Genomic DNA, 72,089 nt, shown 5'->3' on the forward strand with positions numbered 1-72,089 from the left:
TCAATTAGACGACTGGTAATTTTTTTATTTGATATTTTAGAAGTTGGACAAGATTTTTTTCCATTAGTGTAAGAAACTGAAGTAACTAAGAAAACTTGAAGGTGTACTGCTGTAGCATCTCACCCTCCAGTTCTGAAGGCTGCAGCATCTCACCCTCCAGATCATGGCCGTGTTTCCAGGAAACTCCATTTTACCTCTTGGCTCCCCTGAGTCCTCCTCGCTTTCTTCCCCTGAACGCCAAGATGGTCTGCACCAACACCATCATCAGTTAGTTAACTCATCGAAGAGAAAATTGCAACTACACAGCAAATCAACCACCTCCTTGTCGGATGGGATGTGGCGCGTGTTCTGGCTGTAGAACTATTGTTGCACTCAAATTGCAAGGATTGAGAGCTCACCTCATCCACTAGATTCACACAGGAGGAGATAGTGGCAGAGAAATCATTACGAGACAAGGGAAAATATTAGAGATCTCTACCTCGTCTTCCCACACAGAAAACATCAGGTGATCGATTTTCCTTCACCAGCGGCACTGCGCGCAGCAGGCCATCGTTGAGGCTACCTCCTTGAGCATCCATGGTGAGCCCCTTCTGCTCCGCCCCCTCTATTTGCATCCCTGCACACGACCCCTCATCAAGAGGGAGAGAGGGGGAGGCAAAACCTGCACCAAACCGGCAGAATTTGTGAGATGCGAGAGGAGGAGCCGAGAACCTGGGTGTGGAGGCCGGTGGAAACGGATCTTGACCTGTGGGGGGTCGTGGGGTGGGGAAGAGCAAGCGCCTGCACCCCTGAACGACCTGATCTGCTCCACACCGGCGCGGGAGGGCGGAGGCGTTGTGTGCCGTCCGCCGGCGCCGCGGTTGGGAGATTGGTGAGGAGGAAGAGGCGTGCGTGCGTGGGAGAGCGGCGGCAGCACGCGAGCGATTGTGGATAGGGCCGTGAGCTCGTCGATTTCTTTTTTCCTCCCTCATCGAGCCAACTGTGGCCTGCCTGACGTGTGGACCAACCAGTGGAGCCGAAGGAGGGCAACGGTGCATGCCAGCATTCTATCGTGGAGGGCTGTGGCATAGGGCAAGTATAGACGCACTTGCTTGTTCTCAATGTGCCCTTTTAGATGACATGGTAGTGTTCTTCTTACCTTTCAACCCTGCAGTATCGCAGATAGCTTGGTGGTACTTTCAGAGGATTGCCCATTAACTTGTCTACCTTTTGATCACAATGCTGCTCATCTTTCACGAAATTAAAATACTTCACTTGTATAGTTAACTTAGTTATTGATGTATCCATCCAGTGTTGGCTTCTGAATTCCTTTCAATGGACTTTTGATGTGAAAATTGTGATGTAACCAAAAGCCAAGGAACCGTCTTCGATCCGTTGTGGGTCTCATTATATGGTTTAGTAGTGTGAATCCGTGGCGCCGAGTTCGAAAGATGTACTCTCCACAGCAGAGCATATCCGACCACTGATTTGAACAACTTATACGGAGTATTTGTTGTCAAGATCCAAATCGGTACGCACGTGTGCTGATGTGTGCTGGACCTGAAAGAGATGCCTGTCAAACAATCCAAGCCGCCAGTGAAGAAAAAAACACTGATTTGAAAAAGAACTCTCTGTATCTTACATATTTGTGTATATAAACTATGCTACAACTATAGTTTTGCATCAATATAATTCAGACTTTCCATGGTCAAAATCACAAGTTTAATAGCATTCAGACTTTTCTGGTTGCCTCTTCTCGGCCAATTCCAACTTAATTCATTTGCAAAACTTCAGCCGCTATCCCTATACCCTTGCTTGCATTCATCAACTCGTTGAGCTTCTCTCTGATGCCAATGAGCTTCCTCCGCTCCGCTGACCCCTGCCTGCACTCATCCTATCGTCTCATTCTTCGAAAGAGGACGAGGTGCTTAACCTCGATCTCTTCGGTGGACCCTGATCACTCACAGTGCTGGAGTGGGGGCTTTTAGAAGAAACTTTTCTGCTAGAGTGAGTTTTGAGCCTTTAAATTGGCAGTTTTGTAGGGAATAGTCCCTTTTAGATGATATGGTAGAGTTGCTCTTACCTTTCTGCCCTTCAGTTACGGAGATAATTTCAGAGGATTCAGGATTGTCGATTAACTTGTCAACACTTTAATGACAATAGTGCTCATCTTCCATGAGGTTAAAATACTTTACTTGTACTAGTTATTTATGTATCCAGCCAGTGTTAGCTTCTGCATTCATGCCAGTGGACTGTTGATGTGAAATTGTGATGTAACCAAATGCTAAGGGGCCGTCTTCAAGCAGTTGCGTCTCACATGGTTTAGTAGTGTGAATCCCGTGGCGCGGAGTTCGAAAGATGTACTCTTCCTCCACATCAGAGCATATCTGACCCACTGATTTCGACAACTTATATTTGTTGTCAAGATCCAAATTCGTACGCCCGTGTGCTGATGTGTGCTGGATATGAAAGAGATGCATATGAAACAATCCAAGCCGCCTGTGAAGAAAAAAGAACACGTGTACAAGTCCAATTTTCCAAGCCAGCAGTAGTCAAACATCTTATCTCCCCACCAACCCGATCGCAGCCTCTCAACCGTGGCAGATTTGCCAATCAAATTGCCTAATCGGCCCCTATATATAGAGAGAGCTGCCAGCCCCTTTGTCCATCAACAAACTACTACAACATAAAGCATTCCCCAGGTAGACAGGACAACACAGAGAGCTTTGCTCACTCGAAAAGCTTCGAAGCAACGATGAAGAACACCAAGCTCGTGGCCATCCTCGTTCTCCAGGCCGTGCTGGTCATGGGGATCCTCTCACACGTCAACGGTAAAGAGGATTCATCCTCTCTGTTCCTTGAAAAAGTTTTCTCGGTCGTCTTTTCCTGATGCTAGTGAGAAGTTCTCTTAAGCTTGAGCGACGAACTGATGTGATGATGCCATTGTCATGCGTGCAGCCGACTACTTCCCGCCGTGCTGCGACAACTGCAGGTCCTTCTCCGGCGTCGACGTCTGCGACGACGCCCACCCCCAGTGCCCCACCGGCTGCTCCGCGTGCCGCGTGGTGACAACTAACCCCCAGTCGTGGCGGTGCGCCGACATGAAGAACACCGTCGACGGCACCTGCGGGGGACCCTGCAAGAAGTACTGATCGGTCCAAGCTCTGGACGACGACATGAAGATACATATACTCCGCCAAAAATAAAGCTCACATGAGATGAGCAGAATCATCGTATTGTGCGTGCCGACAATATGTCGTCGTCGGCGTTATTGCTTGCCTATTCTCTCTCTCGAGAAATGTTGTTATTGCTTGCCTATCAGCTGTGTGTTGTGTCCTCTCCTCCGTCAATAAAACACTACCTGTTGTGATTTGCGTACCGTCTCTGCTTAATAAGATGAATAAACACTACCTATATTGTTGTTATTTGTGTATCTCTGCTTAGTAAGACGAAAATCAGTCCACTTAACAATGGATGCGCGTTATCCAGCCGCATGCTTGATGAGCACCCACAAAAAAAACCAACAAGCAGTTGATGTGCAATTTTTTTTGCGAAATGTGCATTAATTGTTTACTCTGTGTCTCTGATATGGCATCCATTGTTTGCATATTGGCAGGTTTATTGAGATACCAGATCACTGGAACTAACAAGTGGTCTAGATAGGAAAGAGCGGAGTTTTTGGCCCAGAGTTCATCTGAACCTGCATGAGCAGAAAATTCAAACACAAATTGCAAAATGTTTCAAAAAAGATCAAAACTTTTTTGGCAACAAACATGTTCAAGTGTTTTGTGTACGTTGCAGATTTCATAAAGGAATGGTGTTTCTGTTTTAATTTTTTGGCAACACACATGTTTGAAAATTTCATACAAAACTAAAGTTTTTTTTGGCAACAAACATTCTCGTATTTTTGTTGTTGCTCTAAACTACCATTTTTAAAACCTTTGTTAGAGCACCTATTTTGTTTCTCAAAAATTTCAGCAGAGCACCATAGATATCGTTTCACCTTGAAAAATTGCATGTGAACATGTTTATTGCTCCAAAATATCAAAAAAAATAAAACTTTTGCCTATTTCTTGGAATTCACCTGGGTGCTGGGGAGCTCGAGAGCCGAGTTGAAATTTCAACATCATGGGGAACAAGCTAGTTGCCAATTCTCTTTTCCCTCTGATAGATGGGAATGCTAGTTGCCGACTTTGTGTTTTTTTTTTCAAAATGGGAAGCGAAGCCGAGATATGCATCAATCGATACACACAACCGTTTATTTCAAAATTTCAGATTCGTAAAGTTTACATCATATGGATTACATAGGGTGTACATAAATATTAGATATCTAAATAAAGAAAAATAAAGCATTTAAGCATCATGCAGATTAAATGTTAGAGACGGTCGAAAATTTATATTACGGTACATGGCATAAAAATACAAATTAGTCTGCAATACTTGCACTCTGAGCCATGAAAATTCTTTACCCAGTTTCATAATTCCCCATTCAATGGTCATGGTCAAAGAATTTACTCTTGTGGATCAGTGTTATCTAATTTTCAGAACATCCATCCAATGGTCATGGTCAAAGAACTTGACTCTTGTGGATCAATGTTACCTAATTTTCTAAACACCCATCCAATTGTTGTGAACAACCATTTAACTACCTCTCAATCCCTACCATTCATTTAAGTACACCATCAAGCGGCTAGAGTGACACTACTTTTAGTCAAGAGAGAGACAAGAATCAAACTCACTCTTCCTAGTGCACCATTTGTGATGCTAGCACTTTAGATTTCTAGATATGGCATACTTCATTATCTCCTACACGATAATCTTTAGGTTACCATAGTATGAGCATCATAAATTGTATTATAGATGCCAAAATGTTGAATCTAGATGGTTGTACACTAAGTCGAACCCACAGAGTAAAACTCCGCACGAACAATATTCTTGCACACATGTTGAGGACCAACACAATCACTTCTGCTAATGCCCGTGCCATGCCGTCCTGATTTGGCAAAGAATCATGATCATGCTCACATACAACTCTCTTAGATATCTGGTCAATGGTCATCGGCATTGCGCACTCGTTAGAAAGTTCAACATTCGGACCATCATATATAACTTGCACAAAACTTCTAGATCATCGGGCATGTTGATCAATCGACACGTGCTAGCATCTCCAAAGTTGCCATATATTTAACCCTCTGGGTTCACATTCAAAACACGTAGTTTTGTACTACCAGTTTTAAATAAGTGTCGTAGCTTTGTATAGATACATATGTATCTACATGTTTTTTAAGAAGATGCAACACTTATTCTAAAATGGAGGGAATAATACATTTACACGAGGATTTCCGTGAGTTTACTTACTTGCGGAGTTTTTTGTAGGTTCAAACTATACAACACAAGAGTTCAGCAAAATCGACACTCCACTAAGATAGTTTCCAAAGAATCATGATCTTGTTTTTTTGACGATTGAAAATCATAGCAAATTTACTATGTGAGTGGTTTGATTTTGTTCTATAGAATCGGAAATTCAATTCGGCTTCCGGGTGCGTATGCTCCCTCTACCAACAAAACATATTTCAAAGTGTGAAAATTTTTTGACAAAAAATTCTACATGTACATCTTCATAATATAGTGTGTGCGTCAAGTTTCACGAAAAAATAATATTTTTTGTGACCTATGTAAAAAAGAGAATTATCTTGTGAAAAGCATTGTTTTAAGCACTGAATTTTGTCTTTTTTACACATGTCACATGATAAGTTCATTTTTTATGAAACGACTTTGTGAGCGCGTAGCACATGATAATGTACGTGCGAATTTTTTATTTTAATTTTTTTGAAATTTAAAACATGTGTAAGATGCATTTTAAAATATAGGGAGCATGTAGAATCTGTTCTTGAGTACTACTTGTTTTCATTACATTACAACCAGAGCACCGCCGTTGAGCACCCACCCCTTTTCTCCATTCCCCTCTCTCCCTTCTCAAACAAGATTCCCCCTCAAAACGCCCGCGTAAAAATGGCGAGCCGAGGCGGCGCTGGCGCCGGCGCCGGCGGCTGGGACAGCCTCGACGACGACGACTGGGGCCTAACCGAGGAGCAGTTCGACAAGCTCGAGCAGGACGCCTACCGCGTGCTCGCCGAGCGCAAGGCCTCCTCCTCCGCCGCATCCACCGCCCCTGTTACCTCCCCGCTCCCCCACCGCGCCCCAGTCTCGCCGGCGGCCACGGCCTCTTCGCCCCTCAGGAACGACCACCCCGCCTCCCGGATCTCCCTCGAGTCTCGATTTGGCAAGGTTAGGGTTTTCTCCGCTCTTTTGCTGCCCCGGTTTTTTTTTGTGGGGGTTTATTGTTGGTCGTGAGCTGGGGTTTGGCTCTGCCGACACGGGAAATTGGAAATATCGGTTGCTCTGACGGCCAAATGCGTTCGGAATTCCGGGCCGTTTCGTGAGTGCGTGTATTGTCCACCGTGGTAAATCCCCATGTTTCTTTTACCTAGCTCTATGTAGCGATTTATTTTCAAGAACCGGCGTGGTTTTGCCCAAGATTTGTGGCATTGCTGATATGGTACGAAAGGTGGTGGGAGTTTCGCCTAATGCTTCTGTACAGTGGTAAATTTGTCGCATTGCTCATGTTTTTCGGGTTAAATTTTCATCATTCTTTGCACTCCCCTCCAAAGATAGGGGAAACTAGCATTCAGAATCACGGTAGTAAACCCCTTCCCTTCTTCTACCTAGCTACCTATAGTGATTTATTTTCAAGAAGCTGAGGTGGTCTTGCCCAAGATTTGTGGCATTGCTGACATGGTCTGAGATGTGATAGTGGCTGCTCTAAATTTGTCAACTCCGTCACACGCTCAAAGTTCTTATACGCCCGCCGTTTCATGATAGGGGCTGAGTTTTCTGTCTGAAGAATGATGACTCGTGAATTTGGACAATGACTTATACGCTGGCCATTTCGTGAATTGCATAATTTGTACAATGGTTTCTTTGAGCTCAAATCTTTTTGCCCTGCTCCATGTGAAAAATGGAATGACTTTTAGCTTAAAGCATTTGTCAACTTTCTCATGCTTTCCAGGTCATTTTTCCTCTCATTGTTTATAGTTTAAGTTGTGATAAACCAGACTTTCTGTATGAAGATTGATGAATTTGGACATAGATATGCTCACCATGTTGTGCATAGCATAATTTCAGCAATTCAGGAGCTGAGCCTGGCGTCATCAAATTTTTGAGCCTGAAATGTTTAAGATATTTTGTTCCGTCTGTTGATAAAGAACCGTCTAGCCCAACTATGGTTCCAACTTGGGAGTTCGGTTATTGCCTCCAAACTGTAAGGCTCCCAACTTTCTGCGTCTGAACTTCTCGTAGCTGCAATCGGTAGGCCCCGTTCAGTTGGACTGCCTGAATAATGCCCATATGGTTAAAGGGAGCTGGTTTTTGGTCATACCAATGGAATTACTTGTGTTTGAACCGTTGTTAAGAGCAACTTGGAGCTCTTCTCGCTCTTATTATTTCCAGCTCCTTTTCACTCCATTTTGTTCTCAAGAGATTTTAGATTTGAAAACAAGCTGATGTTTTCTGACCCGAGGAAACAAGGATGCAGACATAGCTTCAAAACATGAGATAAATCCCGATGCCAGTTTAACTATATTGTTTTGAACTCTACACAACACTCACAATGGCTTTTCGTGCAATGCTGGTGAATGTGGCTTGCTACATACAAGTTTTTTGGTGTAGTTTATCAATGGTTCCGTTTGCTGAATGGATTGTTTTGATTTTCCCATCCTGTGGACCAGCCTTACTATAGAGATTTGTCTATTTCGTTTTATATTACAAGCATCCAGCTTGGAGATAAATGAAATTCTTTAACTATTCCTCACCATTCCCTAATGTCAGGTAGAACCACTTTCACCTTCCCGCCTTAGTCAATCAACCGCAGGTATACGACATTCTTGGCACTTCCTGTTTTTTCTAACATGAACTATCCCTATCTCATTTTTTTTTTCCAATTGTCATTGAAGTGAATAATAGTCAGGGAAGTTCGTCTAAGATATCTGTGCATCTTTTCCTACATTCCAGTGGTATGATTGCAGCGAAGTTCCCTTATAACCAGGTGCATTTCCTCCCATACCAAATCTTTAATCAGTTGCCACTGAATTATATTGTGACCATATATTTACCTACGTCTGTTCTCTCTCAGAAACTTGTGGATGCATTTCGCAAGATCCCAAGAGCTAGCTGGAGTGGGAAAGAAAGGTTCGTTAATTCTGTTGGCAGCATTGCGAGATATTTTTATAGCACAGCCAAGCTTGATGCCTTCTGTGAAACTCACAACTTATTCCTGATTCTCTTGTACTTAAATTTTCAAATCATTAGGGTATGGATGTTCCCTCCCACATCTTTATCAACAGCAGAGGAAGTTCTTCGTGAAGTACCTGGATTAGCTGTTGAGGTACTTCTGTACATGTGAACTTTGAAGAAATGTTGTTTCTTGTAATATTTCCCCATGTCGTTTTGATGATATTTTTATTGCCTTCTTGCATAATGGGTTTAACTGCACTATTCCTACTTAGCTACTGCATCACTCTTACAACAGTTACCTTTCTGGTTTAAACTTGAATTATAAGAATTATTTCCGAAGATTGTTGAAGAAAAACTGTTATGGCTTATCAAGTCAAGATTTGTAGGTATTCATGTCCAGTATTTTTGTTGTTAGTAGGAAGTAAGTAAAGCTTGCATTTTCAGTTTTTGGAAACAAAGGAACTCAACTGACAGAAGTACCAAGGAAATAAGCCTTTGTGTGCCATTGACCATATGGTTGAAGGCTTGAAGCAAGACCTACCTACAGGGCCTGTCCTGTGAAGAACAGCCTTTTAAGATCCAACTGTGCGGACATCTTGAATTATCCATTCTAACCATACCATGTACTTTCCTAGCAGGTTCAAAGACTGGATCCACTAGTTCAACGGGCTTTTGCTGCTGCTTTAGCTGCCAAAGATCTTCGAGGTATCTATTTTTTCAAAAACAATGCTGAAACGCCACACACATTTTTTTTTCATTCACTTGTTTCTGAGATGCCGTTTGAAAGGGACAAAAATTTTCATCCATTTTATTCTAGGCTTTGTTGTACGATCAATATCTAGCCTTCTTTAGTATCTGCTCATTCACTTGGATTCATGATAAATATGGAAAAGTGAAATATTTCTTTAACGGTACTACCGCAAATGAAAGTAAGTGCAAACCTAGCCATTGGTGCATTGGTAGGCTTTCGGTTGCACTTCTTTAGTCTTTCTCCAGATGCTAACCTCTGTTTTCTTGGTGAAGGTTTGTATGATAGGATTCCAACTGATGTTGAGTCGAAGCTTATGCCATTTCAACGTGAAGGAGTCAGGTATTATTGTGATCCAACATTCAATGAATATATATTTTTACTTGTGAGCAGAACAGTAGGAAATATCTCGTGTTGTATTGTGCTATGTAATGCTGAAGCCTGTTAAACGGAGCATGCATAGGCCATAGCCCTTCATGAGGACTAAACCGTAAACTAAGCCTATCTACGTGCACATTCTTTATGTTTTTTGTGACGCATGGCCATCAAAATTCCTGGTCACAGCCATGACGATACCGTGCCAACCCCACCTACGAACTACAGTTATGCTCCGCATTCCAACTTTGGATGTAACGTCATTAGGGTGTAACTTGGAGTGCAACTTGTCTCCCTGGTCTGCAACTACTCAGCATATTAGTTGTAAATAGTAGTACTACCAAATACCCCTGGACTAGGAGCCTATGCATAATGCATATACTTCTGGGCACTGAAGCTGAACAAGTTTAATGTAGCCATAGTAACTTCATGGTCTGTATATATTTGCACTTCGAATGTGTTACTTATTTACCATATTTAAGATTTCTACTTGGTCTTTCTTGTTGTAGGTTTGCTTTACAGCATGGGGGCAGAGTGCTGATAGCAGATGAAATGGGTCTTGGGAAGACATTACAGGTACGTACATTATCTCTGGATCATGATCATTCATCACTTTGTCATGCATTTTAGTCTTTCTACATTAGACTGAACTTGAAGTTGATTCATCATGCGACATTTGGGGCTCTCTTCTATCAGGACATGGTACTAGTGGTTACGTTATGTGCATGAGACTGGTTACGTTGATCAGTACCAATTCTCACTCCAGGTGGACTAGCCAATAGTCCCTACTAAGAGCAGCTTGAGAGAATTTCAATTAATAAAAGCTTGACTACTTTACCTTTAGAACTCAAGACTGTTTAACACTCATCAATATTTAATCTGGAACAACAGTTACGTTGTGTCATTAGTTTGTGTTACTGTCTCGTGAGACATCAATAAAAATGAGAGATTTTCAGTTCAGTAAGAACTATTGTGTAGTGACTCTTTCAGGCATTCTTTTGGCACATAATTTTCTCGATGCAGGCAATCGCTGTTGCTTCTTGCCTTCATGAAGCTGGGCCAGTTCTTGTAATCTCCCCATCTTCCTTGCGATTGCATTGGGCTACCGTGAGCAGTTCCTACTTCTTAGAACTTCTAATTTCAACCATAGTTTCTTTTGTTCATAAGTGTGATCTGAACTTGGTACTTTGCGATTCTAACAGATGATTCAGCATTGGCTTAACATCCCTACAGAAGATATCTTGGTACGTCCTCTTTGTTTTCTTAATGTAAAAAGCAAGTATGAATGCTGTTTTACTTTGGATTAATTGTCTTGTTTAGTGTGAACTGCTCAGAGTATCATATATCTACATGAATTACTTGTACCCCCTTCCAAATATAAGGCAAAGAGTCAAACTTGTTATGTTTGTAGAAAAAAATTCAAACATCTTCAATACCAAATAAATACACTAAGAACATATTCCATGATGCATCTACTGATATTGATTTGGTATTGTAGATGTTGATTTTTTTATTTATTTATAAACTTGGTCAAACTTAAGTAAGTTTCTTCGAGAAGTCCCCAAAAATCATTTTGTTTACTGGACCTTTGCATTTCATTTCATTGAAAAGATAGGAGTTTGTTTACATCCTCCTAGGAGTTTAACTTAAGTCAAAGCTAATATGCCTTATATTTTGGGCAGGAGGAGTATTATATTGTTTTCACTAGTTTTCTTTAGTTGTTACAAATATCCCGTCCCAGATCTAATAATTGTGAGCTGTATTTCTGTCAAATTCTTTAGCAAATCTGTTCCTTAATTTCTACCGGATGTGATATTAAGCTGCACAGCTTGCATGTTAGCCTCCCATTATATTGATTTGATTTATGTGGTCAGATACATAAGCTTGCAATTTGTTGTTTTGTTTTGCTATGTTGGACAGTTTAGGCCCTCCTGTTTTCCCTTATCATCTTCAACCATAATCATAATCAGTAATCAGCCACCCTTCATTTGTATGAAATTCTTGGGATTCTTACACCCCAAACATGTTTTCTTGCATATTATTTCCTAACTGAACAGAACTTTTTTTTGTCTTATCCATTTCCTTGACCATAGAAACTCTTTATACTTCACTTTGCTAGAAATATAATGTACTTTTGTAGTAGTTCTATGACATTCAGAGAATATCTGTAGGCTGTAGAATCAGATATAGAATTTTGGAAAAGATCTCTTTCAAAGTATTGGTTACAAGGATCGAGGATATTTTTTTTATAGGAATGTCATAGGGGAGGCCCTACAGTGACTTATTTTGAAAGAATAATGTCCGCCGAGACTTGACCTGGGCAGCTGGGTTGTACATCCACTCCCCTAACCCTCACTTGTTATCCAGGATGATAGTACCTTCGATGTGTAGTCTAATATTTTACAATCTCTGCAAATTCTGGTATAACATATGGTGGTACAATAAGAAGCACTGATACTGGGATATGAACACGGGGACATGGGATACAAATATTTGCCAGAAACAGCCTTATGGGAATTTTATTGAAAAATACAGAATGTAATCAGCACAGAAGAATATTTTTAAGATGTGAGATCAAAGTATTGCCCATTTGTTGCCTCCCTACCGCCTTTTCATCGATGCTTGATCCTAAATTAAGTCTATCCAGTGGGCCCACTCAGAGGCATCACTCTCTGCTTCTATGTCTCTATTCAGTGGCAAGCCACACACCTTCTAAAGATGAGCAGCAAGCTACACATAAAAGATTAAATACATACTAAAGGAGGGCTACTAGATTAAAAAAGGCAGAGCTCCTAGCTACTATTGTGGATTATTAGCCAGCCAAGCAAACAAAGAAAAAGGAGAACAAAACACGAAGAAAAACAGAGAAGGGAAGAGAGAGCCGGAGTACATGCTTCCTGGGTTTAAGGATGAAGGTGTCTGCCAGCATGGAGGGAGAAGGTGGAGGGGATCTTGTCGGCGACGGCATGTGGAAGGAATCCTGGAGGCAGCAGCGTGTGGAGGAAGATGGCGATGGTGGCGACCAGTAAGTACAGGCGGCAGAAGCAGTGACCGGTGAGTATGGATGGCGGTGGCATGGTTCCTGGAGCCTGGACTATAGCATTGTGTCCCCGTGGAGAGATTGTGGTGCCTGGGTCTACTGCTCCCATGTCTAGGGTTAGTATCGAGCTTGGGCCTTGCTGGGCTGCCTGCTTGCCTCGCCTTGTGCCCCTTACGTATCCTTCCCATATCACACACTTAACAGCATTTGTTTTCTTTTTTTTCAAAGCAGAAAAAATGGGATACTTGGGGAAACATGTACTGTATGAGTGCTTCATAGGTGGTACACATTAAGTTTCACAGACCAACCAGTTCTTCTGAAACACTCAAACTAATGGTTTAAGGTGGGCAATGCACTTGAACTTCAATACTCCCCCCTCACGTGTTGCTCCCTTGGGCCTAAACATGGACCCAATCGTGGGTTACAATATTTTTTATTTAAACTGCACTAGCTGGATCTTGAACCTGTCAAGTTTCATGCACTAGCTAACACAACCAAAAGTCCGAACTGGTGGAAAGGGCTAGGCAATCTACATACGCTATGACACCCCTCTCACGTGGACATGGGGAAGTCAACACGTGAACAGAAGAAGAACAATCTCACGTATGACTTAAGAGGCCTATACGTGGACACAGAGGGGCAACAACAATTTTCAATAAATTTTGAAAGCCAGGAGTTGTACCCAAGACCTCACTGCTCGGATACCATGTCAAATATATCTATATGTATTTCATCTTATCCATGTGTAATACTGCGAGTGATGAATAGGCATAATGTATTTTCAGGTGGTATTACCACAAACTGGAGGATCAAACAAGGCAGGATTCAGATTGGTGTACTCAAACACCAAAGGTGATTTTTGCTTGGATGGGGCGTTCAACGTGATATCTTATGATGTAGTTCCCAAGATACAAAGCACACTCCTGGACTTGGATTTCAAGGTATATATTCATTTAATCCCTTACTTCATTTTCAATCATGGGCTGTGTGTGATTTAAAGTTTGACATAGTGTGTTCCTCCTGCCTACGCCAACTTGCTTGGAAAAAAGACTTTGATGTTGTTGTAATGTGTTTCTCCTATGCTTCAAACGTGTTTGCACTAGTAGAGGGACGTGGGATGTACATGTAGGTTGAAGATTACTTTCATGAAGCTTTGCTGACTATAGTTTTTGTCAACTTGATTTTACCACTGGATAGGACTATCGGGTTTTCGGCATCTGCAAATTTATCATCTTAATAACACTGTCATCATGGCAGGATCAGTAGATGTATGTAATTAATTGGATCAGAACTACTTTGGGGTTGATGTTTTACTTTGTGGAGTGAGGCAAATGAGTTCCACATAAACCTTAGAAGGAAGGGATCAGCTCTGTTTTGTTGTCCATGTGTTTAGTTTGGTTATTTCTTCCATGGGCAACTAAAGAAACTGGGTTTCATTTTAGTCAAATAAAAAGACTGACCTGTTTCATTTTACCTCCACGATTTGATAAATTCTGACATAATTGAATACCCTTTACATTGTATTGTAAGTTTTATCATTTATTTGTTGGTGTTGATCTTTATCTCATTTTGCATGTGCTGAAGAAACTAGTGATAACCGTGTGTCCTATCTACAGTGAAATGAATTGAGAATGTTGTTAGTCACACTCCATTTTATTCACTTCAAATGGTTTTCATTCAGATAGTTATAGCCGATGAATCACATTTCATGAAGAATTCACAAGCAAAGAGAACCATTGCTTCACTTCCTGTTCTGCAGGTTCGATGTTTCTTACTAGAAAAAGTGTTCTCTATTTTTGGATTATAAATTTGTTGTGCACATGTTTATTACGGTTCAGTAGATTTTGATGTTGTGCATCACTTTATCCCAATCAATTATAGTTTGGTATACTTATTTCTTTATCATAATTTTTGTTCTGGTGGAAAAAATCTCCAAACATTCCTAAAGTTCCACACGCTCTGACCTTGAAGAATGTTTTCCAATTAATCTAACTAGTTCCTTGTGATGCATTATGTTTTCTTAAGCTTGATTCCATCAATAAACTTAGTAAAGGAACAGTCCCTTGGCTAATTTCAGGGTCAAGTAATATTTTCAATCTAATTGACATGGCAGTATTAACAAAATTGACATTATAATTACAGAAAGCTGAATATGTTATTTTGCTAAGTGGGACTCCTGCTTTATCTCGCCCTATTGAGTTGTTTACTCAGGTACGTATCCTCAAGATTTAGTTTGGACATACTTAAAATCAGAAGTTAGTTGTAGAGAAACAACTAACTTTCGTACACATGCAGCTCCAGGCATTGTATCCTAATGTGTACAAGAATGTTAATGAATATGGCAGTAGATATTGCCAAGGTGTAAGTACTAGCCTAACTAACTTGCTGTCTGACTTTATGCCACCAATTATGATTGATTGATTTACTGTGATTCTTCCTCAGGGTTTCTTTGGGGTGTATCAAGGTGCTAGCAATCACGAGGAGCTACATAACTTGATGAAAGCCACTGTCATGATCCGCAGGTTGAAGAAAGACGTCCTTTCAGAGTTGCCTGTTAAACGTAGACAACAGGTAATCCTCTTTGGGTATCAACTTAGTTGAATTGTTTGTCCTGACATCTAAATAGTTTCATGTATAGAATCTGGACTCCTAACAGTTCCACAAATCTTTTGACCACTAGGCACTAGCATGACCTTTTGGCTGAGTCCTTGTCCTATTCTTTCTGGGCCTTGTGTCGACTATTGTTTTGTCGCTCAAAATCAAAGTTTTCTTTACTTATGTATCTTATACATAATTCGAGAAAACTCTATGAGTTAGATCTGATGGCCTTTTGTTTATTTTCTGTCTGACAAATCTTTTAACTTCTTATCATGCTGTTATGATTCTTAAGGTTCTGCACCTAATGTTTGTATCTTCTGAATCTGTCCAGGTCTTTATGGATTTGAGTGAGAAAGAGATAAAACCGATCCGTGCCCTTTTCCGCGAGGTACACTATTTTTTTTTGGTTGTGTTTCTGTCTTTTCTTCTGCAAACTATACCTCATAGTGGATGAGAACTTTGGAATCAGTTCTTGGTAGCTCAATGTTTGATTGTTCATAATTGGTTAATGAAGACCTTTTAACATGGCGTGCTGAGATGGCTTAACCTCCCTAATTCCTTGATCATCCAGTGAGCTATTTTATTCATATACACCACAAATTCTCAAAGCTAGCACTGTATTACTATATTAGTTCTTCTCAAGGTTAGTTAACAAAGTAATTATGGGTGTACTCTTCTTTCCGTTTTGTACCATATAGGCGAGTTTTTTTTTGCGGGGTACCATATAGGTGAGTTTGAAATGGTTAACTTTCTTTTTGTTAATACAGAAAAGGACAATATGTATTCATTTGTCCTTTGTTTGATTGCCAATTTGCGAGAGCAGTTCTACAATGAAGGTTATACTCTTGTGCACTAGAGGTTGTGATGTGGTTTGTCTTTTTGTAGTTGGAGGCTGTGAAGATCAGTATGAAGTCTTGTGATTCCCAGGAGACGATGGACTCTCTCAAATTTTCTCAAAAAAATATTATCAACAAGGTAATCTTAATATGTATGACAGTGCGCCTTCATGCTTGGAGCATATTTCCTTTCCTTTTCATCTTATGTCATTATATCCAATGCTCTTTATACATTCTTGACATAAGGAATTGCTGATAAACTATGGAGTTACATGTTTTAAACTTTCAATAGAACAAATAAATTGCCACGATTCCTGTTATATTATCTACCATCACAAGCTTGTGTTTGCACTCTCTGAAAATTATTTTATTGTTAATGGCAGTACTCATATGTCATGTCTAACTGCAGATCTACAATGACTCAGCTGCGGCCAAAATTCCAGCAGTGCTAGATTACCTGGGCACTATAATTGAGGTAATTGCATGAGCTGTTTGTAAATTTTCCTCTTATTCTACTACTATGGATCAGACATGAGAACTGTCAGGAACTGGCTAGTTACTGCCAGTTTCAGGATTGCCAGTTGAGGATTATAGCTGCCTAGCTGAAGTTGACACCTCCACTGATTTCAACCAATTTATACTGAACCATCAACCATGCGTGATCCAAATAACTCTGGTTGTGTTTCATGTTCATTGATGGGATCACATTGTTACGTGCTTGCATCTGTATGAAAGTATCCATATGTTGCCTTCTTGATTGATTTTTGAAACCTCTCTGTTTCATTTTCCTTCGAGAACCCGGTCAGGAATGGGCCTTCTGTTAACTGGATTTGAATGTCCTCTGTATTCTGCATTTTGAATAATGCTCCATTGGTCTATTATTTCGTGCAATTAACATCCTATCATTGTTAACTATTGGCTATATTTTTCAGGCAGATTGCAAATTCTTAATATTTGCACATCATCAACCCATGATTGATGCTATTCACCAACATCTCTTAGTAAGCGCCTAAGAGCGTGTTTTGATTTGACTTTTTTATGATGATACCATGTGCTTCTGTATACCTAAGCACTACCATGTTTCAGAAAAAGAAAGTCAATTGTATAAGAATCGATGGTCAAACACCTGTAGCTGCAAGGCAAATTTTAGTTACGGATTTCCAGAACAAGGATGACATCAAGGCAGCAGTGGTATGTGTTCATTCCTATAATTTTTGCTTTTTGTGTTTTTTATTATTCTAGTCGGCATGTTGTCCAAATCCCACTTAGCGGACATCATCATGCAGCCAAAATTTCATTGATGATTTTTTTGTATAGAAAACGGTACGTACATTGCATATAATCTGACTGAAATTAACATGTGCACATGATACATTTATGTTTTTGAACCCATTAGTAATTGGTATATTTGAAAACTGTGCATTTGCCCACAAACGTAATCAAAGATTGGTAGCTTGATTGAAACTGCTGCCCAGTTTCAATTTTTTGAGAAGAGTGACTTTGTACCATGATACAACTTGGAAAGGCCACTCTAGAAATGTGTCTCCTTAGATAGGGGTGCAAGCAATCAGCGCATTTCCAACAATTTGGATGTTAAGTTAATGTAACAGTATCTGCCTCTTTTTTCATGTACCAACAATACATCATCCGAGTACTCCATAGTGTATCTTAAGTTATGTAATAGGAGGTGGGAGAATAGATAAATCTGCTCTCTTTTCACCTTGGAGCTTGTGCATGGCTTCTTGGTTTATGTACAGACAAGCTTGCTGTCTCTCCTCATTCCCTGCCACATCATCATAAATCATACATGGCAAGTTTTACCAACGACTGTATCATACTATTGGAGATGCCCTCACAAAGGCTTAATGTTATCACATTGAGAATACTTGGTGTCACCACATTAGGCAATGTTCCAACCATACAGACACCATGTTACCAAATTTCGTGAAGAGTAAGTTATGTTGTCCAACCTCATGATAACCTAACACTTGTAGTTATCCATCAAAGCTGGAGGTGTCGGGTTAACTTTGACAGCAGCAAGCACAGTGATCTTTGCGGAGCTGTCATGGACTCCAGGTGACATTATTCAAGCAGAAGATCGTGCCCACCGGATTGGTCAGGTGAGCATTGCGTTCCTTGTTCTAGCTTACTGTGTGGCTTTGCTGCAGTTGGTACTTTTGCCTGCAGTTGGTACTTTTGCTTACTTCTCCAATTTCCAGGTTTCCTCGGTGAACATATATTACCTTCTCGCAAATGAAACGGTAGATGATATTATATGGTACATGCCCTGGACTTTGTTTTCCCTACGTAAATGTTGTATTTCAGCTCATGCACTGAATTGTGATTTTCACCTGTTGCTTCGTAGGGATGTTGTTCAAGGCAAACTTGAGAATTTGGGGCAGGTACGCTTCTTTTAGCAGCAAATAGTCTCTACACCTTATTTACACATATTCCCTAGTCAAGCCAATTCAAAACTTACGTGTGTTGTGCCATATAATCTCCATTGAAGTTTCTGCATGTTCAACGTTTGATTTTCCATGAACGGATCTGATTAGGCATTTTTTTGTTGTTACCAGATGCTGGACGGGGAGGAGAAAACTCTGGCAGTTTCCCAGAGTGAGACCAGACCAAGCCCCTCGAAGCAGAAGACGCTCGACTCCTACCTCAAGCGATGCAGCACTTCTATAGAAACCCAGCCCAGCCCAAAAAGTCGCAGATTTTGATGATGTGTTGCTGTCTGTGTGTTCGACGGCGTGATTCTATTTGTTTCTTTGCTGGAGTGGTCCTGCTGGGTACTGCTGCTGTAAACGAATGTGATAGGGTCAGCGTGTATGGTAGCACTGGCCAGGATTGGGCCGCAGTGTATTTTGTCTCAGCGTACTGTCATGTTATAACTTGTAATATTCGTGAATATGGGAACGTTAGACTTCTTATGTGGGTAGTAGTCAATGTTCAAGAAATCGTTAATCTTAACTTATCGGTCGGCCTTAAAATGAAGATTAATCGCTTATTGGCTGATTAATCGATTTTATCGGTCAGCCATTTATCGGCTTATTTTTTGTAAATCCTAATTTTCGACACTAAATTTTCTATAATATGCTATGCAAAAAATAATATTTAAGCATTGCACATAAGTATTACCTTGATTCCTTGCATTTGAATCAATAATAATGGAAAATTTGAGCTAATGCACAATTCTACAAAACCATATGATGAAAATATCGACTGCCATACCAAATGTATTGAAATTTCTCAGTCGAAATATCGGCCATGAGAGTAAAAATCGGGTGAAATATCGGCTCATACAGAAAATCGACCGAAATACCGGTGGAGCGATAAACTGGCCGATATGCTAAAATCTTATCGGTTACCACCCGATTCACGATAAATCGGCATCTCGGACGATTTTTAGAACAGTGGTAGTAGTAGATGGCAATGAGAATGTTTGTATCTATGTAACCGGAGATCAAGTATGTGTGGCGGCATATTTGTCTCACTGCCGAGTTTGCCTTGCTAAATTTGGTGCCAACATTTGGGATTAGTCACGATGCAGGCGGACAGGTTGATTGTGTGTCCGGTCCGTCTACCAATGCTGAAGAGCAGGAAACCCTAAACCCTAATCCGCAAATTTGTCTGCCTGCTGTGGCCGGTGGCCATACGTGGACCAAGCAGCTTCCTTTTCATAGTAGCTGCTATGCAGCTAGCTTTGTACCGGCCTAGTTAGCGCATGAATATGAACAGTAAACGTAACTCAAGTAGTAGTAAACATCTTGATATCCTACAATCAATCACCAGAACAATTTGAGCTGTGGCAGTTTTGTTCCTAGAGAAACCCTGAACCATGCATCTGGGTTTGTTAAAAGGGCAACCGTACAACATTTCAGCATTACAGTCTGTCACGCCAGTTGGTTTTGTGAAGTAGTATCTAGGTTCACTGCAGGAACAATTAATATCAATTGCTTGAGAAAGCCAATTTTTTTTGTAATGCTAGTCTTGCAACTCACGGTAGAGTTTAGGTACGTTGAGCTTGTCGACGAGTAAATATCATAAAATATTGCTTTGAAAGTGTAGTGTTGTAGTTTTGTGGGCATATTGCGTGGTAAAGGTGCAGTTTGGTGAAATGTTTCCTAAAGTTAGTTAATATTTATACTAGCGAAAAGCCGAAAAGGCAAAATCGCATATTGCCATACATGCACGATTGATCTTATCTGTATACCGGCCTAGTTAGCAGATGAATATCAACAGTAGACATAACTCAAGTAGTAGTGAAAATCTTGATATTCTACAGTCAATCATCACAACAATTTGAGTTGCCGCGATTTTGTTACAAGAGAAACCATGCAACATGCATCTGGGTTTCTTACAAGAGGAAACATACAGAACGCTTGATGAGAGCTCGAATCTGGTTTCTCTGAAGTAGCATCTGGGTTCTCTGCTAAGGTAATTAAAACGCTTCAGAAAGCCAAATTTTGTCAGAATGCAGTCTTGCAACTCACGGTAGAGTTTAGGTACAGTGAACTTGTCGAGGAGTAAATATCATAAAACTTATGCCTTGAAAGTGTAGTGTTGTAGTTTTGTGGGCACATTGGGTAGTAAAAGTTCTGTTTGGTGAAATGTTTAGTAAAGCTAGTTAATATTTATACCAGCGAAAAGGCAAAATCGCATATTGCCATACATGCGCGATTGATCTTGCAGCCTTGCAGGGGAAGTTTTTCCACATCCAAGGTATGGCAAATTTGGTTCATAGCAGTTGTCCACGCCCATGATGACGCTGACATGGTACCAACCACCAAGACATAACATTTTGCACATGTCCTAGATTAGTCAGCTGGGACGGCGAACGGATATCAACTGAAGAAATAGTCGTTACTTTTTCCACTCGATGTCTATGCCCGGCAGCTTACTTCGACTGGCGACGGTGTGCTTTCTCTGAACCAATCCCATTATTATTGTATGCTCCACGTCTCTATAAATAGCATGCAGATTCGAGCTCTCATCACAACAGCTGAACATCAACTAGCTCACCTGGGAGTGCTCTTCAGCTAAGCTTGAGATCCAGAGCTGCACTACTCGATAACAACATGCAAGGCCTCGCGCTCACCGCATCCTCCAGCAAGATCATGCTCGCGATGTTCCTGCTCGGCTTGGCGGCTGGTGCCGCCGCCGCCGACGGCCGGAGGCGGCACGTCTCCAGAAGCCCCGACGAGCCGTGTAAGAAGATGACGCTCTACTACCACGACATCCTCTACAACGGCGTCAACAACTCAGCAAACGCGACGGCGGCGCCGGCAACGAAACCGACGGTGCTGAGCACCGTGATCAACCCCAACGGCACCTACTTCGGCATGCTGGTGGTGTTCGACGACCCGGTAACGGAGGGCAAGGCGCTGCCCGTGGCCGGGGAGGAGCCGGCGGCACGCGCTCAAGGGTTCTACTTCTATAACATGAAGCAGACGACCAGCGCGTGGTTCGCCTTCACCCTCGTGTTCAACTCCACGGAGTCTAAGGGCACCCTCAACCTCATGGGCGCCGACCTCATGGACGAGAAGACGCGCGACTTCTCCGTCGTCGGCGGCACCGGCGACTTCTTCATGGCGCGCGGCGTCGCCACCATCCGCACCGACGTCATCGAGGGCTTCTACTACTTCCGCCTGCAGATGGACATCAAGCTCTACGAGTGCTACGTCTGAAACTCTCATCGGACGTTGAAGGTGGAATTAATATGTGCTAGAAGATGCGCGTGCCAATTAGGGAGTGAATAAAATAATGATGGCTTCCCATTCCATACATGTTCTTTCACGGTTAAATTGTCATGTGCGTGATATATAGCTTCTTTTTATAAATTACATATTTTTGCTGTGGCAACATGTCCACTGTGAAAAGCAACACAAAACAAAGATGTTGGGTATAGGATCGCACGCACTAACCGGCGTCATCCTTGCGTATATATTGACTTCATAGATTACAACCTATACAGCTTTCGTACAGCACAAGGCATAATATGCCGTGTATCTAGCTAGCTACCGGGTAGGATTCTAACTAGAGTTTGCATACAACACGTTACAATCTATACATGTATATTGTTTATCATCCTCCCTCAATCTCAATCGGGCTCCATCAGGTTGAGATTGCGTCTACATGCCTCAAACGCTGGTAAAGAAAGAGGCTTTGTAAATATGTCAGCTATTTGATCCTTCGAGGAAATAAACTTGATCTGAAGTTGTTTTTGAGCCACCCTTTCTCTAACAAAGTGAAAATCAACTTCAATATGTTTGGTGCGAGCATGAAAGACTGGATTTGCAGATAAGTATGTAGCTCCAATATTATCACACCATAATATAGGTATACGCTCATGAGAAACACCCAATTCCTTGAGAAGAGACTGCACCCAAATAATCTCAGCCGTTGCATTAGCCACTTGAGCGTGACACTGTAGCTTGCTTGCGCGCATTCCAGGCGATCAAATTACCACCATAGAAGATGGCATATCCCCCGGTGGATCGCCTATCATCAACACTTCCTGCCCAGTCAACATCAGAGAAGGCCGATAAAAGAGTATGAGGTGTACGATGAAGAGTCAAGCCATGTGAAACAGTATGCTTGACAAATCTGAGAATGCGCTTGACAGCTGTCCAATGAGTATCTCGAGGAGTAGAGAGGTATTGACAGACCTTATTGACAGCAAACGAGATATCAGGACGAGTGAGTGTGAGATACTGCAGGCCCCCAACAACACTGCGGTAACGGGTCGCCTCATCCGCAGAAAGAAGAACACCCTCATGAGCAGAGAGCCTATCAACGACTGTCATAGGAGTAGATGCCGGGGTACACTTTAACATACCAGCTCGCTGGAGAAGGTCCATGGCATACTTCTTCTGGGTAAGAACCAGGCCAGAAAACTGATGATGAACCTCAATACCAAGGAAATAATGAAGAGTGCCCAAATCCTTGACAGCAAAAGAAGAACCCATCTCGCGAATCAGTTTATCCGAAGCTGAAGAGGAGGAACTGACCACAATAATATCATCAACATAAACAAGAAGAAACATTGTGAGACTAGGCTTGCTGAGAATGAATAGTGAAGTATCAGCTGTAGAAGCTCTAAAACCAAGGGAGCCAAGCACATAACTGAGTCGAGCATGCCATGCACGTGGAGCCTGCTTAAGACCATAGATAGCCTTCTGAAGATGACACAGATAGCCCGGACGAGTAGGGTCCTCAAAACCTGGAGGCTGCCGCATATACACTTCTTCCTCAAGAACACCATTGAGAAAAACATTCTGAATATCTAGTTGGCGAAGATGCCAACCACGAGACACTGCAAGAGACAGGAGAATCCGAATAGTAGTTGGTTTAATAACTGGGCTGAAAGTATCCTCATAGTCTTGTCCATAACGCTGCCGAAAACCTTTCGCGACAAGGCACGCTTTATAACGCTCAATGGTCCCATCTGAATTTTTCTTGACTTTGAAAACCCACTTGGAATCAATCACATTAATCCCAGAACGTGGAGGAACAAGAGTCCAAGTTTTATTTTTGAGCAAGGCGCAGTACTCATTGTCCATTGCATCTTTCCAGTGTCTTGTATTTAGAGCGTCAAGGAAATCACGTGGCTCAGAAATAGCACTTTCTGCTGCATGTGCCATACACACGGACGACCATGCAACTGTCCCATCTGACCGCTCCTTAGGCTGGCGAATTCCTCGCTGAAGCCGTGTGACCATGCGGCTGGGCTGTGGAAGCTCCGCAACATGCGACGGGGAATGAGCCGAGTCCTGCCTAGTTGGCGGGGAAACAGAAGTCCCGGAGGACATATCCAACAGCCGAGGTGTAAGCGACACATGGTCGCGAGCAAGGGAAGCACGCGGATCGGGAGTCGGGGTAGTAGGCTCCGGAGCAAGATCCGACCCAGATTGAGCTGGCACACCGCTCGAGGAAACGGCATGCAGATCATCGTTCGGAACATTCAGTACGTGATCCACGCCAGGTTCCAGTAATTCTAGTCGAGCACCACGACTGTGTCCTGCACCATGCATGGTTAGGCAAAAGTAACAAGGTATTTGCAATATCATCAAATTGGCCAATGTTATGAAAGGTCAGCATGCCGGTTCGTCTCTACCGCCCCCTGGGAGGCGACCGCGATGGCGATTCCGAATTCACCGATCCCACTGATACCCGAGAGAAATCTGCGAGATCTAACACAAGTGAGACAGACAAATCGAGCACCAAATCTCCGCTTCCAATTTACCCCGATCATCACAGCCTCCTCCCGAGTGATTTCCGCTCAAGATTCCACACAATTATTAGAAATTCCCCAAATCCACGCGCATCCATCGCCCAGATCAGATCCTCCCTCCCGTCCCTGATTTCAGCCAGGAATTCTAATTCGTCTTCAATCCCCTCCCCACCGGCTCTCCGGGCGCCCAACCGCCCCGCCACCATTCCCGCCGCGAACCACACCCCGCTGACGCCCTTCGCCCCTGACCGTTTTACCGACCAGGTTCTTCCCAACCCAGCAAGATCCACTCGTCCGGCACCAACGCACACCCGAGTGATTGGCGCGGCGAGTTATGGAGGGATTAAGTCTGAGATCACCTCCGAGAGGCTTGGCGGAGTTGATCTCTCGACGTGCCTGCCCCATCCCCCTGACCCTGGAGGCGAGCCTATATTTCGCCGGCAACCAACGCCCCATAGCTCACAACAGCTGCGAAATCTCAGAGAGAACAGAGAGACTGAAGCCATGGAACCAGCCAAGCGCACCACCACCACGGCCTCAGGAGGAGGCTCTGCTGCAGCCAGCATCACCACCCTCTCGCTCAGCTCGGGCGGTTCGACGCTCGGAGCCGGCCCGTCCTGGCGCCGAGCTGGGAAGCAACCCGTGGAAGATGATCGCACCGCTGAGGAGCGGGCCCCTGTGATCATCAACATCGCCAAGGCCAGGGGCACCGCTGCTGTCCGCCTCCTCGCCGTTGGTGTCCTCCTATCAGCCCTGAACATCACCACGAACAGACTGGTAAGTTACATGAAGAATGTTTGGGGTGTGCGTGGCCACCTCGAATGCCCGCAGCTTGCGGACAGCCGCTTCGTCCTCGAGTTCTCCTCCACCGGGGATTACGAGCACGTCACCACGGGAGGACCCCGGAGGTACCAGGGCGATGCTGTCCTGGTTCGCAAACTCGGAGGATCACGAGGACCCGGACAAGGTGCCGTTCGAGACCGTACCCATCCGGGTGCGGTTCCGGGACCTCCCTTTCTACCTCCTGTCCAAGCAGCTGGCCAGGAACCTTGGGGAGAAGCTGGGCGAGCTCATCTGCATCGACAACCACGCGAGAGGCGACATCGCAAACAAGATCCTGCGTGCGCGCGTCCACCTGCCCGTCGCTCGAGCTCTCCAGCGATGGATCACACTCGAGGACGTGATCACATGCGAGGAGGTGGTCGTCAGGGTCTTCTACGAAAGGCTGCCCAACTACTGCACCTGCTGCGGGGTGATTGGCCACCTTGCGGCGGACTGCGAGCTGCCGGTGGAAATGAGGAGAACCAGGTATTGCAACAACCTCGGTGTGCCGCCAACGCACCGCGATGACCCACGCAGATGGTACCTGGCGGAGAGCGCGCTCGAGAACGGGAGAGCTCTACAGCTTGACACCCCTTGGCGCAATGTCGCCGCCTTCGGAGCCAGGCGGGACCAAGACCAGCGGGGAACGGTCACGCTTGTCACCAGGGAAGTCGAGAAGCTCTCCGTCAAGGATGGAGACGCAAGCAAGGAGAAGGACCGGAACGCCAACAAGAACGAGCAGGCCATCACCAACACCGGCGACACAATGCAGGTAACCGGCATCGTCGGCAACACTGAGCACGCCAGCGACAACACCGGCATCATCGACAACACCGCCATCACTGGCAACACCGACCACGCCAGCGACAACCCCGGCATCACGGAGGGCGTCTGCGTCATGGCCGGCGACACCAACATCCTGCACCAGCCTCCTTCGGTGAAGGCTACGGACAAGGGCATGGAGAACGTGGATAAGGAGGCTGGCATCACCGACCCTACTCCACCTTCGCTGCACCCTCCTCAAGCCACATACCACACCAACTCTGAGCAAGGCGCAGAAGCAAGGGACCCTGCCAAAAGGTCCTGGAAAAGGGTGGCAAGGATCGCTACTGATGGAGAAGGAGTGGAACAAGCTGAAGATGACAGGAGCACACTGGCCCCTGCAGAGGGGGGGTCGGTGTTAGGAAAGCGGCAGAATCAGGCGGTGATGGTTTATGTCTCCAGAAACAAAACCACCACTGAAAACAAGAAGAAGAAGGCGGAGGACGCCGTGCTGGGGCTGGAGGCCAAAGCCAGTGTTCTAGGTGTAGGGGAAGATAAGGAAGCAACCAGTCCCGGGGCTACTGGTCAACTGACAGGCGCGAGTGTTGGCGCCTGTCAGAAGTCATGATCGTCTTAGGTTGGAACTGCCGGGGACTTGGCTTGCCCCGGACAGTTCAAGAGTTGGTGCAGCTGGTTCACACCTATAAGCCTAGGATCGTTTTCATTAGTGAGACAAGACAGGGAGAGAAAAAACTGAAAGAACTTAGAGGTAGGCTAGGACTAAAATTCTGTATCACTCAAAAAGGTGCAGGATCGGGTGCTGGCATTGCCTTGTACTGGGATGAGCAGATTGAAATAAAGGTCCTGTCAGAGGGTTTGAGATACTTTGATGTTTTGGTTAACGACATCCCCAATGGCCGTAAGTGGCGTGGTACTTTTGTCTATGGGGAACCGAAAAACTCTGAAAGACACCACATGTGGAACACAATTCGCAGAATCAAGCCAAATGCCAGTGAACCCTGGCTGATGATGGGTGATTTCAACGAATGCAAATGGCAGCATGAGCACTGGTCTGAATCCAGAAGATCAGAGAAGAGAATGGCAGATTTTAGGAAGACCCTGAATTTCTGTGATCTCCAGGACATAAGATACAGTGGCCCTCCCTGGACCTATGACAACAAAAGAAAGGGAGACAAGAATGTGAAAGCTAGGATCGACAGAGCAGTTTGCTCTACGAGCTGGGCTGCGTTGTACCCTGCAGCAAACCTGGAGCATGTCTGCTCCACGAGATCAGACCACCTTCCTTTGATCCTTGATTGTGTTAATTCCAGTAATCAACCGAGGCCTGAGAAATCATTCAGGTATGAACATATGTGGGAGCGCGAGGCGTCCCTGACTGATGCCGTTGAGACAGCATGGGCCAGCTCGCCCACATGCAACAACCTGAATGACCTGCTCCATAAAATCGGTAACACGGGGAACCACCTGAAAGAGTGGAGTACTCAAAATTTCAGCATGGTCACAAAAGATATCAGAAAGAAAAGAAATAGACTAAAGAAGCTGTGGAAATGGCAACCCAGCGAGACTAGAGACGAGGAGATTCGGAAAACTTCCTTGGACCTGGATGAGCTCCTCCACAGAGAAGAGATGATGTGGAGGCAACGCTCTCGCATAAAATGGCTGCAAGAGGGAGACAGAAATACGATGTACTTCCACAGGAAAGCAAGATGGCGCCAATCTAAAAATAGCATCAAAAGAATTAGAGGCTTGAATGGGAATTGGACAGATGACCCAGAAGAAATAAAAAATCTAGCGTCTGAATTCTTCCAGAACCTGTACTCCAAAGATACAAATGTGGTTCCTGAAGAAATTCTCGGACACATTCCAGTTCTGATCGACGAGACCACAAATATTGAATTGTGCAGAGAATTTACGGACAAAGAGATAAGCGATGCTTTATTCCAGATTGGTCCTCTGAAGGCACCAGGACCTGATGGGATGCCCGCTAGGTTCTTCCAGCGCAACTGGGGAATTATGAAGGAAGAAGTGATTGCTGCTGTCAAGACCTTTTTTACCTCTGGAAGTCTGCCTACCGGTATAAACGACACTGTCCTCGTCCTCATTCCTAAAGGCAACAAACCTGAGACACTATCTGACTTCAGGCCCATTAGCCTATGCAATGTCATTTACAAGGTCATCTCAAAATGCCTTGTAAATAGACTTCGGCCGTTGCTCAGTGACCTGATCTCAGAAACGCAAAGTGCATTCATCCCTGGAAGGCTACTCACTGATAATGCAGCTATCGCTTTCGAGTGTTTCCACAAGATCCAGAGGAGCAAAAATCAGAGAGACACCCACTGTGCTTATAAACTTGATCTTTCAAAAGCATACGATCGAGTCGATTGGGATTTCCTTGAGAAAATGCTGCTTAAGATTGGGTTCTGCAGCGGATGGACCAAGTGGGTAATGAGTTGCGTTAGATCTGTCCGCTTCTCTGTTAAAATAAATGGACAAACTACACAGGCTTTCTCCCCTTCGAGGGGCATCAGACAAGGGGACCCCTTGAGCCCTTACCTGTTTCTGTTTATTGGAGAAGCTCTATCCTGTGTTCTGAAAGAGGAAATCAACAAAGGGTCCATTACTCCATTGAAAGTGGCACGGGGTGCACCAGGCATTTCAAACCTCCTCTTTGCCGATGACAGTCTCCTCTTCTTCAAAGCCAGTGTTGAGGAGGCGAGAGCAGTTGACAGCACACTGAAATTATTTCAAAGGTGCACGGGTCAACTACTGAGCCCAAGTAAGTGCTCAATTTTATTCAGCTCTATCTGTCCGGAGGCAATCCAGTTGCAAGTGAAATCCACCCTGGCGGTCACCAACACCACCTTTGAAGAGAAATATTTGGGCCTACCAACTCCACAAGGAAGAATTAAGAACGGAAACTTCCAACCCATCATGGCCAGGTTTGGAAAAAGACTAACAAACTGGGATGAGAGGTTCATGTCATGTGCAGCCAAGGATACCCTGATTAAATCTGTGGCACAAGCCCTCCCTGCCCATGTCATGGGCATTTTCAGGCTTTCGAATGGGTTCTGTGATCACTACGAACGGCTAGTGAGAGACTTCTGGTGGGGTGATAAAAAGGAAAAAAAGGAAAGTTCATTGGACGGCGTGGGATAATCTGACAAAACCGAGAGGCAGAGGTGGTCTTGGATTCAGAGACATGAACCTGTTCAACCAAGCCCTCTTGGCCAGATTGGCTTGGCGCCTCATTCAACATCCAAATTCCTTGTTTGCTAGAGTCTTAAAAGCAAAATACTTCCCAAGGGGCAACATCTTAGATACTGTTTTCCCCCTGATTCTTCTCCGGTTTGGAAAGGGGTTGAATTCGGCCTGGAGCTTCTTAAGGAAGGTACCATCAGTCGTATTGGCAATGGCAAAGACACCCAGTTTTTTAGAGATCAATGGTTACCCAGAAGTAGTGGCCACAGAATTATTGCTATGAAGAAAAACTCACGCAGGCGTTGGGTGAACCAACTCATTGATCAAGGTACTAGATCATGGAATACTAACTTACTTCATGAGCTATTCTTTGATCACGACGTGCAAGCTATCCTGGAGATCGATATTCCCCAGCAAGAACAGAATGACCGGTTGGCCTGGCTGCATGAAAAGAACGGGCAGTTCTCTGTCAGGAGTGCCTACCGGCTTGCCTACAACCTCAAACATAGAAACAGAGACGTCGGGAGCTCTAGCAACAATCCCAACGGAGTTAGATCAATCTGGAATAAGATTTGGAAAGCTAAGGTTCAACCAAAAATCAGAGTTTTTGGGTGGAGGCTGGCCACGGATACCCTGGCTACCAAGAACAACAAATGGAGAAGGACTTTGGAAGTAAACAACCTGTGCTCCATCTGTGGTAATGGCACCGAGGATTCGCACCATGCTACTGTTGCCTGCACAAAGGCCACTGCCCTCAGACATGCCATGCGAAGGACTTGGTACCTACCAAAGGAGGAAAGTTTCAGACAAACTGGGAAGGACTGGCTGCAAATCCTCCTTGCTCAGGTAGATGATATTACTGGTGCAAGGATTCTGAAACTTCTGTGGAGAGCATGGCACTTGAGGAATGACATCATCCATGGAAATGGAAAAGAAACAATCGAGAGATCGGTCTCCTTTCTAGAGTCCTACGACATATACTGTCATCACCCGGGTACTGCCATGCACAATATCAAGGGCAAAGGCAAAATCAGTGAAGAAGGACCTCCAGCCGAGACCAGGACGAAAAACAAGGCTATGCCGTTCTGGTCGGCTCCTTCGGTGGGGTGGATCAAACTCAACACTGATGCCTCTTTCATTGGCGCTGAGAATCCTGGGGGTGCCGGGGCTGTTGTCAGAAACAGCGAGGGACTGTTTGTCATGGCTGCCTGCTCGCCGATCGTCAAATGCCATGATGGGGAAGATGCTGAAGCTAAAGCAGCTCTTCTCGGGAACCAAAATGATACAAGGGTTGGGTTTTACCAAGGTTATTCTGGAGACTGATTGTGCTGCAGTGGTTTCGGCGCTGAACTGCACCGACATCGACAGGTCAAGGCAGTGGAGCACTTACGAGGAGACAAAGACACTTCTGAAGACCTTCAAGGAAGTGAAGATTGTACACACGAAGAGAGAGGGCAACAAAGTGGCGGACGCCCTTGCCAACCTGGCTAGATCGGCTGGAAGCTGCACCTGGCGTGACCATTTGCCAGATTGTATTTCTTACCTGTTAACTATTGATTCCCCTGTAAACAGTGATCCCTCTATGGTTATTTAAACTCTCTTTTACGCAAAAAAAAAAAATTTGGCCAATGTTAGGAGTAGAGTGGTTTGTAGATTCCAAAGAAGACATGGGTAGTTGAGAAAAAGGAAAAACACCCTCATCAAAAACGATATCGCGTGAGATATAGACTCTATTTGTGGGCACATGAAGACACTTATATCCTTTATGTAAAGAGCTATATCCAAGAAACACACATTTCTTAGACCGGAAATCAAGTTTTCTATTATTGTAAGGCCGGAGGTGAGGCCAACAAGCACATCCGAACACACGGAAAAATGTGTAATCCGGTTTCTCACCAAGGAGACGCTCCAAAGGAGTTTTCATGTTGATGACACGACTAGGGAGTCTATTGATGAGAAAACATGCCGTGGAAAAGGCATCACTCCAAAATCGAAAGGGAACAGAGGCATGCACAAGGAGAGTCAAACCAGTTTCAACAATGTGTCTATGTTTACGCTCAGCCGTGCCATTTTGTTGATGTGTATGTGGGCAAGAGACACGATGTGAGATGCCAATGTCACTGAAAAATTGATTGAGTTTAATATACTCGCCTCCCCAGTCGGTTTGTACATGAATAATTTTTCTATCAAGAAGACGCTCCACATGACGTTGGAATTGTATGAACACATTAAAGACATCATTTTTGCGTTTGAGAAGATACAACCATGTAGAGCGGCTATAACCATCAATAAAACTTACGTAATATGTGTGTCCAGTAACAGATGGTTGGGCAGGACCCCAAACATCGGAATAAATTATTTCAAGAGGAGCAGATATGACATGTTTAGAAAGGGAAAAAGGTAACTTCACAAATTACATTATTGTGCTCATGAAACGAAGGAAGCTGACGATGGTGTAAAATATACTGGACTATCTGTGTAGCTGGATGTCCTAGACGACAGTGCCACTTATCCCGTGACACCTTTATTCCACTGAAGACTTGTTTAAACGGAGACTCATCCAGCCGGTAGAGACCACCATGACACCGACCACTAAGAAGAATTGCCCTCGTGTCCCGGTCCTTAACAAGGAAAAAATTGGGGTGAAATTCAATGAAAACTCTGTTATCGATAGTGAACCTACGAACAGATAAAAGACTACGAGTAACAGAAGGTATATGCAAGACACCCCTAAGATGCAAAGATTTAGATGGAGTGGGAAGTTTAGAGTGGCCAATGTGATGAATGTGCATACCAGTACCGTTTGCCGCATGCACTTGGTCAGTGCCATTGTAGTTCTCCTTCACCGTGAGTTTGTCGAGGTGGTTTGTGAGGTGGTCGGTGGCGCCGGTGTCCATGTACCAGCCGGAGTCAACGTTGTAGGAGCTTGTCTGGCCATGTGTAGTAGCAGCAGCAACTTGTCGTTCCATGTAACGCCCGTCATTGTTGACACCGAGAAAATCCTGTTTGAACCTCTTAAAACAGCTAGAGGCTTTATAGCCCGGCTTGTCACAAATTTGTCAGATGGGACGGCCACCGCCGCCGCCTCCAGAACGTGCTCCTTCATCGCCACGGCCGCCGCCACTACGATAGTCGCTGCCTCCACGAGGATACTCGCCTTGACGCGAGCCACCAGAAGACGGACCTGAACTAGTCGGCCTTGGAGAGTAGTTAGGCCTTGGAGAGAAGTTGCGCTGGTCTGCTCCTGATCGATAGTCAGAACGGTAGTTAGATTTTCCCTGACCACCACCTGATCTGTATGTTGTATTGGCACTCTGAAAAGCAACCTGGCCAGCACGCTGTTCACTTTTACGTGCAAGTCGCTGCTCAGTACTTAGCAGCTGCGCGTACAAGTCACGGACTGGAATAAGTGTAGTTCGGTTTGAGATTACTTGCACCAGCGGCTCATACTCATCGTCAAGGCCATCCAACACATACGAGACGAACTCTTCTGGGCGGAGCGGGTACCCGATGGAAGTCAGGGTATCGGACATGGACTGAAGTTTGTTGAAGTAGATTGACATCGGAGAGTCCAGCTTCTTGAGATCCTGCATCTCACGGCGGATTTGCATGAACCTCGCGGTAGACTGCGAGGAGAAACTAGCGGCAAGCGAAGTCCAGGCTTCTTGCGAGGTTGAGGCAAAAAGGATCATCCCTTGCACCGCCTCAGTAGACGTAGACATGATGGCGGAGAGGATTGCAGCATCTTGTTGGTTCCATGCGGTGAAAGCCGGGTTGTAGATGCGACGAGGGGCGTTCGCGTCCTCGACAGCCTTCGGATTGTCGATCTCGTCCGGCGGACAGGGAAAGCCGCCATCGACAAATCCAAGAAGGAGATGGCTCCGAAGTACTTGAACCACCTGGGCGCGCCAGTAGAGGTAGTTTTCCGTCCCTAGGCGAACGGTGATGAGCGGCGCAAAATTGAACGGGCCGGCCGATGAGGACGACGATGAGCCGGCGGTAGTGGTGAAGTTGAGCGTGGGGTTGGAGAGCCTCGAACTGCTCTTCGAACCGGATGAAGCCACGCTCGCAGCCGGTGAAGTCATGGTGGCGGCTAGGGTTTGTAGTAGATGGGATCTTGGCAGAGTTTTGGCTCTGATACCATGAAAAGCAACACAAAACAAAGGTGTTGGGTATAGGATCGCACGCACTAACCGGCGTCATCCTTGCGTATATATTGACTTCATAGATTACAACCTGTACAGCTTTCGTACAGCACAAGGCATAATATGCCGTGTATCTAGCTAGCTACCGGGTAGGATTCTAACTAGAGTTTGCATACAACACGTTACAATCTATACATGTATATTGTTTATCACATTGATCTCTTTAATTATATATCATCATGGGAGGGCATAAGGGTACAATACAACGTACATGTACATATGGTGCAAACACTGTATACTGATTCTAACACTCTCGGACTCTCCTCAATTTAAAGTAGTACATACAAGATTTAGATTGGTCCTGAAGCAGGCTAACAACTGTCGTGTGACTAGTTTAGTAAATACATCAGTCAACTGATCAACTGAAGAGATAAACCTCACCTCTAAAGTACCATCACCTACTCACTCAGGCACAAATTGAAAATCGATCTCAATGTGCCTCGTGTGAGCATGGAACATTGGATTTGCAGTTAGGTAAGTATCCCCTTAGTTATTAAATAAACCATAAGATGGGGACACGCTGATGGAAAATTCTAAGTTTTTGAGCAAAGAATCTACTCAAATGGCTTCAACAGCGCCATTTGCCAATGCTTTATATATACTCTTCCTCTTTGTACTTGACCACGAGGCAGTAGGATGTTTCTTCAAACTTCGTGATACAAGATTAGACCCAACGAAGATCGCAAAACCTCTAGTGGAGCGACAATCATCAACACATCCAACCCAGTCTGCATCTGTCTAAATGCCAATACCCACAAAAGGTGACTTGTGGATTGTCAAGCCGGTGTTCAAAGTCCATTTAACATAGCGCATAATACGCTTAACTGCTTCCCAGTGTACCTCACTAGGCCGAGCGAGCAACTGACATACCTTGTTGACAGCAAAAGAAATATATGTGCATGTGAGTGTCAAATATTCTAAACCACCAACAATACTATTGTACCAGCAAGAATCTTCAGTACCCAATGGTAAACTAGTATCTCGAGCAAGCCGTTCCGTAGGAACCAGTGGAGTTGAAGGAGTATAACTGAATGAGGAAGGTCAAGTGCATACTTACATTAGAGTCAGTGTTAAGTGTAAGACGCTTCAAGTCCAAAAAATAGGACAACCCACCAAGGTCCTTAATAGGAAAAGAGTCAGCAAGAGAGCGTACCAGATGGTTACCAACACCATGATTAGAGCCAACAGTGACAATAACATGAACATAGACCGGCATGTAAATCTGAACATCATCGTGAGAGAAGATGGACAAAGACGTATCAGTCTTGGAGGAAGTGAAACCCAACTGATGCAAATGAGCAGCTAAACGGCATACCAAGCTCGAGGAGACTGCTTAAGCCTATAGATAGCACGCTGTAACTTACATCCATAAGACGGGTGCCGAGTATCCTCAAAACCGGTAGGCTCCTGCATGCAAAAAAGTATTGCTAACATCAATCTACGTAGGATCCAACCTATATACAACAAGAGAAAGAACCAAACTCACAGTTCCTGGGACTGAACGTGTCATCGTAATCAATACCATGCTGCTGAGTGAAACCACGAGCAACGAGACGTGACTTGTGCTTGTCAACAGATCCACACTTTAGAGATTTGAAAATAACTACTTAGATCTACACTTTTGTCATTTTTGTGTAGCTTAAAATATAAAATATTTGAAATTGATATTTTACACGTTCGTGGCATACATCCTTGATTATATGCTGATTTTTTCATAATTTTTTAAAACTCAAAAGTATGGTTTTTAATTTTTTAAAAAACAAAATCACGGGTGCCTATATGTGCACCAAATCTCTGTCGGAGTGTAGCTTCTCAAGGGAATCAAAGACTGACATGGCTAGCTAAAATAGCTATACATACTAGGTCTGAACACATACAGGCGCCACACCGTGAGGAGAAAAATGCTCAACCATCAACACTTAGCATTATAGCCTTCATCATGCGGGTTAGGGTTAGTTTTCTGAAGTAGCATCTGAGTTCACTGCAAAATCGATTAAAAGAAATTGCTTGAGAAAGCCATTTTTTGTCAGAATGCTAGTCTTGCAACTCACGGTAGAGTTTAGGTACATTGAACTTGTCGAGGAGTAAATATCATAAAACTTGTGCCTTGAAAGTGTAGTGTTGTAGTTTTGTGGGCACATTACGTAGTAAAACTTCTGTTTGGTGAAATGTTTCGTAAAGCTAGTTAATATTTATACCAGCGAAAAGGCAAAATCGCATATTGCCATACATGCTCGATTGATCTTGCAAGGGAAGTTTTTCCAAATCTAGGTATGTCAAATTCTCGGGTCATATATAGCAGTTGTTCACGCCCATGTTGACGCTGACATGGTACCAACCAGCAAGACGTAATATTTTGCACATGTCCTAGATTAGTCATCAGGGACGGCGAACGGATACCAACTGAAAAAATAGTCGTCACTTTTTCCACTCGATGTCTATGCCCGGCATCTTAATTCTACTGGCGACTGTGTGCTTCCTCTGAACCAATCCCATTATTATTATCTGCTCCACGTCTCTATAAATAGCATGCACGTTCGAGGTCTCACCACAACAGCAACATACACGACAGTGCTCTTCAGCTAAGCTTAGTGTCTAAGAGGTTGAGATCCAGAGCTGCACTACTTGATAACAAGATGCAAGGCCTCATTGCCACGGCATCTTCCAGGATCGTGCTCGCGATCTTCCTGCTCGGCTTGGCGGCTGGTGCCGCCGCCGCCGACGGCCGGAGGTGGCACGTCTCCAGCAGCCCCGAAGAGCCGTGCAAGAAGATGACGCTCTACTACCACGACATCCTCTACAACGGTGTCAACAACTCCGCGAACGCGACGTCGGCGCCGGCAACGAAACCGACGGTGCTGAGCACCGTGATCAACCCCAACGGCACCTACTTCGGCATGCTGGTGGTGTTCGACGACCCGGTAACAGAGGGCAAGGCGCTGCCAGTGGCCGGGGAGGAGCCGGCGGCACGCGCTCAGGGGTTCTACTTCTACAACATGAAGCAGACGACCAGCGCGTGGTTCGCCTTCACCCTCGTGTTCAACTCCACGGAGTCTAAGGGCACCCTCAACCTCATGGGCGCCGACCTCATGGACGAGAAGACGCGCGACTTCTCCGTCGTCGGCGGCACCGGCGACTTCTTCATGGCGCGCGGCATCGCCACCATCCGCACCGACGTCATCGAGGGCTTCTACTACTTCCGCCTGCAGATGGACATCAAGCTCTACGAGTGCTACGTCTGAAACTCCCGTCTGACGACGTCGTTGAAGGTGGAGTAACACATGCGCGTGTCAATTAGGGAGTGAAGAAAATAATGATGTCGTCCCATTCCATACATGTTTCTTCCACGGTTAAATTGTCATGTGCGTGATTACAACGTAATGACACTTATATATATATCACTCTGTTTTATAATATAAGGCGTTTTAGCATGGAACAGAGGCAGTGTCTTCCTTTTTACTTACATGTATATCGCTTAAATAAAGGTTTTTCTCCAGTTTCATGCAGGATGTGCCACCGACTAATGTACGGCATTCTTTTGGCAATCAATACCTTTTATATTAAAACTAGCAAATAGTACATGGCAGATATACTATAACGATTATAAATTAAATTCTATTTTTTTATATCTTCAAACTCTTTGTTTTTCCAAGACAGAATCTATTACTATTCTGAAGGCAGCCGTAAAAAAATGAAATAGATATCAAACCACAGACCTGTAAATACCCGACGAGTGTTCTATCAGCTACGTCGCGGCAGAGGAAGAGGGTGGGTTAACCTCTCCGGCTACATTCATGTCCTTCCCACGCTGACGACTCGCGGGCCGACTGGGGGAAGGCGCCGGCGGCCACGAAAGGTAAGGGTTACTGTAATCTGTACTACTGCAGCAAAACTTCCCATATTGCTTGGCTAGTTGGATTCGCCCAACGTAAAAATGGTCGGTCTTAAAAGGATTGTATCATAATATGAAGCATCCATGGCCGGTCCCAAGATTTCGGGTGTCCAACCAGAATATCAGTAAACATGAAAATCATTACAAAAATATCTTAAAATCTAACTTATACACACTCTAGGGCATCGAAAAACAATATTCAAATCAAACTACATACTCCCTCGATTCTTGTTTAATCGACGTGACATACAATACATACATACATACTAGCTGGCAGCTAGCTGCCTCGCTACCATTCACGTCGATTTAATCGGAACAGAGGGAGTATTTTTAATTCCATTTGGGTTATTATTCCGATTTGGCATTTGCAGTGCAATGTGCCAATACCGCAACATTCCGGTCTCATCATGGACTTTTGTCATTTTAATATTTTTATTTTTGTACATGCAAGACTCGTAGAACAAAAGTTCAAATATTGTGCGCCTGTTGCAAACTACTTGTAATAACACTATTTCAAACTATAGGTGTTAAAGCTATGAAAGATACATGACCATCATATGTATTCTTATTGTTTAATGAGATGTAAGCAGATGCTTTAAACACTAGTTGAATCCAACGACGATGTTGCAACAAATTGATTTAAACCTGAATTTTGGTAACACATGCTTCAAATCAGCAAGGAACACACCTGGAATTTGGATCGCTAGACAAAAAACCCGAAGAAAAGATAGATGAGCAAAGAAGTTCAGTCACAATTTTTCGGGAAGTCCCTGGTCACAGAAATTGGAAGACTAATCGTGTTAAATTAGTGCAAAGATGATAAGAATACGATGAAATATCAGCGAGAGAAACATTTACCTTGAAGAATCCACACCAACTAAACATCTCCCTCTGTACCTTGATACTGAGAGGGGAGTGAAAGCCAAAAGATACAAAACAAAAAATGCGACCTTACCTTCTTGTTCATAATAGACCAAAAAATGGATGTTTTAGAGCTTGCACTTGCGCTGACAATAACGTCGCTTCGAGGTGAATGAAAAGAATAACAATTGCGACCTTACCTTCTTGTTCATGGATGGCGGCTAACTGTCCGGCCAGCGAGGTATGTTTTTTTCTTGCATGCTGCTACTTCACTTGGGCCTTGACTAGTGGACTGCAGTGAGTGATTTCAGCAGTCAAAGTGGGGCCAGGCCCAATGGATTGGGCTGCTCTGACTTCTTCTAGATTATTTTTGCGTTGTTTATTGCCAATGCCAACATGGTTGGGCTTATATTCTAAAACAAAACATGGGGTACCACTAGCTGGAAACCGACTTTCACGAAGGAAAATTTCATCCCGCACATGTTGTGACCTCACCTGTAAAAGTGAGAGTCCCTGTGCAAAAGTGCTAGTCCCGGATCGAACCGCTAGCACACAGAGTTTAAGATTAAATACCAAGTAGCAATGGTTTTCATTACAACGTAAGATCCATTGGAAATAAAATGGTCGATACAAGTTGCATAGCTCTCATGCTAGCACAAATTCAGAGTTTCAAGCAGCAAGGAAATCATAAAGCATGGAGCCATCTTCCTTCATAAAGCCACAGGCAGACATGTTGGCAAAGACTCGTGAACCTAAACAATTATCTTCAGCTAGAGAAGTAACCTGCAACATAAAACGTTACAGCCCGAAGGTCAATACATTTGGAATTGCATTGGCAAGATGACACTATGGTGGACTTAAATGGCGACCTAACACATACGTGATCATTTGGCTGGTAGAGCTCATGCATATTTGCATAAAGACAATTTTATCCTATCATTTGACAAATCAATTTTTTTTCATACTAATTAAGCGGTACCATTGATAGACATTAATGAACCTGGACACCACCGATAGACATCAGTGAGCCCTGACACCACCGATAGACATCTGTGAGCCATCCTATTTCATACGATCAACTTGGTTTGGGCGACTTACCCCTGCAGACTCAGACCATAGACATGGCACGGGACCTGCTAGCCGATAGTCACTTACACCAATTGTCATATTTCCTGTTCACCCATCAAATTTTATTTAAGAAATTGGAATGAGGAGATCTTCGAACAAGATCCTTGTCAGTTCACTCAAATTGTCCGTAACCGGGGACACGGCCAAGTACTTAGTTTTAACACTCTGCAGAGGTTGTACAAATTTACCCACATGACCTAGTCTACTCTTCTTGCATGATGCACATTTTGCTCAAATGGACAGATGTTGACTAGGACAAGACTTTTCCGAAATAATCCCCCAAACCATTCTCTACGGATCCGTACCAACCTACAATCCCCTACATCATCTGTCACGTAGGATCCGCGTTCTCACAACATACTCCATCAAGCCAGAGCCCATATTAGATATGGCTGTACGGTAGCTAATGAGCAAGATTGTCTACAATCTCTTTGTTCCTGGGTGGCCGTCCACAAGTGCGATGCACACGGCGGTTCATAGACATGACACCGATGCAATCACTCAACATAACCCAAGCAATACCAATTCCACCCAGGCAGTTCATTAAACTTAGTTGTTTTTCCATAACTCACTAAAGAAATCATTTCATAGCATAGCTGAGCAACAACTAAATTTAATTGCGACAAAGCAAGTCAGGTAGGGGTAGCTAGACTACTGGGATTGCATAGCAAGCATAAGACCCTACATATGTATACTACAAAAATCTCTACTATGCATAGATAAAAACTGGGACATTTGTGAGGGTGTGTCACTTGCCTGGATAAGGTGGAGAGTTGGCACAATCTTCACAAACACAACTGTTGCAGTCGGTACAATAACAATCTACAAACAGATAACATTGCACCATAAGCGTGGTGCCATACATTGGCATGCACAACCGAAAACATGAATACAATATGTATCTTAATCATGATCACGCCACTTAATTGTTCTCTGGTTGTCTACTATATGCATGATGCCATGGTCAAGTTTTACGGTTGGTTGAATTATTACGAACCGTCTATGTCACACTAGCGAAGGGCAACTACCATTAATTGTAAAAGGTGTTTTGGTATAGTAGACAAATGATGGTTTTGGTACTACTGGACAGAGGGTAACATTTGCAAGCATATGCAAAAAGAATCACCCGAAAAGGGTATGTAGATCTCAATTTACGGATAAAGTACTCTAGTAGGCATTTAAATATGATTTGTTTTTGAACTTCTGCAAGTTCACATTTTATGTTCCCATAACTTTCCTTATATTTTTAAGATTCCAACGGTATATAATTTGTAAATTTTGGACGAGCGGATCTCTGGATATGATTTTTACAAAGCGCGGTCTATCGAAACCGAGATTAAACGCAAAATAGGGTGTGTCCCTGACACGTGGCGCGTTGCTATAGGCTGATACCTCTTCGTCGTGCATCAGCCTCTATAACCATTGGATCTACTTTAAAAGTGCGGCCGACATCTGTTGGCGGAAAGGGAAAGAGAAATAAAAGAAAAGGGGTGGACCTATGTGGCGTACGCGTGGCGTCGACGTGGCGAGGACGTGGCGGTGACGTGGCCGGCGGAGAGGTCGACGGCGGCGCGGCCAGGCCGTGCTCGACGGCGGAGACTCGGCGGTTCCCGGCGTCGGCGATATGGTGGACAGTGTGCAGCACGCGGAGGCGGAGGCGGAGCTCGTAGTGGCGGCGGCGTGGCCTGGCTCGGCCCTCACCGGCGGCGAGTGGTGGCTGGAGGCGGCGCGGTGGTGGTCGGCTCCGGCGAGCAATAGGGCGGCGACCTGGCGGCGTGGGTGCAGGAAAAAGAGGGGAATGGAGAGAGGATGCCGGGCTTTAAAGGGGGAGTGGGCTCGGTCGGCCACCTTTTTTTCTATTCCTTTCTCTTATTTGAACATGCATTTGGGGCACCACAAATAATCAGAAAATTATAAATAAAATATCAATGGAAACCTTGTGAAATTGTCTTCATTTTGGAACCATTTTTGAGACAAAATAAAATCTTTTAAAAATCAAAATTAGCATAGTTGCCTAAGTGGCTAATAGTGCCATTTTGGTTTTGGGGTTTGAAAAGAATTTAAATTTGGATTTTCCCTATAAATGCAATGATGTCATGATGCTTATGAATGCAATGCATGATGTTTAGAAATTTTGAAATTTGGGATGTTACAAACCTACCCCCCCTTAAGATGAATCTCGTCCTCGAGATTCGGAAAGGCTAGCAAATAGGTGCGGATGGTCTTCTCGAATATCATCTTCTCGCTCCCAAGTAGCTTCTTCCTCGGTGTGGTGATTCCACTGGACTTTACAAAATCTGATCGTCTTAGTACGAGTAGCTCTTTATGTTGTCTCCAGTATCTTAATTGGTCTTTCTTCGTATGTGAGATCACTCTCCAGCTGTACTTCCTCAAGAGGTACTGTATCTCTCAATGGGTTCTCTGCCATATCTGGGTGACACTTCTTCAACTGGCTTACATGAAACACGTTATGAAGTGCAGGTAGTGATTCTGGCAGTTCCAGCTCATAAGCTACTTCACCTTTGCGAGCCAGGATCTTGAATGGTCCTACAAAGCGGGGTGCTAACTTTCTTTTGACTCCAAATCTCTTCATACCACGAAGTGGTGAGACTCTAAGGTATGCTCTATCACCTATCTCATAGGTTACTTCCCTACGCTTTGAGTCAGCGTAGCTCTTCTATCTGGATTGAGCTATCTCCAGTCTATCTTTGATCAATCCGAACTTCTCTTCTGCATCCTTGATCAAGTCTGGGCCAAATAGACTCCTTTCTCCTACTCCACTCCATAGCAGTGGGGTGGTGCACTTCCTTCCATATAGTGCCTCGAATGGAGCCATTCCAATACTTGCTTGGTGGCTGTTGTTGTATGAAAATTCTGCGTATGGCAAATTTTTATCCCAGCTAGATCCATAATCCAACGCACATGCTCTCAACATATCTTCCAAGATTTGGTTTACTCTCTCAGTCTGTCCATCAGTCTGTGGGTGAAACGCTGTGCTGAACTCAAGTCTAGTTCCCAAAGACTCATGTATTTGACGCCAAAAGTGAGAAGTGAATTGAGTACCTCTATCTGAAACAATTCTCTTGGGCACTCCATGCAAACATATGATTCTGCTCATGTATATCTTGGCTAGTTTGGCACTCGTATAGGTGGTCTTCACTGGTATAAAGTGATCCACTTTAGTCAAACGGTCCACTACGACCCAAATAGAATCATATCCTGATCTAGTCTTTGGCAATCCGGTGATAAAGTCCATGCCAATATTTTCCCACTTCCAGTCTGGTACTGGTAGGGGTTGCAACAGTCCTGCTGGTTTTTGATGTTATGCCTTGAATCTGCTACAAACATCACATAGTGCAATATACTCGGCAATGTCTCTCTTCAAGTTAGGCCACCAGAATCTTTCCTTTACGTCCATGTACATCTTAGTGTTACCAGGATGAATGGAGTATGGTGAGTCGTGTGCTTCTTGAAGAATCAACTTCCTAAGTTCTGGGTCTTGAGGCACACAAATTCGCTTCTCGAACCATATGGTTCCTTGCTCATCCTCATGAAATCCCTTTGCTTTGCCTTCACTCATATTGGCCTTGATTACTTCTATTTCTTTGTCTAATTTCTGAGCTTTTCTAATCTTATCCATTACTGTTGGCTGAACTTCAAGCGATGCCAAATAACCTTCTGGCACAATCTCCAGCCGGAGATCCTTGAAATGTTCACACAACTCTTGAGGTAGTTCTCCTGCGGTGAGACCGTTTACGTAGGTTTTACGGCTCCGCGCATCGGCTACAACATTAGCCTTTCCCGGGTGGTATTGCAAACTCATATCATAACCCTTTATTAGTTCTAACCATCTTCCGTGTCTCATGTTTAGTTCCTTCTGAGTGAATATATACTTCAGGCTCTTATGGTCTGTGAACACATCGCAATGCTTTCCCATCACATAGTGTCTCCATACCTTGAGAGTATGCACGACAGATGCTAGATCTAAATCATGAGTTGGATAGTTTCTCTCATGACGTTTGAGCTATCGCGAAGCATAACACACAACTTTTCCATCTTGCATTAGAACACCTCCAAGTCCTTGGCGAGAAGCATCGCAATACACTTGAAAATCCTTATTAATATCCGGCAAACATAGAACCGGTGCACTTACTAGGCGTTTCTTCAACTCTTGAAAACTAGTTTCACACTCGTCAGTCCATATGAATTTCTTATTCTTCTTCTACAATTCTGTCATGGGCTTTGCAATCTTGGAGAAATTCTCAATAAATCTCCGGTAGTATCCAACAAGTTCTAAGAAACTCCGAATCTCTCCTGCATTCTTGGGTGATTCCCATTCGGTCACAGCTGCAACTTTGCTTGGGTCTATTGCGACTCCTTCTGCTGAAACTATGTGTCCAAGGAATCCAACTCTGTCTAACCAGAACTCACACTTGCTGAACTTCGCATACAGCTTATGCTCCCTGAGCTTTTCCATGATTAGGTGCAAATGTTTCTCGTGCTCGGCATCATCTTTTGAATATATCAATATATCATCGATGAATACCACCACGAACTTATCCAAATATTCCATGAACACCTTGTTCATCATGGTCATGAAATATGCCGGAGCATTGGTTAGTCCAAAGGGCATAACGGTATACTCATACAGACCGTATCTAGTTGTGAATGCGGTCTTAGGTATATCCTCCTCCCGGATCTTCAGTTGGAAGTAACCCGATCGAAGATCTATCTTGGAGAATACCTTTGCTCCCTTCAATTGGTCGAACAAGTCATTGATGTTGGGCAATGGGTACTTATTTTTAATTGTCATCTTATTCAGCGAACGGTAGTCCATCACCAATCTTTTGCTAGAGTCTTTCTTCTCAACAAACAGTACAGGTGCTCCCCAAGATGATGAACTGGGTCGGATAAATCCTTTCTCGATTTGTTCCCTAAGTTGTTTCTTTAACTCCTTCAATTCCTCGACATCCATTTTATAGGGTCTCTTGGCTATGGGTCCAGTTCCAGGCATAAGTTCAATGAGAAACTCAACCTCTCTATCAGGTGGCAGTCCTGGCAACTCTTCCGGAAACACATCCGGGTATTCTCTCACAACTGGTACATCCTCTAGGCTAACCCCCTTAAGAGAGTTGACCTTACTACCTTTAAGCTCAAAGGTTGAGTTGAAACGGATTCGTTTCTTTTCTGGGGTTGTGAGTGTAACAGTTTTCTTTGTACAATCTATTATGCCTCCATAGGCGGTCATCCAATCCATTCCTAGGATTACATCTAAACCTTGGGATTCCAATATTATCAAGTCGACTGGGAACTTATACTTTCCAATTTCTAGGGTCAGTTGTCTGCATCCAGCACTTACTAACATCTCTCCTCCTGGGGAGCTTACTCTAAGAGGGCACCCTATTGTTTCAGTGGGTATTTTATTCTTATCCACAAATGCTCTTGAAATGAATGAATGCGATGCACCAGTATCAAATAGGACAAGTGCTGAGGAGTTGTTAATCAGGAACGTACCGATTACCGCGTCGGGTTCATCATATAGTTCCTCCACATTGACGTGGTTAACATGTCCCTTCCGGAATGGGTTCGGCTTCCTTGCCTCTTCGGCCTTCTTAGCTTCCTCAGACTCCTTCTCAGGACATTCATTGGCGTAATGTCCCGTCTTCCTACACTTGAAGCATTCAACTTTACTGATATCTCTTTTTCCAGAACGGTGGCCATTGTTGTGGTTATGGCCATTGTGGTTGCCATTTACCTTTCCAGGGGGTGATGATAGCTCTTATGGCCATTGTGATGGTGGCCATTTCCATTGTGGTGCTGATGCTTACTTCCTCCATCACTGTTCCCATACTTGTGATATCCAGAACCTCCACTGCCATCACCATAAGAGAGCATCTTTTGTGGGGGTCCTGATCCATGTTTTTCGTAGCCATGCTTTCTCTTCCTTTTCTCCACTTGCTTCATGGTGTTCTCCAGGGTTATAGCTTTGTCACACAGTGACTGGTAAGTAGGCACATAAACCACTGACAGTTGAATCATCAACTCGTCATTCAGTCCCTTAAGAAACCTTTCCTTCCTCTTGGCATCTGTGTTGCTATCATCCGGTGCATAGCGTGCCAAGTTGCTGAACTCTTCTATGTATTCAGACACACTGCGATGACCTTGTCTAAGATTGAGGAATTCAGTCCTCTTCAGGTCCATCACTCCAGAGGAAATGTGGGCGGTACGAAAACCTTCTTCAAAGATTGCCCAAGTCACCTCCGCTATTGGATGAGTGATTTGGAAATTCTCCCACCAACTAGCTGCGGGTCCTTCCAGCAGATGAGCAGCAAATCTGACCTTCTCAGCGTCAGTGCATCCTATGGTCACCAAGTCCTTGTTCACAGAACGTAGCCAATCATTGGCCACCATGGGTTCTGCTGCCCTTGAAAACTTCTCAGGGCGAAGCCTCAGGAACCTAGTCAGCATATCCACATGAGGTGGTGGTGGTGGCGGGGGTGGATTGTTGTTGTTGTTGTTGTTGTTCTGCATGTTGTTGTTCAGTTGGGTTATGGTTTGTGTCACTGCTTGCATCAGCTGAGCCTGCGCTTCCATCATTTGCTGAACATACGCTGGCACTTCAGGCTCTCGGCGGGGCGGCATGCTGTGGGGTTTGAGAGGTAAGAATAGAATTCAGAAATAGAATCTAAGGGAAATAAAATCCTACCCTCACACAACACATGCACAAAACAACCTTAAAGACACAAGCATTCACATATCAAATATTTAGTTTTGAAATACGTGAATCACAAAACGTCTCGAAAATGGAAAATAAAACACACTAGCTTGCCTACCTCAGGTGGTCGGCAAACTCAACTCGAAAGCTAAGCAAAACGGAAATGGTGGTCACTCTATTTGTTTTGAGTGCTTCAAGTTTATCTTCCACTTCCTTGAGGTCTTCAAAGTTTGGACGTCTAAAAGATGAAGATTTGTTTTGAAGATGAAATAGGTGAGAATACAAGAAAACCAATTTGCAAACATTTCTTTTCAATAGAAAATGGATTAGATAGATAAGATGGAATTTTATCCTAAGGTCTTCCTATTTCTAATCCAAACCTAGGGTCACGAACCTATGGGCAACACAGTGCTCTGATACCATCTGTAGTGACCTCACCTGAAAAAGTGAGAGTCTCTGTGCAACCATGCTAGTCCCTGGATCGAACTGCTAGCACACACAGTTTAAGATGAAATACCAAGTAGCAAAGGTCTTCATTACAACCTAAGATCCAGCGGAAATAAAATAGTTCGATACAAGTTGCATAGCTCTCAGGCTAGCGCAAATTCAGAGTTTAAAGCAGCAAGGAAAACATAAAGCATGGAGCCATCTTCCTTCATGAAGCCACGGGCAGACATGTTGGGCAAAGACTCGTGAACCTAAACAAACATCTTCAGCTAGAGAAGTAACCTGCAACATAAAACGTTACAGCCCGAAGGTCAATACATTTGGAATTGTATTGGCAAGATGACACTATGGTGGACACAAGTGGCAACCTAACACTTAAGTGCACATTTGGCTGGTAGAGCTCAGGCATATTTGCATAAAGCCAATTTTATCCTATCATTTGACAAATCATTTTCTTTCATACTAATTAAGCGGTACCATTGATAGACATCAATGAACCTAGACACCACCGATAGACATTAGTGAGCCTTCCTACTTCATATGATCAACTTGGTTTGGGCGACCTACCCCTGCAGACACAGACCATAGACATGGCACGGGACCTGCTAGCCGATAGTCACTTGCACCAATTAACATATTCCCTGTTCACCCTTCAAATTTTATTTAAGAAATTGGGATGAGGAGACTTTCGAACAGGATCCTTGTCAGTTCGCTCAAATTGTCCGTAACCGGGGACACGGCTAAGTACTTAGTTTTACACTCTGCAGAGGTTGTACAAATTTACCCACATGACCTAGTCTGCTCTTCTTCCATGATGCACATTTTGCTCAAATGGACAGATGTTGACTAGGACAAGACTTTTCCGAAGTAATCCCCCAGACCATTCTCTACGGACCCGTACCAACCTAAAATCCCCTACATCATCTGTCACGTAGGATCCGGGTTCTCACAACATACTCCATCAAGCCGAGCCCATATTAGCATGTGGCTGTACGGTAAGCTAATGAGCAAGGTTGTCTATTATCTCTTTGTTCCTGGGTGGCCGTCCACAAGTGCGATACACACTGGCGGTTCGAGGTTCGACGACATGACCCTAGGGAACCACTCAACATAACCCGAGCAATACCAATTCCACCCAGGTAATTCATTAAACTTAGTTGTTTTTCCATAACTCACTATCAAAATTATTTTATAGCATAGCTGAGCAACAACTAAATTTAATGGTGACAAAGAATTCAAGTAGGGGTAGCTAGACTACTGGGATTGCATAGCAAAGCATAAGACCCTACACATGTATACTACAAAAATCTCTACTGTGCATAGATAAAAAAACTGGGACTTTTGGTGTGTGTCACTTGCCTGGAAAGGTGGAGAGTTGGCACAATCTTCACAAGCACAACCGTTGCAGTCGGCACAATCACAATCTACAATCCGATAACATTGCACCATAAGCATAATGCAAGACACAAGTGCACAAACATAGACATGAGATGCATATGAGATTTACACAAGTGCACTCCACTTATTATTCTCTGGTTGTCACTATATGCATGATGCCATGGTCAAGTTTTACGGTTGGTTGAATTATTGTGAACCATCTATGTCGCACTAACGAAGGGCAACTACCATTAATTGTAAAAGGTGTTTTCGTACAGTAGACAAATGATGGTTTTGGTGCTACTGGTCAGAGGGTTCTATTTGCTAGCGTGCGCAAAAGGAGTCACTAGAAAAGAGTGTGTAGATCTCATTTTACGGGTATAGTACTCCGATTAGGCATATAAATATGATTGATTTTCAAAGTTCTGCAAGTTCACATTTTATGGTTCCGTAATGTTCCTTATATTTTTAGGATTCCAACGGTATAAAGTTTCTGATTTTTGGACAAGCAGAGCTCTGGTTATAATTTTTGCAAAGCGCGGACTATCGAAACCGATATTAAACGCAAACTAGGGTGTGTACTGGACATGTGGCGAATTCCTATTGGCTAATACCTCTTCGTCGCGGATCACGCTCTAGGACCGTTGGATCTAACTAGAATCTGCGGCTCAGATCTGTTGACAGAATTGGAAAGAAAAAGAAAAGACACAAGAGGTGCTCACGTGGCGGCGGCGTGGCGCACGCGTGGCGCTGACGCGGACGCTGACGTGGCTGCGGCGGTGGAGACGGTGGCCGGCGGCTCAGATGGCGGCGACGGCAGCGTGTTCCCGGCGTCCTCAGCTCGGGGCGAGCACGGGACAGGGTGGGGCGTGGCGTGGCGGTCGCGGTGGTGCCGGCGGCGTGGCCTGTCCCGGCCCGTGGCGACGGCGGCCGGCAGCTGCAGGCGGCGGCGCGGCGCGAACTCCGGCGAGCAATTGCTCAGCCTGGCGGCGGGGATTTGAGGAGAAGAGTGGGGGAATTGGAAGAGGGGCTGCGGGGCTATAAGGGGGCGCGTGCGGGGGCCTGGCCTGGCTGGGCCGGTCGGGTCGGCCTCTCTTTTTTTTGTTTTTTTTTCTTCTTCTATCTCTTTGTCTTATTTGAAAATGCATTTGAGGCACCAAAATTAATCGGAAAAATACAAATATGATACCGATGGATTCCTTGTGAAAAACACATCGCTTTGAAATCAATTTTGAAACAAAATAAAAATATTTTATAAAAGAAAATTGGCATACATGCCTATATGGCTATAGTGCCGTTTCAGGGTTCGGGGTTTTGAAACGAATTTGAAATTTTCCTAAAATGCAACGATATCATGATGCTTATGAATGCAATGCATGGTGTTTGGAAATTTTAAAATTGGGATGTTACATAACTATAAAAAGAATCTATGCCCATATCACAACCTAACTTGTGAATTAATTGATGATCACAAGTAAAACCCTAAACTACATCTCAATCTTAGTTTGTGCAACACTTAGGTGATCACAATTTAAACCTAGGCCATATTTGAGATTCAAACCATATGCCATTAGGTGAATATAATTAGAACCCTAGAATTGCTCGCTAATTTAAACTTAGGAATAATTATGGAACATAAGAAACACCTAGTGCTAAATCCTATAATTAAAACCATGTGTGGTTATCAACCATTTATTCTCATAAACCAAAATCAAACCTTGATGGGAATAATACCAACCTTAGGTACTTTCAAAGATCAAGATAGTAATAACCTTAAAAAGGGGTTATAATAGAAATTGTAAAACCCTAACAAATAGGTGCTCACATAACATCATATGCAAGGAACTAAATTCTCAATTAAGAGATCAAACCCTAATGATAAATTCTAAAACACTTAGAGTAGTCATGCTCAACTCTAATAATTCAAAATTGATTTGATTACACAAGAAAAATGAAATAAAAAATGAGCGCATAAAATCATGCTTAATGAAAGTTGGCAATTGATGAGGACATCCCTACCTCACTACTACCTCCGTCATTACCAACTGAAGATGAACCTGCTGTAAAGCTCAAGTCCGATGAAGTTCGGATTGGACCAATTACAAGAGCTCGTGCGAAGCTACTTAAACAACAGGTGAACTTGTTTCTAAACGATACTTTGATTGATGAGAACTTTATATTGCCTAAGTCCTATTACTTATGTATCATCAGGTATCAAGAGGAGACGAGCATCGCACGAGGAGAGAAGCAGCTGGACATGACGACGGACGTCAAGATGCACGTGAAGCTGGACATGGAGCTGGACATGAAGATATCTCATGGACGCGCGAGGGAGGAGCGGGAGGAATGCACGAGAGGAGAAGACGACGTCCAGGCCGGTCCAGCACCCGGTCCGACCGGACCCCTGACCGGCCAGCCCGGTCACAGGCCCGGTTGACCGGTCGCCAACCGGCCACCAACCGGATATGAAGCATCGTACCGGGCAACAACCGGAAAGTTGCGAAGTTTCCGGTTGCCGCCCGGTTGACCGGACCACGAGACCGGCCCGCCCGGTCCACGGCCCGGTTGACCGGATTCCGGACCGGACCGGTCCGAGTCTGTCTCGACCAGATCTATTCCGGGTCGGTTATTCTTGTATCTTTTCGACCAGAACTCATCCCGGACACCTATATAAGTGCCCAGGACGCCCCCTTAGCTGCTTTAGACCACGTTTAAGATAAACCCTAGTTCTTAGTTGTTTGCTCTAGCAAAACTATTGAATCCCTACACCATATTGTTTGATATTGTGTAGATCCTGAAAAAGTCTTGTGTGATCTGCTGTTCCATTGGGAATTAGACGGTTGCAACTTACCGCTTCGTGGTCGGCGGCTACGTGCGCAAGTGTGTGGAGTTGCGAATATCTTGCAGGGTTGAGAGCTGTTGCATTGGTGACAGGAACCAATCGAGAGATCTCGTTGCGTCATACAAGTTATCATCCACTTCATCGTCGTGTTTCTCCGCTGCCATCACCTCGTGATCATCATCACCACCGTTGCTTACTGAGAAGATCGGGCCACCCCTTATCAGCAATAAAGCTCACATACATTAAATGTGTACTCAAGAATAATTCAGAAATACAATGATACTTTATTTAGTCCAAAGGAAATTCGAGTTATCAAAACCCTGCAATTAAAAGAACTGAATTCAATTGTGAATTCAAATTAATAAAATAGAAAACAGAAAAAGGAAAAGGAAAGGAGAAAAATGGAGAAAAACTCACCTCGACCTCACCAGGCCGTGGCAGCCCACCAGCACAGCCCAAACCGCAGCCCACGAGCCAGCCCAGCAACCCAACTTACCCTTTCGTCTAAAACAATAGAGGAGAGGGGGTCGTCCTCATCCTCTCCAGCATGCATGCCAGCCAGCACGACACCGTGGCCATCTTTCCCTCTCGCTGGCGACCTCTCCTTGCTCCACTTCGTGACGAGGCGCGTTCTGGCAACATATAAAAGCTCCACGACGAACCCTAGCTCGCTTTCTTCCCCCTCTGCTCGATTTTCACCCAATTTCCGAAACCCTAGCCGCTCAGACGTTGACCATCGCCGTCGATTGAGGCGTTCCCAGGCCATGCCGTGACCACCAACAGCACCGCCATGGTCAACATGCTCTCTGTGCGGGAAGAATCGACCCCGAGTGTCTCCTAGCACCGTCAGCAACCTCAGCTTCCCGACGACCGGCGCCATGAAATCCGGCGAACCTGACCACCGCAAGCCTCGCTGACACGCGCGTCGTGATACTGGTGAGCTTCTGAGTTCCCTAGCATGCTCGACTAGCTCGATTGCCTCCTGTAGCATGCCCAACACCGAGGCCCGTGCCCGCCGCCGCAGAACCTCATCGCCGGTCAAGCTCCGACGACCATTAGGGAGCGGCGCTACACTCAATCGATTCGTCTCGGTGAGCTCTTTCCAACGCGTTCATGCACGCGCCCGCGGGAACCCGGGAACGCCGACGACCATCGGCGACTGACCGTCGGTCACCGTGATCCCTGCCACGTCGGCGTCACCGTGGCATGTTGATACGTCCAAAACGTATCTACTTTCCCGAACACTTTTGCTATTGTTTTGCCTCTAATTTGTGTATTTTGGATACAACTAACACGGACTAACGCTGTTTTCAGCAGAATTGCTCTGGTGTCTCGTTTTTGTGCAGAAATCCAACTTTCAGGAAAATCCCCGGAATTAATGTCAAAGGGCTTATTTTTCCAGAAGATTCACGGAGCCAGAAGGGCAGGCCAGGGGAGGGCCCACGGCCCCCACACCATGGGCCGGCGCGGCCTAGGAGGGGGGCGCGCCGCCCTATGGTAAGGCCGCCTCGGCCAGCATCTGACGCCCCCCTCTGGACTACTTAACGTCTTCGACCTAAAAACGCACGGGGGGTTAGACGAAATCGCTAGAAGACATCCAGAACACCGCCGCCATCGCGAAACTCCGTCTCGAGACCAGAAACTCCGTTCTGGCACTCCGCCGGGACGGGGAATTGGAGGAGATCATCACCATCATCACCACCGACGCCTCTCCATCGACAAGCCATGTTTCCCCCATCCATGTGTGAGTAATTCCCCCGCTGTAGGCTGAAGGGGATGGTAGGGATTGGATGAGATTGGTCATGTAATCGGTACTTTTATGATATTGTTGCAACTTGTTATGCTTAATGCTTGTCACTAGGGCCCGAGTGCCATGATCTCAGATCTGAACATGTTATCAATTCATGATGATATTCATTGCTTTATGATCTTACCTGCAAGTTGTATACACGTATTGTTGTCCGGAACCCGAGGCCCCAAAGTGACAGAAATTGGGACAACCGAAGGGGAAGGCGGTGATATGAGGACCACATGTGTTCACGGAGTATTAATGCTTTGCTCCGGTGCTCTATTAAAAGGAGTACCTTAATTTCCAGTAGATTCCCTAGAGGCCCGGCTGCCACCGGCTGGTAGGACAAAAGATGTTGTGCAAGTTTCTCATTGCGAGCACGTACGACGAAATATGGAACACATGCCTATTGATTGATTACTACTTGGATACCGTACTATTATTATCTGCAAATGCCCTACCTTGATTATTACATGAGTTTCTCTCATCCATGCAATGCCCGTTCATCCATCCCTGTGCCTACAGTATTTTAATCCTGTTGTTTACTATAATCACTACTGATGTCTTTGTTACACTGCTGCTGATATTTCACTATCGCTATCGCTATAAAGCCGTTACTATCGATAAACTCTTGCGAGCAAGTCTGTTTCCAGGTGCAGCTGAATTGACAACTCCGCTGTTAAGGCTTACAAATATTCTTTGGCTCCCCTTGTGTCGAATCAATAAATTGGGTTTTACTTCCCTTGAAGACTGTTGTGATCCCGTATACTTGTGGGTCATCAAGACTATTTTCTGGCGCCGTTGCCGGGGAGCATAGCTTTATTTGCAAGTTCACTTGGATTGATATTGTTCGCTGCAAATTCTCCATCATGGGTAAACCTCGTGATACTAAAGTCGCCATATTACCATCCACTACAAGAAAAGGTACAACTACGAGTACCTCTCGCTGCTCTTGATTCACCATCCGTGATAAGTAAACTTGTTTCACCACCACAAGCTTCAAATGCTTGGTACTTCGCTGAATCCGATAATTCCTCTTATAATTTTGATGATGCTTCTGCTGTGCTTGATAATGATGGTTCATTAGGATCTTTTCTAGATGCTACAATTGCTAGGTCCGGACAAACCGAAAGTACTCGAAACTCCTAATGAAAATGCTGCTACACTGTTAATTCACCCGAGTCCGTTGAATACTCTAGTGATGATCTTGATGAAGATTATGTAGAACTTGATGATGATTTCATTGATAAATGCAATGCTAGTACTTGGTACAAGTAATATTAAAAAGCTTCTTGCACAACATACTTGTTAGATATAAACTGTCTCCTGATCCTAAATTTGCCACATCTCCTATAAACATTAAGGATAAGGATTATGATTTTTCTCTTGATTTTTCTCATATATCTATTGTTGAGAAAACACCTTTTTGTGGTACTGAAAAAGAAAGTGTTGTAGAACACATGATTGAGCTGTCTACTTTGAGTAGCTTGTTTTCTGATGATGTTAAGAAGCGTACTTATTTCGTTGCTAAAAATTTTCCTTTCTCATTAAAGGATGATGCTAAAACTTGGTATAATAGTTTGCCACCTGATTCTATTGATAGTCCAAGTGATTTGCTTGATGTTTTCTTTCGGAAATACTTTCCTGCTAGTTCTCAACATATTGCTTTGCAGAAAATTTATAATTTTGACCAAGAAGATGGAGAGAAATTGCCTGAGGCTTGGGCGAGATTTTGGTCTCTTATTAGAGCTCGGCCTGGACATGATTTGGAAAAGCATGATTTACTTGATATATTTTATAGTGGACTAACCATTGAGTCTAGGGCATACCTGGATAGTTGTGCTGGTTGTGTTTTCAGGAAAAGAACTCCAGACGACGCTGAAGAATTATTGGCTAGAATAGGCCAGAATCATGATGATTGGTCTACACCTGAACCAACCCCGACACCAATATTGAAGAAGAGGGGTATGATTAAATTAAATGATGAAGATATGAGGGAAGCCAAGAAATCTCTTAAAGAGAAGGGTATTAAATCCGAAGATGTGAAGAATTTACCTCCCATATAAGATTTATGCAAGATAACTCCCCCTTCATCCATGATTGAGGTACACTCTCTTGAACGCTTTACTAGGGAAGATATTCCGTATTCAAAACCTCCTGCTCAATGCATAGATGAGTTTGATAATTATATTGTTGAGCAAAATAATTTTAATATGAGAGTAGAGAACATTTAATGGAAAATTCTCGAGCTATTAGTGAATTGCATGGTATTGTGGAGAGAACCTCCAATGATGTTAAGATGCTTGTTAAACATTTTCATATGGTTCAAACTCAAGTTGATCAATTCACTAAAGTGCAAAATGACCTGTTAAAAAATAATTCTAAAGAAAAACATGCTTATGAAGTAACAACTAGAGGCGGTGTTTCTACCCAGGATCCTCTATATCCTGAAGGGCATCCCAAAAGAGTTGAAAAATATTCTCAACAAACTGAAACTAGTGCTCCATCTAAGAAAAAGAAAAAGAAACATAAAACTGTTGTAGAATCCTCTGAGCCTGTTAATGATCCTAATAGTATTTCTATTTCTGATGTTGAAACTGAAAGTGGTAATGATAAGAATGATGCTTCTGATAAAGAAGAGGTTGAAGAAGAACCTGAAAAGCATGCTAAAAATAAAAAGTATACTAAAGAACATTTTATTGCTAAGAAACATGGTAATGAAAGAGAACCTTGGGTTCAAAAGCAAATGCCTTTTCCTACTAAGAAACTAAAATCAAAGGAAGAAGAACACTATAATAAATTTTGTGATTGGATGAAACCTTTATTTCTGCAAATCCCTTTGACTGATGCTATTAAATTTCCTCCTTATTCAAAGTACATGAAAGATATTGTCTCTAACAAAAGGAAAATTCCTAATGAGGAGATTTACACTATGCTTGCTAATTACTCTTTCAATGGCAAAGTTCCAAAGAAGCTGGGCGACCCAGGTATACCGACTATTCCTTGTTCCATCAAGAAAAATTATGTTAGAACTGCTCTATGTGATTTGGGAGCAGGCGTTGGTGTTATGCCTTTTTCTCTTTATAAGAGACTCTATTTAGATAAGTTGATACCAACTGATATATCTTTGCAAATGGCTGATAAATCTACTGCTATTCCTATTGGTATATGTGAGGATGTTCCTGTTCAAGTTACTAATAATTGCTTAATATTAACTGATTTTGTTGTGTTGGAAATGCCCGAAGATGATAATATGTCTATTATTCTTGGGAGACCTTTTCTTAACACCGCGAGGGCTGTTATTGATTGCAATAAAGGAAAAGTTACTTTCAATATCGATGACAAGGAGCATACCGTTTATTTTCCCAAGAGGATTGATAAAGTATGTGGAGTTAATACAATTTCTAATGTGAGAACTATCAAAGTGGGAACTATTGATTGTCCTATATATGAGCCTAAGCAAGGATATCAAAGTATTATGATTGGATCCATATCAATTCAATACAAGGTAACATGATTGATTTGAGGTTTATTTCTTCTTATGTCATGTAAACTTTATTTGGTGGCAAGACTTGATCAACCTTGTTAACAAGTACATTTTATATGCATAGAAGAGCTAAACAACATTTCTTTCTCCCTCCACTTGCTTTACTTGCTGTAGAACCACTTGATTTGCAAAATGCTTTAGTTGTTTAGAGGTTTGAAAATCTTTTTCTGCCCTGTAATAATAATGTTGACACCCAGAAATATGCGTTTTTCAAAGTTTTCAAAAATTCACAAAAATTATACTGTAGGTCTTATTTTTCGAAGAGGCATCTGGGAGCACCTGGGGATGACCAGTGGGGCAACCCAGGGCTGCACCCCACCAGCTAGCGCGGCCAAGGAGGGGGCGCGCCACCCTGTGGTGTGGGCCCCTCCTTGCCCCACTTATTCATCTCTTCCTCCCATCTCACTCTCTCTCCCGAAAAAACTCGTACTCACTTTCTCTCACTCGCGTTTCTGCTCAAGAGCTCAAGATTTCTTGATCTCTTTGCTCAGCCCAGATTTCTGTTTGAAATTTGGCACATTCGCTCTCCGGTATGTGACTCCTTCGATTATCCAAATAGAATTTTGTTTGGTTGAGTATATCTTGGATATTTTGCTGCTGTAGGTAACATGTTTAGTGAGCTTGCATGCTTGTTCTAAGTGGTAAAAACTAGTTTTGATGCATGTTTAGTACTCTACCAAGTTCCTATAGTAGTTTCCCTCAATTATATGTCACCAAATCAAATTTTATAATGATTGTTGAAAAATTTCAGAAAATGGAGTGGAATAGGCACCAACTCAACCAACAAGAATTGAAGGTGCAACAGGTTATGAGAGTTCATCGCGAAGAAGGAGTATACCCCTCTTACTACCCATGCGTTGACTTTATGAGGAGTGCAGGAATCCTGCGGGATGTTCAAAATCTGATTGCTAATGCAGGTTTGGAAGGTTTTGTTGTTGGTGAACCTTGCCAATCTACAAAACTAACCATGTCCGTAGTGCAGGATTTTGAATTCATTTGGTCCCAAACTAACCCCATGGTTCGATACAAAATTTATAATAAAACTGTCAACTTGCCTTTTGATGATTTTTGTACAGCAATTAGAGTGCCACAATGGGGATCATGCGAGAAGGTTAGGGGACTACCGCAGGAGCTCTTGAGTCTATACAAGATGATTTGTCAAGGGAGAAGCTTCTCAGACGATAGTGGTAAAATCAGTAGTATTCAATTCCCAGCTATTCGCTACTTTGCTTATTTCATCACCAAGTGCGTTCTTGCTAGAAAGAATGCAAATAAGTTATCTATCCAGGATTTGGCTTTCCTAGCTGCTGCATTGCAAGGCGATAGGACTTATAACTTGGGTGCTTTGATAGCCTATAGACTTGCTACTAACCGTGAGAAGGTAGGAATTTTTGGAGGTCTCATCGCCTCTCGCTTATTAGCTATTCATGGTGTAGAACCTCACCATCTTGATATTCAGCTCTCCATGGAGAAACTTGACATTGTCTCTATGATTAAACATGACTTTGTTTCTAATTTTTCTAATTTGAGTAACCTGTCTTACAAGATAAAATTTTACAAGAAAACTTGGAGAACAACTAAGAAAACTGAAAGGCTAGTAGGATTACCTGCACCTGCTTTGTTTAATCTTGATTCCAGGAAGGATTGGTCAGTCACTGAAGGTGAACTGAATGCATATATAGAAGGGGAAGGCCATCATGCAGGGGACGACACAGAGGAGGCCGAGGAACACCTCGACTTGTCATCCGATGCAGCGAGTTCTTCACATCAACATTTTGGGCATGAGGAGCCTTCACCCTTTTCTTCTGCACCGGGACCTTGTTATGATCACGCCATGTATGATCCACCGGCGTGGAACCCTGACCCTCGCTGGGGTTGATCTCCACTTATGCCAAAAGCCTAAGCTTGGGGGGAGGTATACCGGCATCACTCATTCTTTGCATATTATAGTTGCTGGATACTTGTACATACTTGTTTAGCTTCTTAAAGTGGTTTTCTAATAAGAGGGAGATGATATTTGGGGAAGTGCTGATTGAAAACAGATTCTGGACTGATACCAAAAAAATTCTCAAAACCAGACATAACTTTATTTTGCGAAGCCAATTTTTGTGCATGTTCCCCAGGTTGTTATCTAACTTCCATTAGTTGAACACTTTTCGATCTGGGCAGCGGAAGAATTTCTTAAAAATCGATTACTGTGCTGATGTCAAGTTTGACGAATTTCTGCTGCTTTGTGTTTATGTGATTCTTTTAGCTTTCATTTTCTTGTTTTTGCTTTGTTTCTTTCCTAATACACAAAAATACCAAAAATATTTCTGTTGTTTCTCTTCACCATTTTCTTATTTTGGTTTCTTGCTCCTATTTCGCTTTATTTGCTATCGTTGGTTTGCTATAAGAAAATCCAAAAAGATTTTGCTTTGTTTGCTTGTTTCCTTTTGTTCTTGTTTCCAATTCGAAAACACCAAAAATATTTGCTGTTCTTCTTTGATTTTGTAAAGTTCATTATGGAATTCAGTGGTCTTCGGTGGTTGGAGCTTGGCTTTCATTTCATATTATTCAAGCTACATATGTGAAAGGCAATGATGACGATCTACGACAATTCGACTGTGGTGAGAGGCTGGTATGAACTCTATTTGTTTTCATTTTTGTACATATACTCATCCATGTGAGCATGCTTAGTTGGTTCATGTGAGGTATATGTCATTTAAGAAAGTCTAGTAGTTCATGATCTCTCATGCTTAGCTCCAATTTATTAATATGAGTAGCATATCATAAATATTTGCTTGCATTGCTTTATTCATAGATAGGTATGACATAGTGGTATCCTCCTCTGAATAATTCACTTGAATCAACTTGGCACAAGCTCACGCATGCATATTACTGAACAAAAGTCAATTAAGCCTCGATGATTTACTTTACCTCAGAGTTCTTGTATCACTTTTATGCCTCCATTAATTTATTTTGTCGCAAGCATGATTATGACGGTTATTGCTCTCTTGATTGTCGCTTCCTAGTCTATTGCTTGCCTTCACTTGTACTGAGCGGGAACGCTGCTCGTGCTTCCAAACCCCTGAAAACCAAGTTATTCCAGAGTGTCCACCATAAATACCTATGCATGGCATTTCAAACCATTCCAAGTAAATTCTCATGTGCTACCTTTAAACCTTCAAAATACTTCTCAATTTGTGTTGATGTTTTATAGCTCATGAGGAAGTATGTGGTGTTTATCTTTCAATCTTGTCATTTACTCCTGACAGACTTTCATAATGGACTAGTGGCACATCCGCTTATCCAATAATTTTGCAAAAAGAGCCGGCAACGGGGTTCCCAGCCCCAATTAATCAACTTTCATTAATAATTCTCTTCACATGTTTTGCCCTGATTCATCAGTAAGCAACTTAAATTGCAAATAGACACTCCTCCATGGTATGTGATTGATGGGAGGCACCCGAGGATTCGGTTAGCCATGGATTGTGTAAGCAAAGGTTGGGGGGAGTGTCATCCATAATGAAACTAAAATATATGTGTAAACAAAATAGAAGAGGGATGATTTACCTTGCTCGGTAGAGATAACGTCCTTCATGGGAGCCGCTCTTGAAAGTCTGGTTGACGAGGTAGTTAGAGTACCCACTATCATTCATTGACAACAACAAACACCTCTCAAAATAATTTTACTCCTGTTTTACAAATGAAAAGCTCTAGCACATGTTAATCCCTACTTCCCTCTGCGAAGGGTCAATCTTTTACTTTTACATTGAGTCTCCATCCTTTCTTTGAGCACTTTCTTGAGAGCACAACTGTCATTCTTAGTATAATATGCTTGTCCCAAAATGTGATTAACTGTGGTATAACTTTGATGCTTTTATCTTTGATAATCTCTACTTCCAGCCTTCCCATGAACTTCAAAGGTGCCCAAGAATTTATGTTTTGCTGTACAAATACGGGCAAGCGAGATACCACTTTATCATATCCTTTTATGAACATTGCAATCTTGCCGATAGACATGATTCATGATGCTTATTATTAATTTGTTGGTACCCTTTCCATGATTGACATAGCTATTCGATGATTTTATTTGCATGTATCTTATTATGAATTGCTTAAGTACTTGCCCATATCATGAGAATATTTACATCATATGAACACATGTGTTCGTGAAAGTTCTTTTATCGCACTCAGTTGTTAACTGAATTGCTTGAGGACAAGCAATAAGCTAAGCTTGGGGGGTTGATACGTCCAAAACGTATCTACTTTCCCGAACACTTTTGCTATTGTTTTGTCTCTAATTTGTGTATTTTGGATACAACTAACACGGACTAACGCTGTTTTCAGCAGAATTGCTCTGGTGTCTCGTTTTTGTGCAGAAATCCAACTTTCAGGAAAATCCCCGGAATTAATGTCAAAGGGCTTATTTTTCCAGAAGATTCACGGAGCCAGAAGGGCAGGCCAGGGTAGGGCCCACGGCCCCCACACCATGGGCCGGCGCGGCCTAGGAGGGGGGCGCGCCGCCCTATGGTGAGGCCGCCTCGGCCAGCCTCTGACGCCCCCTCTGGACTACTTAACGTCTTCGACCTAAAAACGCACGGGGGGTTAGACGAAATCGCCAGAAGACATCCAGAGCACCGCCGCCATCGCGAAACTCCGTCTCGGAACCAGAAACTCCGTTCTGGCACTCCGCCGGGACGGGGAATTGGAGATCATCGCCATCATCACCACCGACGCCTCTCCATCGACCAGCCAGGTTTCCCCCATCCATGTGTGACATGTGACATGGCCACTGGCCCACCTGCCCGTGTCTGTGAGTAGCTCTAGTCTGGGTAGCTTTAGTGCTTTTCTTGTTTAAATTTCAATTCAAGAATTACTGCAACTTTGCAAATAAAATCCATTTTAACTCAGAAAAATATAAATGAGATATCCAAATTCTTATAAAAGCAAACCCTATCCAATAAAAATATAAAATGAAATTTTTATTTGAAATAAAAATTTAGTTATTTAAATACCTATTAATTAAGTCTTTTATTTTAATTCCAAATGCAACTAAAATTCAGAAATTAATAAAAAAGTTCTAACATAAATAAAAACCAGTAAGTAAATAAAGGAAACAATAAAAATAATTTTCCTTTATTAATAACTTATTAAATCTTTATTAGAAGAATTTAAACCCTAAATAATAATTACCTTAATTATTAATCCTTTAAAAATAATAAAATGCTAAATCAAATATTGTGTTTATTATAAAGTGATTAATAACTTCAACCTTATAATGAAGTTATTAACCTAAGCACTAAGTAGTAATTATGAAACCCTAGTTCCATTATAAATAACAATATGGTTTCATAATTTCATGTGAAACCCAAAACCCTAATTCAATTGGGAACCCTAGCTCCATTACTTCATATGAACCCTAAATGGTTTCCAAACCTAAAACCCAAGTTAACATGTGATCATGTTACTTAAAGAGTAGACATAGAACCATAATAGCAATTAAATATTTGCCATGACCACATAAAATGTAGAAAACCTATCACTACTAAATTAGCATCTCATATGTTCATCTTAAAAACCAGATGATCAAATAAGACCAACCTTAATTCCCATTACCAAGGTCACCATCTTTAACTAACCATATTAAGCGTCACACCTTGGTGATGAATTCTCATAGCCACTATGCCCAATGTTTTTATCTTACATACCATACTCCACTAAACCCTACTAGTGTTGGATAATTATAAACCACCCTATTTATGAGCCAATCATTCCTTACCTAATAGAACCAATAGTAAAACCTAGACCACCTCAACCCTAATTGCTATACTTCTTACTATTTAAGAATTATGTTCTTCAAAAGTTATTCTTTTGAAGTAAATAGGGAGTAGCCATCAACCCTGCTTAATAGGATCCATAAACCCTAGCCACCTATCACCAACAAGGTAACACAACCTTGATAGCACCCATGTTTAATGAATTGCATAAAATATACTTTCAACCTTGTTAGGATCCATCTAATCCTTATTCCAGAAGCTACTTAGAACCATAGTCAACCATAGAACCCCACCAACCTAATTATCATACTTGTTCTTTATTATAGAACATGTTCTTCAAAAGTTATTCTTTTGAATTATATAATAAGTAATCATCAACCATGTACTATAGGACTTAAAATTGACAACTTCTCTTTACTTATTATACAACTAGTATCCCTTGGTGTGTATGATTGTTACTATGCATTTTACCACTTGCTTATGATTCTAAAACAACACAACCCTGAATAAGAAACTTGATTGTGAATCACTCTAAAAGTGCAACGCACCCTGAACTAATCATTACCACTCACTAATCCTAAATCATCGGGGTTAGATCACGCTTAGAGCGAATGCATCTCATACTTATGCATTATTGCATCCTTGCCAATCTTTTAAACATCGTCCTTACCAGACGATGATGCTATTTCAGAATTTGGAGTTATTGCGTATCGAAGACCTTGCCTGCATAATCTTGTAGTCAAGAAAGGCAAGTTCATCACTTGCTCATGTCAATTGAGTATTTTTATCAAATTACTTGCAAAGTACTATGATTACCACTTGTGCATACAAAACAAAACCACTAATTTCATAACTATGAATATGACTATGTGGTTGGCAATGGAACCATGGATTGTGTTGACATGGTGGAGGTTCCATTGCAATAGGTTTATATCCGTCTAGGATTAAACAACAAATGTCGTCCAGTGATTCTTGTGTCATAATACCCGTGTTAACCATAAGATCTGGAGTGGGACAGAGTAGTCAAAAGTGTTTCCACCTCTCGTTCATCAACGGATGCGCTTACCGTAGACACTTGAATCCCGAGGGACAAGCGGTAGGGTGGGGGGTCCCATTAAAGTCCCCACGGTAATGCGGTCTATGATGGGTTGCAACCACCGGCGAAGGTATCAGGCCGTGATGCCTGATATTAGTCGAGGTCGGATGGTATCCTTCGGATACGCTGGCCGGCGAGGACCCAAGGTCGGAATTGCAACAAAGGGTTGGTGTTCGAGGTAGCGGAGGAACATAATTGGCTAGACCTTATACCGGGCCTCACACCAAAGGAAGTGTGGACGGGAAAATTGCCCGGTTGGCACCAAGGTTAAGATCTCTTATGGGTAAAGCAGCATACCTCTGCAGAGTGTAATGAATCGTGACCTGTCACTCCCTGTTCCGGGATATGGAACTGCGAACGCTGCCGGAAAGGAACTCCATGAAGTTCTAGTAAACCGGTGAAGGCTGGCGGACATAGTTCTTCTCAATAAAAGCAACCTCTTGAAGAAATGGTTATGAAAACTTCCATTGGTATTAGACTTTCTGGTCTAATGCTGTAGCTAGTGCATTAAACACCTCTTTGCTATAATGAACTTGTTGAGTACGCTCGTACTCATCCCACTCTTAAATCCCCTGCTTAGATATGGAGGCATCGAAGGAGGATCTACAGTGCAACTCGAAGACCGAGGAATCAACAATTACTTCAAGGGACAGGAACCTGACAGAAGAGTCAAACACCACATCCAACAAGGATAAACCTAGCTTAGCAATAGAAAGGAACTAGTTTCCTAAACCTAGCTCCTATTTAGCTAGAATCTATTCATAGCCCCTATAGCTAGTTAAACACTCTACAAATAGAGTTCGTGATAAGACTAGACTACGAGTCATTCTTCTGGAGTTTATTTGCAGTTTTACCTCATTGTAAAGTAGGAGGCTGTGCTGATCTTCTGTAACAGAGTCTGTATGTAATTCTATAGACATGCCTTGGACCTGCATATGTTTCTGTTGTACCACTCTAAGCGATGTAATACTAGTGGAACGGTGTTTCATTGGTGTTATGTCAGACTTGCATACTACACCATGCGGTGGTATGCCGGGTCACCACAGTTGGTATCAGAGCAAATGCTTTGACCCTAGGATTAAAACCCTTTAAAGGAGACCTATAGGTTTGGTAGTGTCTATAGGAAGTTGTCTTAGGTGAACCAAATTCTTCTTATGACTTGAGATGGATATTCACTTGAGAATAATCCTGACACACTTGAGTCAATCTTTCTTACCTATCTTTCCTAAGTGAAGTTAGTTAGCTAATCCCAAACTTGAAGCACATCAATAAGTCCTTAAAACAATAGATGAGACGACCACAGTTGGTATACAACACCTGATAGTCCAAAGAGAGGATACAACCATAAGGAAGATATCCTATTGGAAGATGTGTACCAACACATGTTATGGTTAAGTAATAATTATTCAGACCTGTAATAGGAGTGATATCAATTGATGAAGATAAGTGTATTAGGAAAATATTCTACTAGAAGGTGTATACCAAGACAAGTAATAGGGTAAGTAAAATTTATCTAAACTTGTGAAACAACTGATAGTAAGTGATAAAAACAAGTGATATGAGGTAGTATAGACCATGATGAGTCAATCATGGGAAATAAGGAAGAGTGATAGGAACATTATATGTCTACTTACATGGTAGAGTTGTTAATCATATATGATTCACTTGAGAGTCATGTGATAGACTAGAACATCATAAATATTTAGGAGGAGTACGATAAGAAGCCAAGTGTTAAACAATAGTGCAAGATTATTGATCCAAAACCATGGCAACTATGTTAAGTATGCTAGAACCATAGTCCAAAGTGTGAAGAAGACTTAATTAGAGCATAGCTTATAGAGAACCTAGAGTTATATGTGATATACTCTAATAGTTATGTGTTTAGAGTAGCTATGCTTGAACCTAGAGATACCATGTGTAGTATTCCTCAACAAAAGGGAAGCTAAGTTAGCACTTCCAAAGAAAATTAGGTTAACCTTAACTATCCCAGACCACTTTGTTTCAAGTTTATCTCATTGCAAATGTGCAATTAAGATAAATGTTGAGACAAATAGTAGAAATCCACATATTCATGCTAAGTATCACGATATAAACCTATATTATGTGGTGTTATATACTACACATCTCAGCCCGATGTTTAGAGATGTCTTACTCAACAATCATATTCAGGCTTATGATGGTGTGTATTATAAGCACAAAGCTGAATCTTCTTGGATTTTATTGGATTTTCATTGTTTGACTAGATCCATACATGAAGTTTGACTTGGATATGCAAACGCATGTTGCAATATCAAGTTCCTACTTGATGTTAAAGATCTAGAGGGTAATGGTATACGTGTGAGGAAGTGACGAAATCTGAAGATTCTGAAGACAAGATGAAGGTTCATCAGAAAAAGGAAGCAAAGTTGTGGGAAGTAACCACAATACTCTTAAGGAAGTATCAATCAAAACTTATGCTTTACCGCAATAGAGGAGTACTTTAGTACAGGAGAAGCATGGAGGTGAGAAATATGGTGATTATGGAGAAGTAGAAGTAGAACCATAGTCATTATAGAAGAAGGAATGCATGGGAAATCACTTAAGATACTATATTCATAGTGTCAGCTAGTGGTTTTCTTGCAAAAATAAATCCTCGAAAAAAGAAGATGACCTATGAAAACATAGCAGATATAAGAAGACCACAGCTGGTATCAGAAGACCACAGTTGCTATAGGATCAATACTGCGAGATAAAGTAGATGATATCCCGACCAATTGGTCAAAACCTATAATAGAGTCCATTTTTAGATAACAAAGAGCCACCGTTGGTATCAAGTAGTCTGTAACTAGATTATTTTTACCAAGAGGTGGTTAACATATAAAACTTTATTAGCCAAATAATTGTGACATATAAACATCCAGTTGAAGGATTCATGTTGGATGTCCACAATTGAGTGGATACACCACAAAGATTCTTCGCAAGACCTTAGAAGAAGTACAAACTATAAGTTAGACCTAGACCAATATCTTAACCATAAGTCCAATGGTTGGAAGAATAGGAGTTGAAGACCATAAGAAAACTCCAAGGGGTAGAGTAAAGATTGAGTTGGATGTACAATGACTCCATACTTTGAGAAAAATAGAAGAAGAAGGTCTGAACTGAGTGGAAGTTCGATCTTATTTTCATAAGATTATCGAACACTACTTTCAGAAGGATGTCAGTCCAGAAGCCGAGGTTCATACCTCGAGGAAGTAAGAAGTGGACTATAACTTGAGAAAGTGAGTAATATTTACTCAGAAGAACGGAAGCTCAAGTAAGCCAAGGATAATGAAGTTGGGTGAAGGAAATATCGGAGATCACATAGGGCTCAAGAAGGCTAAAGATCGAAGGAGTTTGACCATACCAAAACTAAAGACTAATTGAAAGATTCCTTTCATGGAACCTAAAAGAACCAAAAGAGTTATAGGTATCAATCATAATCCATGATTGGATAGACTAAGTGAGTCTAATCTATTCCTGGGAAAATAAACCATCAAGACCATTTCCATGGTAAGTACCTTACTAAATATCATTACTGCAGTTTTGGTGGTAAGGGAAAACAAAGACCTATTTCACCAATGAGGAATATGTTATCAAAGTAGTCTCAGTTAAGACTAGCAGCACCAGAACAAGTCCCATTCATTGAATCTTCAATGAGAAAGGAAACAAGATTATGATACTGAAAGAAATCATGGAATTGAAGTAAGAAGCCATGGTTCAGAGACAGACACTATTGGATTCCAGGAAGAATCCGGACAAGGGATATATTCAATTATATCCAAAAGGATCACCATGGAGTTCGAGAAAAGTTGTAGTCTATACAAGTCAGATCCACACTCCGGAAAAGTGAGAGAGTTCAAACTTCGAGGACGAAGTTTAATTTAAGTGGTAGAGACTGTAATATCCCAGGATCTGGGGTTACAAAATAGAGGAAACAGATGTGTGCATTGCATCCATGCATAGAAAATCCGGGGAATTTTCGCGCTTTAAAGTAAAACAGATCACGATGGCTGAAGTTTCACTTGACCTTGATGGAATTGAAGTAGATCATCAAGTCCAGTGATATAAACCTCAATGTGACCTTTTCTAAAACCTTGTTTTGGGTAGAGATGATTTGATCTAAGGGGTAAGATCAAATTGAATTAAAACCAACACAAGATTATTATTAAACCCTAGAGATGGGAGAGGTCTATAACCATCAAATAGATAATAATCAAACTCTAAGTTATTAACACTTAAAAGTTAAGAAACCACACTTGAGGTATAATTGAATTCACTTCTAAAACTTATTACCAAATATGGTAAAACACAAGGACCTATGTGCATAAAAGCCACACATTCTGATTTTAATCATAACTTATTAAATATGTGGAATATTACAAAACTAAATTCGTTTACATTATGAATTATAGTTCAAACTATATGAATAAAATAAACTATGAGTATTTTGAAACTCATATGATCATGCCTTGGTGAAATCAGCATTGACCATTCAAAATTGGGGTATAATCCTTGTCTTTGACATTCTGATCCCAATTACAATATAATACAATCACATATGATATAGTGACTCAACCACAAGCATAAAATCATTCACAAGATATTTAGTAACAAAAGCCACTTGGCTATCCAAAGATAAATCACATGAGAGGATAATCCCAATGCCACATAGGATGAAAATATTTACATAGCTTGCATCCTAAGCAATGCCACGTCATGCTTAAAGGATTACTATGGATGAGAGCATGACAACCAAGCACCTTACTCACCAAATCAAAGCAAGAGTCATCCACCTATGTGTCATGATACTAGAGCATGCCCAAGCCTATAAAAGGAGCCTCACACTTCATCCATTTCATCATCTTGCACCATGATGCAAGAAAACCAACACATTGAGCCACTACATAAAATAGTTAGGATCAAGATGAAGCAGCTAGGAGGTGGAGGCATGCCACAAGATGCAGGTTTATCAGAATTCCTGAAGAACAAGTTACAGAAGATAGCAAGGTAGAATTCTTAGGCAAACCACATATTTAGTTAATCACATCATCATTCCTTGAGTAGAACCATAGATTATAACCCAAGACCTTGTGAAGTGAGAGAGATAATTGGAATAACCATATCTAAATACTTTTAGTGATACTTAGGGAAACCCATACCATGCATGATCATCACCATTGGGTAATGATCATATACTCTAAGAATTGGGAGTAGAAGCCATTGAGAACAAATTGCTCATGATAGTCCATGACCATACTTTGGAGAAATAGAAGAATAAGCCATAAGTTAAATCTTATATGATAAGTAAATATCATTCACCACATGAAATGATAGGAAAATCATGAGTAAGCAAACCAAGGTTATATCTCAATCCTAACTTGTGAATCACTAGGTAATCATAGGTAGAATCCTATCTACATTTCACTTATTCCTCAATTAAAGAAAACAAGAAAACCTTTAGAGTTAAACTCTATACTTTATATGGTGAGAAACCATTCATCCATATAACCAAAGTTAACTGTAAAAAGAATCTATGCCCATATCACAACCTAACTTGTGAATTAATTGATGATCACAAGTAAAACCCTAAACTACATCTCAATCTTAGTTTGTGCATCACTTAGGTGATCACAATTTAAAGCTAGGCCATATTTGAGATTCATACCATATGCCATTAGGTGAATATAATTAGAACCCTAGAATTCCTCACTGATTTAAACTTAGGAATAATTATGGAACATAAGAAAAACCTAGTGCTAAATCCTATAATTAAAACCATGTGTGGTTATCAACCATTTATTCTCATAAACCAAAATCAAACCTTGATGGGAACAATACCTACGTTAGGTACTTTCAAAGATCAAGATAGTAATAACCTTAAAAAGGGGTTATAATAGAAATTGTAAAACCCTAACAAATAGGTGCTCACATAACATCATATGCAAGGAACTAAATTCTCAATTAAGAGATCAAACCCTAATGATAAATTCTAAAACACTTTATTTAGTAATGCTCAACTCTAATAATTCAAAATTGATTTGATTACACAAGAAAAAGGAAATTAAAAATGAGCGCATAAAATCACGCTTAATGAAAGTTGGCAATAAAGCTCACATACATTAAATGTGTACTCAAGAATAATTCAGAAATACAATGATAATTTATTTAGTCCAAAGGAAATTCGAGTTATCAACACCCTGCAATTAAAAGAACTGAATTCAATTGTGAATTCAAATTAATAAAATAGAAAACATAAAAAGGAAAAGGAAAGGAGAAAAATGGAGAAAAACTTACCTGGACCTCACCTGGCCGTGGCAGCCCAAACCGCAGCCCACGAGCCAGCCCAGCAACCCAACTTACCCTCCTTGCTCCACTTCGTGACAAGGCGCGTTCTGGCGACATATAAAAGCTCCACGACGAACCCTAGCTCGCTTTCTTCCTCCTCTGCTCGATTTTCCCCCAATTTCCGAAACCCTAGCCGCTCAGACGTCGACCATCGCCGTCGATTGAGGCATTCCCAGACCTTGCCGTGACCACCAACAACACCGCCATGGTCGACATGCTCTCTGTGCGGGAGGAATCGACCCCGAGTGTCTCCTAGCACCGTCAGCAACCTCAGCTTCCCGACGACCGGCGCCATGAAATCCGGCGAACCTGACCACCGCAAGCCTCGGCGACATGCGCGTCGTGATACTGGTGAGCTTCTTAGTTCCCTAGCATGCTCGACTAGCTCGATTGCCTCCGGTAGCATGCCCAACACCGTAGGCCCGTGCCCGCCGCCGCAGAACCTCGTCGCCGGTCAAGCTCCGGCGACCATTAGGGGGCGGCGCTACACTCAATCGATTCGTCTCGGTGAGCTCTTTCCAACGCGCCCCTGCACGCGCCCGCGGGAACCCGGGAACGCCGGCGACCATGGGCGCCTGACCGTCGATCACCGTGATCCCTGCCACGTTGGCGCCACCGTGGCATGTGACATGGCCACTGGCCCACTTGTCCGTGTCTGTGAGTAGCTCTAGTCTGGGTAGCTTTAGTGATTTTCTTGTTTAAATTTCAATTCAAGAATTACTGCAACTTTGCAAATTCATATAAAATCCATTTTAACTCAGAAAAATATAAATGAGATATCCAAATTCTTATAAAAGCAAACCCTATCCAATAAAAATATAAAATAAAAAATTTATTTGAAATAAAAATTTAGTTATTTAAATACCTATTAATTAAGTCTTTTCTTTTAATTCCAAATGCAACTAAAATTCAGAAATTAAGAAAAAAGTTCTAACATAAATAAAAAACAGTAAGTAAATAAAGGAAACAATAAAACTAACTTTCCTTTATTAATAACTTATTAAATCCTTATTAGAAGAATTTGAACCCTAAATAATAATTACCTTAATTATTAATCCTTTAAAAATAATAAAATGCTAAATCCAATATTATGTTTATTATAAAGTGATTAATAACTTCAACCTTATAATGAATTTATTAACCTAAGAACTAAGTAGTAATTATGAAACCCTAGTTCCATTATAAATAACAATATGGTTTCATAATTTCATGTGAAACCCAAAACCCTAATTCAATTAGGAACCCTAGCTCCATTACTTCATATGAACCCTAAATGGTTTCCGAACCTAAAACCCAAGTTAACATGTGATCATGTTACTTCAATAGTAGACATACAACCATAATAGCAATTAAATATTTGCCATGACCACATAAAATGTAGAAAACCTATCACTACTAAATTAGCATCTCATATGTTCATCTTAAAAACCAGATGATCAAATAAGACCAACCTTAATTCCCATTACCAAGGTCACCATCTTTAACTAACCATATTAAGCATCACACCTTGGTGATGAATTCTCATAGCCACTATGCCCAATTTTTTTATCTTACATACCATACTCCACTAAACCCTACTAGTGTTGGATAATTATAAACCACCCTATTTATGAGCCAATCATTCCTTACCTAATAGAACCAATAGTAAAACCTAGACCACCTCAACCCTAATTGCTATACTTCTTACTATTTAAGAATTATGTTCTTCAAAAGTTATTCTTTTGAAGTAAATAGGGAGTAGCCATCAACCCTGCTTAATAGGATCCATAAACCCTAGCCAGCTATCACCAACAAGGTATACCAACCTTGATAGCACCCATGTTTAACGAATTGCCTAAAATATACTTTCAACCTTGTTAGGATCCATCTAATCCTTATTCCAGAAGCTACTTAGAACCATAGTCAACCATAGAACCCCACCAACCTAATTATCATACTTGTTCTTTATTATAGAACATGTTCTTCAAAAGTTATTCTTTTGAATTATATAATAAGTAATCATCAACCATGTACTATAGGACTTAAAATTGAAAACTGATCTTTACTTATTATACAACTAGTATCCCTTGGTGTGTATGATTGTTACTATGCATTTTACCACTTGCTTATGATTCTAAAACAACACAACCCTGAATAAGAACCTTGTTTGTGAATCACTCTAAAAGTGCAACGCACCATGAACTAATCATTACCACTCACTAATCCTAAATCATCGGGGTTAGATCACGCTTAGAGCGAATGCATCTCATACTTATGCATTATTGCATCCTTGCCAATCTTTTAAACATCATCCTGACCGGACGATGATGCTATTTCAGAATTTGGAGCTATTGCGTATCGAAGACCTTGCCTGCATAATCTTGCAGTCAAGAAAGGCAAGTTCATCACTTGCTCATGTCAATTGAGTATTTTTTATCAAATTACTTGCAAAGTACTATGATTACCACTTGTGCATACAAAACAAAACCACTAATTTAATAACTATGAATATGACTATGTGGTTGGCAATGGAACCATGGATTGTGTTGACATGGTGGAGGTTCCATTGCAATGGGTTTATATCCATCTAGGATTAAACAACAAATGTCGTCTAGTGATTCTTGTACCGTAATACCCGTGTTAACCATAAGATCTGGAGTGGGACAGAGTAGTCAAAAGTTTTTCCAACTCTCGTTCATCAACGGATGCGCTTACCGTAGACACTTGAATCCTAAGGGACAAGCGGTAGGGTGGGGGTCCCATTAAAGTCCCCACGGTAATGCGGTCTATGATGGGTTGCAACGACCGGCGAAGGTATCAGGCCGTGATGCCTGATATTAGTCGAGGTCGGATGGTATCCTTTGGATACGGTGGCCGGCAAGGACCCTGATACGTCTCAAACGTATCGATAATTTCTTATGTTCCATGCTTGTTTTATGACAATACCTACATGTTTTGTTCACACTTTATGATGATTTTATGCATTTTCCGGAACTAACCTATTGACGAGATGCCGAAGTGCCAGTTCCAGTTTTCTGCTGTTTTTGGTTTCAGAAATCCTAGTAAGGAAATATTCTCGGAATTGGACGAAATCACGCCCAGCATCTTATTTTTTCCGGAAGGTTCCAGAGCATCGAAGAAGTACCGGAGAGGAGCCAGGGGGGCCCCACACACCAGGG

General features: G+C 42.6%; 5 protein-coding genes across 5 annotated transcripts; 4 read left to right on the top strand and 1 right to left on the bottom strand.

Annotated features, from left to right (window-relative positions):
* Positions 1 to 161: 161 nt before the first annotated feature.
* LOC124672840 lies at positions 162 to 1,010 on the bottom strand. The gene is made up of 3 exons (XM_047209005.1): positions 746 to 1,010; positions 479 to 661; positions 162 to 247 (listed from the first exon to the last, which is right to left on the bottom strand). Exons 1-3 carry the CDS (start codon positions 969 to 971, stop codon positions 162 to 164), a joined length of 495 nt encoding a protein of 164 aa, XP_047064961.1. The 5' UTR covers positions 972 to 1,010.
* A 1,641-nt stretch (positions 1,011 to 2,651) lies between these two features.
* Positions 2,652 to 3,353, top strand: LOC124676546 (Bowman-Birk type proteinase inhibitor B5-like). The gene is made up of 2 exons (XM_047212587.1): positions 2,652 to 2,810; positions 2,938 to 3,353. The coding sequence occupies exons 1-2, from the start codon at positions 2,735 to 2,737 to the stop codon at positions 3,129 to 3,131; spliced, it is 270 nt and encodes an 89-aa protein (XP_047068543.1). The 5' UTR covers positions 2,652 to 2,734; the 3' UTR covers positions 3,132 to 3,353.
* A 2,626-nt stretch (positions 3,354 to 5,979) lies between these two features.
* On the top strand, positions 5,980 to 18,794 carry LOC124677967 (SWI/SNF-related matrix-associated actin-dependent regulator of chromatin subfamily A-like protein 1). The gene is made up of 24 exons (XM_047213899.1): positions 5,980 to 6,267; positions 7,867 to 7,909; positions 7,992 to 8,083; positions 8,171 to 8,226; positions 8,347 to 8,422; positions 8,910 to 8,976; positions 9,295 to 9,361; positions 9,904 to 9,970; positions 10,418 to 10,501; positions 10,597 to 10,638; positions 13,220 to 13,375; positions 14,116 to 14,193; positions 14,577 to 14,645; positions 14,730 to 14,795; positions 14,877 to 15,005; positions 15,364 to 15,420; positions 15,918 to 16,007; positions 16,278 to 16,343; positions 16,801 to 16,869; positions 16,955 to 17,059; positions 17,863 to 17,988; positions 18,088 to 18,146; positions 18,234 to 18,270; positions 18,445 to 18,794. Exons 1-24 carry the CDS (start codon positions 5,992 to 5,994, stop codon positions 18,589 to 18,591), a joined length of 2,124 nt encoding a protein of 707 aa, XP_047069855.1. The 5' UTR covers positions 5,980 to 5,991; the 3' UTR covers positions 18,592 to 18,794.
* A 2,093-nt stretch (positions 18,795 to 20,887) lies between these two features.
* Positions 20,888 to 21,735, top strand: LOC124677964 (dirigent protein 5-like). Its single transcript, XM_047213897.1, has one exon. The coding sequence runs from the start codon at positions 20,950 to 20,952 to the stop codon at positions 21,556 to 21,558; it is 609 nt and encodes a 202-aa protein (XP_047069853.1). The 5' UTR covers positions 20,888 to 20,949; the 3' UTR covers positions 21,559 to 21,735.
* A 13,947-nt stretch (positions 21,736 to 35,682) lies between these two features.
* LOC124677965 (dirigent protein 5-like) lies at positions 35,683 to 36,614 on the top strand. Its single transcript, XM_047213898.1, has one exon. The coding sequence runs from the start codon at positions 35,749 to 35,751 to the stop codon at positions 36,352 to 36,354; it is 606 nt and encodes a 201-aa protein (XP_047069854.1). The 5' UTR covers positions 35,683 to 35,748; the 3' UTR covers positions 36,355 to 36,614.
* Positions 36,615 to 72,089: the final 35,475 nt, after the last annotated feature.

The sequence above is a fragment of the Lolium rigidum genome, chromosome 7, assembly GCF_022539505.1.
Source record: "Lolium rigidum isolate FL_2022 chromosome 7, APGP_CSIRO_Lrig_0.1, whole genome shotgun sequence".
Lineage (NCBI taxonomy): Eukaryota > Viridiplantae > Streptophyta > Magnoliopsida > Poales > Poaceae > Lolium > Lolium rigidum.

Excerpts from the sequence above, each read along its gene's own strand:
- LOC124676546 (XM_047212587.1), top strand. The coding sequence starts at position 2,735 with ATGAAGAACACCAAGCTCGTGGCCATCCTCGTTCTCCAGGCCGTGCTG. Across the intron at positions 2,811-2,937 it reads GATCCTCTCACACGTCAACG|CCGACTACTTCCCGCCGTGC; the intron begins GTAAAGAGGATT and ends TCATGCGTGCAG.
- LOC124672840 (XM_047209005.1), bottom strand. The coding sequence starts at position 971 with ATGAGGGAGGAAAAAAGAAATCGACGAGCTCACGGCCCTATCCACAAT. Across the intron at positions 662-745 it reads CACCCCACGACCCCCCACAG|GTTTTGCCTCCCCCTCTCTC; the intron begins GTCAAGATCCGT and ends GGTTTGGTGCAG. Across the intron at positions 248-478 it reads TTTCTGTGTGGGAAGACGAG|ACCATCTTGGCGTTCAGGGG; the intron begins GTAGAGATCTCT and ends GTGTTGGTGCAG.
- LOC124677965 (XM_047213898.1), top strand. The coding sequence starts at position 35,749 with ATGCAAGGCCTCATTGCCACGGCATCTTCCAGGATCGTGCTCGCGATC.
- LOC124677964 (XM_047213897.1), top strand. The coding sequence starts at position 20,950 with ATGCAAGGCCTCGCGCTCACCGCATCCTCCAGCAAGATCATGCTCGCG.
- LOC124677967 (XM_047213899.1), top strand. The coding sequence starts at position 5,992 with ATGGCGAGCCGAGGCGGCGCTGGCGCCGGCGCCGGCGGCTGGGACAGC. Across the intron at positions 10,639-13,219 it reads TCCCTACAGAAGATATCTTG|GTGGTATTACCACAAACTGG; the intron begins GTACGTCCTCTT and ends ATGTATTTTCAG. Across the intron at positions 14,194-14,576 it reads CTTCACTTCCTGTTCTGCAG|AAAGCTGAATATGTTATTTT; the intron begins GTTCGATGTTTC and ends TTATAATTACAG.